Raw genomic sequence first — 72,089 nt, forward strand, 5'->3', positions numbered from 1 at the left:
CAATTAAGGTTAGAAATGCAAACTCATTGCAAACTTTCAAGTGTCTACTAAAAACTCATCTCTACAGCACGGTTTATAATTAGGTGTAGCCTGGCCCGGGGACGTGAAGTTGACCAGTAGGCTTGATACTGTCCACCCTTGCTGTCTTGCCAGGTGGGCTCTCGTCGCCACTGGGATGCCCTCCCTCCAGTGCCTTTCGGGGTAAGAGTCACTGGCTTGTTGTTGACTCTCTGTTGCGCACTTGTGCAATTGGGCTGTACGCTGCTGGCAATACTCGGCCCTCATTCAGGGGGGTTGCGGTTGGTGTGTGTCCCTTTGGTTGATGCCTGGCAATGTGGGTGGATTGATTTCCTGCCTGTTGGGCCCTATTAGGGGCCTCCCCAGGTAGGCCCACTGTGTTGCCGGACCCCCCCGTCTCAGTTTCAAGGTGTTACACTGCTCTATTATTGTGCTGAGGGATATGAGGAGTGCACTTCTAACTTTTCTCAGTTTCCTCCAGTTTTACATTTTAGGAGGAGATGAGGTCCTGGTCCACACCTGCGGATTACCTGGTTTGGGGGCCCGTTGCTGTCCCTGTCCACATAGTCATACTTCTGACCTAGTCTAAAATCAAATAGCCTCTGGATTTAGCCCAGAGTAATTTATTAATTAATATCTCACCCGGCACAGCCAGAAGAGGACTGGTCCCCCCTCTGAGCCTGGGTCCTCTCTAGATTTCTTTCAAAATGTTTGCCTTCTTAGGGAGTTTTTCCTAGCCACTGAAATTCAACACTACTGTTGTTTGCTCCTTGGGGTTTAAGGCCGGGTGTCTCTGTAAAGCACTTTTTGACAACTGCTGTTGTAAAAAGGTCTTTATAAATACATTTGATTGATTGATTGATTGAATAGCTCCTCTTAGTGCAGCTCCAGCCTCTCATCCTCTCACACCTAGAGAGGAGAGGATACCCTGCCAAGAAAGACAGGGCAGGATTTGCCCCAATGTACTCTCTCTTCATTGGGCTTTACACAGGCTGTAATGAAAGAACCATACCTCACATGTTCTTTTCAATGTAATTTGTTTAAATGAATAGCTGCACCACAGTGGTAACCTTATTTTATGATTATTTCATTAGCTCTCTAATTGAAACACTGTCCCTGCGCTCAAGGGCTGTATAACTCATTAAAAAGAGGCACTCTAACAATAAGCGCCACCACTGGATTGAGAATTTAGGAATTAATAAAATGCACATATTTGCAAACATATAGGTGAATAGACAGAGCAAATGTCATTATTACTGTTACATAACTTTAATTGAACTGTTTGCACTTTTAACTTGTTCAGAAATAAGTAGTTATTTGCCCTCAGGCTTAAACAATTTTTAATGTGCTCAAAACTACATTACTTAAATTAGTCTTGGGAAACTAGAAGCCATTTGAAGGTATGTATTTACCTTCATACCTATGCGCCCTGCGTGGAGAAAGAAATGCCTAAAATGCACTCCGTAGAATACATCGAAAAGGAACTACGCAAAATGCAGCCTTTAGAAATGAAATATAACAAACAAGCTAAGCCGGGAACCACAGCGACAGCTAACTGCTGGTCAGTAGTAAACACATAACATGAAACAACCAAACATGAAGGCAAGGGGAGCAAAGGCAACAGATACACATGATAATGGTGGGATAGGGAACAGGTCTGTGTCTTAACAAGACAACAACAGTCCGTAGTTGGCTGATGGAAAAGGTGCTGGTGGCAGCTAGTAGACTGGTGACTTTGACCGCTGGAGCTGCAACGGGCCAGAAGGGGGAGCAGGTACCGAGGGAGACATGGCACTTTTTTTACATATTAACTTTATTATTATTCAAGATATTTTGGCAATATTGTATCATTTTTATCAACTGGACAGCAGGAATGTGAGGCTAAGGGCACAGACAAAGTACATGCACTTTTTTTAGATTTGACAGATGAAAAAGCTTAAACACCTCCTAGATTGAAAGTATATTTTTTCTAAAATTATCTGTTCATCAAGTGAGAAATAGCAATGATGCTCATCCAGCCACCTCGCTCCCAGATGAGCGCAACTCCTTCTATGCACGATTTGAGGAGACCAACACAATTTTTTCAGTGATGCTTGCTGAGGACCAGGACGACTACACTCTGTCCATAACCACGGCTGATGTGAGGAGAGTTTTTAAAAAAGTGAACCCTCGGGAAATCACCAGGGCCAGATGGCATTCCAGACAGTGTCCTTGGGATGTGCTGACCAACTATTGGAGGTTTTCACCTCCATATTCAGCCTCTCACTGTCTCTGTCGGTCCCCTCCTGTAGGTCCCCTCCTGCTTCAAACAGACCACCATCGTCCCTGTACAGAAGAAACCTTAGATCATCTGCCTGAATGACTACAGTCCTGTAGCACTGAAGGAACCGAAAAATGTCAATATAATTTTACATATTCAATGATTCTTCATGATTTAGTATAGACATTTATACATATGTAGTGTATTTCTGTCCTAATAGGCAATCACTGGAATGTTAATGATTTACAGATGTTTCTGTAAGCTGTAAATGCAGGGACAAAAAGGTTTGGTTGTTATTGCCTAGCTAGTTTGCTTCTCGAGATGACACGACTCTGTCTTATGAGCTGGTCCCATATTGGTATGTGTCCCTAATTGATAGGGGTCTGTTCTGTAGGACTAGTTTGTTATCCTTTGGGCAGTAACGATACCATCGCCCTGACAACACACACCGCCCTCTCTTACCTGGAATACATGAGGATGCTGTTTGTGGTCTACAGCTCTGCATTCAACACTATTGTGCCTGCCAAGCTTGTTCCTAAGCTCAGGACGCTGGGACTTAACACCTCCCTTTGCAATTGAATCCTGGACTTCCTGACGGGCAGATGTCAGGTGGTGAGAACGGGCAACCTCACCTCTGCATTGACCCTGAGCACTGGAGCCCCCCAGGACTGCGTACTCGGTACTCAGTCCCCTCCTGTACTCCCTGTTCCCGCATAACTGCGTGGCCACACACAGTTCCAACATCATCCTCAAATATGCGGATGACACTACCATCCTGGGTCTCATCTCCAACAACAATGACAGAAGGGTTAAATAACCTGGTTACATGGTGCCAGGACAACAACCTCTCTCTCATCATCTGCAAGACTAAAAAGATGATCGTGGACTTCAGGGAGCGGCAGAGTGAAGGTCATGCCCCATACACATCGATGGGGTTGAAGTGGATAGAGTCTCCAAAAATCTGGTTTCTCTGTGTGTTCATCAAAGATGACTTCAGCAGGGAAAACTGCCCAAAACATCTATACTTACTGAGGAGGCTCAAGAAATGTGCCATGTCTGTAAAAACACTCACCAACTTCTACAGGTGCACCATTGAAAGTATCCTCTCAGGCTGCATTACTGCATGGTACGGCAGCTGCTCCACTGCTGACCGCAAGTCCCTCCAGAGGGGGGTGAAGTCTGCGGAGCGTGTCATTTGCTGTGTTTGTTTTTTTTCTTCATTCTCACAACGTAGTTGTTGTGTGCTATGCCATATTTTGCTTCTATATTCTTCTTCTTAACTCTCAATACGTAGTTGTTGGATGCCATCTCACAAAGAATTGTGCAGGATGACTGTGTTGTTCGGTGCATTTGACAAATAAACCTTGAAACCTTGAAGTGAATATGTTTATTGATACCATCACTATTCTCTGAATGTCATCTTCTGTCACCAGTAACTCAAAGTGTTTGGGATTCATGGAAAGACTTAGTGATGTTTTCCACAGCAGGAGACTTCAGATGTTGTTCTTCTGTTTGGTTCGTCCTTGTCAACAGGCCCAGCACCGAGCATCGCCCATTCTTCACCTGACCTGATTATTTTTCTGCTGCATTAGGATGGGACTGTGGATCCAACACAATTAACATGGAGTAGTGTTATACAGTTGTGAGCACAATTAACACAGCCCCACACTCAGGCACTGTTTATCAAGACTGGTGGAAATCTGTGTAATGTGGCGGTCAATGCACAACCTAGCAATGTGAACATACAGTATATCTGAAAAATAATACCTAGTTGTCCATGACCTGTTGTTAGCTAACCATCTGCGTCAACTGTACAGTAGTCAGGTAGAAAGAGTTGCATACTGGTAAACTGTTTGGTATTGATCTCAGTAGTTAGCTGAACAGTTAGCTAGTTGTTTTATTGGAACTCATATACCTACCAAGATAGCACATGTGAGTACACCCCTCACATGTTTGTAAATATTTTAAAATATCTTTTCATATGACAACACTGAAGAAATGACACTTTGCTGCAATGTAAAGTAGTGAGTGTACAGCTTGAATAACAGTGTAAATTTGCTGTCCCCTCAAAATAACACAACACACAGCCATTAGCTATTGAATATCTTGCAATCAAGTTCTTAAAAGAACTCCTGCACAAACAAGAGAGAAATAAACATCCCAATGGGTTAAAACATAAAAAAAAAAGGTCTCAATGTTATCCATAGTAACAATTTACATTCCTCAGTCCAAAGATCTGTTACTAAACATTCCTTTGTGACTAAATCAACTTAAGCTAGGCTAACTATTGTTAGCGTACGCCACAAGGTGACTGGTGCTGGTAATGTAGCTAGCTGCCTATACAAGTTTGAAAAGATCCCCATAGTATTTGCATAATTGGATTGAAAACATCTGGGACATTTTGGTGGCTTGAGTCAATGCTGTCTGATGATCTAAAGTTGCAAATGTCATCTTCTGCTAACTGTAAATATAGAAAAGGTTTCCCATTAGATAGCATTCAGATTAGCCTCTTCGGATAATGTATAATTGTCTGATGTCACTCAATTAATAACTGAACTAGGACGCTACTGACAAATCAAAGGTATGTTTTGGTGTTCCTCAAGGCTCGGTTCTGGGCCCATTATTGTTCTCATTATATATGCTGCCTCTGGGTGATGTAATCCGGAATCACAATGTCAATTTTCACTATTATGCTGATGACACACAGTTATATATTTCAATGAAGCATGGAGAAGCCCCAAAATCTGCTACTTTGGAAGCATGCGTTTCAGATAGTTGGAAGTGGACGACAGAGTACTTCTTGCTTTTAAGCACAAGAAAAACAGAAATGCTTGTTTTAGGACCCAAAAAACAGAGAACTTTGTTGGCAGATCTCAATGTGAACCTCGACAGCTGCATGGTCATCCAAAAAACTGTAAGAAACCTTGGTGTTACCCTTGACCCTGACCTCTCCTTTCATGAACATATAAAATATGTCTCGTTTTCATTTTCGAAACATTGCAAAATCTGAAACTTTCTATAAAAACTGATGCAGAAGAACTAATCCAATATAATCCAAAATTATATTGACTGGTCCACACCTGCGGATTACCTGGTTTGGGGGCCCGTTGCTGTCCCTGTCCACATAGTCATACTTCTGACCTAGTCTAAAATCAAATAGCCTCTGGATTTAGCCCAGAGTAATTTATTAATTAATATCTCACCCGGCACAGCCAGAAGAGGACTGGTCCCCCCTCTGAGCCTGGGTCCTCTCTAGATTTCTTTCAAAATGTTTGCCTTCTTAGGGAGTTTTTCCTAGCCACTGAAATTCAACACTACTGTTGTTTGCTCCTTGGGGTTTAAGGCCGGGTGTCTCTGTAAAGCACTTTTTGACAACTGCTGTTGTAAAAAGGTCTTTATAAATACATTTGATTGATTGATTGATTGAATAGCTCCTCTTAGTGCAGCTCCAGCCTCTCATCCTCTCACACCTAGAGAGGAGAGGATACCCTGCCAAGAAAGACAGGGCAGGATTTGCCCCAATGTACTCTCTCTTCATTGGGCTTTACACAGGCTGTAATGAAAGAACCATACCTCACATGTTCTTTTCAATGTAATTTGTTTAAATGAATAGCTGCACCACAGTGGTAACCTTATTTTATGATTATTTCATTAGCTCTCTAATTGAAACACTGTCCCTGCGCTCAAGGGCTGTATAACTCATTAAAAAGAGGCACTCTAACAATAAGCGCCACCACTGGATTGAGAATTTAGGAATTAATAAAATGCACATATTTGCAAACATATAGGTGAATAGACAGAGCAAATGTCATTATTACTGTTACATAACTTTAATTGAACTGTTTGCACTTTTAACTTGTTCAGAAATAAGTAGTTATTTGCCCTCAGGCTTAAACAATTTTTAATGTGCTCAAAACTACATTACTTAAATTAGTCTTGGGAAACTAGAAGCCATTTGAAGGTATGTATTTACCTTCATACCTATGCGCCCTGCGTGGAGAAAGAAATGCCTAAAATGCACTCCGTAGAATACATCGAAAAGGAACTACGCAAAATGCAGCCTTTAGAAATGAAATATAACAAACAAGCTAAGCCGGGAACCACAGCGACAGCTAACTGCTGGTCAGTAGTAAACACATAACATGAAACAACCAAACATGAAGGCAAGGGGAGCAAAGGCAACAGATACACATGATAATGGTGGGATAGGGAACAGGTCTGTGTCTTAACAAGACAACAACAGTCCGTAGTTGGCTGATGGAAAAGGTGCTGGTGGCAGCTAGTAGACTGGTGACTTTGACCGCTGGAGCTGCAACGGGCCAGAAGGGGGAGCAGGTACCGAGGGAGACATGGCACTTTTTTTACATATTAACTTTATTATTATTCAAGATATTTTGGCAATATTGTATCATTTTTATCAACTGGACAGCAGGAATGTGAGGCTAAGGGCACAGACAAAGTACATGCACTTTTTTTAGATTTGACAGATGAAAAAGCTTAAACACCTCCTAGATTGAAAGTATATTTTTTCTAAAATTATCTGTTCATCAAGTGAGAAATAGCAATGATGCTCATCCAGCCACCTCGCTCCCAGATGAGCGCAACTCCTTCTATGCACGATTTGAGGAGACCAACACAATTTTTTCAGTGATGCTTGCTGAGGACCAGGACGACTACACTCTGTCCATAACCACGGCTGATGTGAGGAGAGTTTTTAAAAAAGTGAACCCTCGGGAAATCACCAGGGCCAGATGGCATTCCAGACAGTGTCCTTGGGATGTGCTGACCAACTATTGGAGGTTTTCACCTCCATATTCAGCCTCTCACTGTCTCTGTCGGTCCCCTCCTGTAGGTCCCCTCCTGCTTCAAACAGACCACCATCGTCCCTGTACAGAAGAAACCTTAGATCATCTGCCTGAATGACTACAGTCCTGTAGCACTGAAGGAACCGAAAAATGTCAATATAATTTTACATATTCAATGATTCTTCATGATTTAGTATAGACATTTATACATATGTAGTGTATTTCTGTCCTAATAGGCAATCACTGGAATGTTAATGATTTACAGATGTTTCTGTAAGCTGTAAATGCAGGGACAAAAAGGTTTGGTTGTTATTGCCTAGCTAGTTTGCTTCTCGAGATGACACGACTCTGTCTTATGAGCTGGTCCCATATTGGTATGTGTCCCTAATTGATAGGGGTCTGTTCTGTAGGACTAGTTTGTTATCCTTTGGGCAGTAACGATACCATCGCCCTGACAACACACACCGCCCTCTCTTACCTGGAATACATGAGGATGCTGTTTGTGGTCTACAGCTCTGCATTCAACACTATTGTGCCTGCCAAGCTTGTTCCTAAGCTCAGGACGCTGGGACTTAACACCTCCCTTTGCAATTGAATCCTGGACTTCCTGACGGGCAGATGTCAGGTGGTGAGAACGGGCAACCTCACCTCTGCATTGACCCTGAGCACTGGAGCCCCCCAGGACTGCGTACTCGGTACTCAGTCCCCTCCTGTACTCCCTGTTCCCGCATAACTGCGTGGCCACACACAGTTCCAACATCATCCTCAAATATGCGGATGACACTACCATCCTGGGTCTCATCTCCAACAACAATGACAGAAGGGTTAAATAACCTGGTTACATGGTGCCAGGACAACAACCTCTCTCTCATCATCTGCAAGACTAAAAAGATGATCGTGGACTTCAGGGAGCGGCAGAGTGAAGGTCATGCCCCATACACATCGATGGGGTTGAAGTGGATAGAGTCTCCAAAAATCTGGTTTCTCTGTGTGTTCATCAAAGATGACTTCAGCAGGGAAAACTGCCCAAAACATCTATACTTACTGAGGAGGCTCAAGAAATGTGCCATGTCTGTAAAAACACTCACCAACTTCTACAGGTGCACCATTGAAAGTATCCTCTCAGGCTGCATTACTGCATGGTACGGCAGCTGCTCCACTGCTGACCGCAAGTCCCTCCAGAGGGGGGTGAAGTCTGCGGAGCGTGTCATTTGCTGTGTTTGTTTTTTTTCTTCATTCTCACAACGTAGTTGTTGTGTGCTATGCCATATTTTGCTTCTATATTCTTCTTCTTAACTCTCAATACGTAGTTGTTGGATGCCATCTCACAAAGAATTGTGCAGGATGACTGTGTTGTTCGGTGCATTTGACAAATAAACCTTGAAACCTTGAAGTGAATATGTTTATTGATACCATCACTATTCTCTGAATGTCATCTTCTGTCACCAGTAACTCAAAGTGTTTGGGATTCATGGAAAGACTTAGTGATGTTTTCCACAGCAGGAGACTTCAGATGTTGTTCTTCTGTTTGGTTCGTCCTTGTCAACAGGCCCAGCACCGAGCATCGCCCATTCTTCACCTGACCTGATTATTTTTCTGCTGCATTAGGATGGGACTGTGGATCCAACACAATTAACATGGAGTAGTGTTATACAGTTGTGAGCACAATTAACACAGCCCCACACTCAGGCACTGTTTATCAAGACTGGTGGAAATCTGTGTAATGTGGCGGTCAATGCACAACCTAGCAATGTGAACATACAGTATATCTGAAAAATAATACCTAGTTGTCCATGACCTGTTGTTAGCTAACCATCTGCGTCAACTGTACAGTAGTCAGGTAGAAAGAGTTGCATACTGGTAAACTGTTTGGTATTGATCTCAGTAGTTAGCTGAACAGTTAGCTAGTTGTTTTATTGGAACTCATATACCTACCAAGATAGCACATGTGAGTACACCCCTCACATGTTTGTAAATATTTTAAAATATCTTTTCATATGACAACACTGAAGAAATGACACTTTGCTGCAATGTAAAGTAGTGAGTGTACAGCTTGAATAACAGTGTAAATTTGCTGTCCCCTCAAAATAACACAACACACAGCCATTAGCTATTGAATATCTTGCAATCAAGTTCTTAAAAGAACTCCTGCACAAACAAGAGAGAAATAAACATCCCAATGGGTTAAAACATAAAAAAAAAAGGTCTCAATGTTATCCATAGTAACAATTTACATTCCTCAGTCCAAAGATCTGTTACTAAACATTCCTTTGTGACTAAATCAACTTAAGCTAGGCTAACTATTGTTAGCGTACGCCACAAGGTGACTGGTGCTGGTAATGTAGCTAGCTGCCTATACAAGTTTGAAAAGATCCCCATAGTATTTGCATAATTGGATTGAAAACATCTGGGACATTTTGGTGGCTTGAGTCAATGCTGTCTGATGATCTAAAGTTGCAAATGTCATCTTCTGCTAACTGTAAATATAGAAAAGGTTTCCCATTAGATAGCATTCAGATTAGCCTCTTCGGATAATGTATAATTGTCTGATGTCACTCAATTAATAACTGAACTAGGACGCTACTGACAAATCAAAGGTATGTTTTGGTGTTCCTCAAGGCTCGGTTCTGGGCCCATTATTGTTCTCATTATATATGCTGCCTCTGGGTGATGTAATCCGGAATCACAATGTCAATTTTCACTATTATGCTGATGACACACAGTTATATATTTCAATGAAGCATGGAGAAGCCCCAAAATCTGCTACTTTGGAAGCATGCGTTTCAGATAGTTGGAAGTGGACGACAGAGTACTTCTTGCTTTTAAGCACAAGAAAAACAGAAATGCTTGTTTTAGGACCCAAAAAACAGAGAACTTTGTTGGCAGATCTCAATGTGAACCTCGACAGCTGCATGGTCATCCAAAAAACTGTAAGAAACCTTGGTGTTACCCTTGACCCTGACCTCTCCTTTCATGAACATATAAAATATGTCTCGTTTTCATTTTCGAAACATTGCAAAATCTGAAACTTTCTATAAAAACTGATGCAGAAGAACTAATCCATGCTTTGATTACTTCTAGATTAGATTACTGCAATGATCTTCTTTCTGGTTACCCTGACAAATCAATAAATAAACTTCAATTAGTGCTGCACACGGCTGCTAGAATCCTAACAAGAACAATTATTTTTTTAACACATTACTCCAGTACTACCCTCTTTACACTGACTGCCAGTTAGGGTTAGGGCTGATTTTAAGGTTTTATTGTTAACCTATGAATCAATACATGGACTTACCTCGCTGAAATGATCCAGCCATACATATCTACACATAACCTTAGATCACAAGATGCAGGCCTTTTAATTGTACTTAGAATTTCTAAACAAAGAGCTGGAGGCAGGGCCTTCTCTCATAGAGCTCCACTACTGTGGAATGATTTGCCAATTAAGATTAGAAGTGCAAACTCTCAAGTGTCTACTAAAGACTCATCTCTACAGCATGATCTATGATTAAGTGTAGTCTGGCCCAGGTGCGTGAAGGTGAATAGAGGCTTGATACCATTCACCCTTGCTGTCTTGCCAGGTGGGTTCTCATCGCCACTGGGATGCCCTCCCTCCAATGCCTCTCGGGGGCGGAGACACTGGCTTGTTGTCTCTCATTGTGGCGCACTTGTGCAATTGGGCTGTACTCTGCTGGCAATACTAGGCCCTCATTCAGGGTGATGGCGGTTGGTCGGTGTCCCTTTGGTTGATGCTTGGCAATGTGGGTGGATTGATTTCCTGCCTGTTGGGCCCTGTCCGGGGCCTCCCCCAGATAGGGCCACAGTGCCACCGGTCCCCCCTGTCTCAGCCCGAAGTTCTTACGCTGCTATATTATTGTGCTGAGGTAGTAGGGTCAGTTCTCCTTCTCCACTATAAATCATTGTAGATATAAGGAATGCATTTTAAAAATGTTCCCTGTCTCCTGCCGTTTTAAACTTAAGAGGACATGTAGTCCTGGCCCACACCTGAAGAGTACCTGGCTTGAAAGACCCAATGCTGTCCCTGTCCAAAGTCCTCCTGGTTGTGTTGCAGATCAAGACGATACCTGACGATTTCAGCTGCCACCTCCTGTGCTGACACCTCCCCCGTGTTGTCCCTGTCCTTGTCCATCTGGTGATGTTTCCGACCTGGACTAAGTTTAAATAGACTCTGGACTCAGCCCACATGCATTTATTAATTATTACAATTTGTACTCATAATATGTTCACCCGGCACAGCCAGAAGATGACTGGTCTCCCCTCTGAGCCTGGGTCCTCTCTAGGTTTCTTCCTAAATTTCGGCCTTCTTAGGGAGTTTTTCCTAGCCACTGAAATTCAACACTACTGTTGTTTGCTCCTTGGGGTTTAAGGCCAGGTGTTTTGTAAAAGCACTTTGTGACAGCTGCTGATGTAAAAAGGGCTTTATAAATACATTTTATTGATTGATTGATTTGACACGTAAAAGTTTACATTCCATTTGATGTATCACATGCACAGCTGACCTCCCCCTGATGTTAAAAAAGTGAATCCGATCTCTTCATCTAAGGCCGATGTCAGCTAGATGTATGTTGATCTGGGTTGTTAGTGATCCCACTTCTGTAACAATGTTATTGTTATGTGGGAATGTTATTTAAGTCTTCTAATTTTACTAAAAGCAAACATGACGTTTCTGGTTATATTTCACGGCATGAATCAGTATCATAACTTTCTCTCACAGGCGCAGATGCCACTGCAGGAAGTGAATAAAATATTGTACAGCTTGTAGAGGACCAGCTGAAAGAGGGGAGAAGCAGTGGCACTTGAATTTAAGAGTAGAGTGTTGCATAGACATTTTCTAGATCTTCTCAAGATGAGAACCCATACAATTTGCCCTGGTGATGATTGAGCAGTGTAACAAATGGTTCCATAGTAACCAGCGTCAAACATGCAATAGTAGTTTAACTTTTGATAGAAGACCAGGGATTTACACCAGTGTGTGGCCAGGCGAACTGCCTTGCTAAAAACACCAGAGCTCGCTTAAGCAAAATTCTAACCCTTTCGGCAATGCTACGTTGTTGTAATAGTCAACTGGGACAGTTTTTATGCTACTCAGGATTTTTTAACTAGTCAGTCAAAGGTGTACCAAAAAGCAGTCTTGTGATGGACCAATAGGGCTACCAAATTTTTTTTTGTAAAATGCAGGTTTTTGCTAGGGCTAAGTGAGTGCATGTGGATTTTGAAAAGGTGCAGTTGAATGGAGAAGGCGCTGACGAATCCCCCTGATGAGTCTGTGCTCTCACTATGTTTATACTCTTGCATGACTGGTCCTCTGAGGTGAGTTTCTGCGAGTGCGACTATATTTGGGTTGTTGAAGTGGCACATACCTGCTGTGAAATTTAGGCAAGTAAAAGGGTCATTACATCTATCATGCACTTTCATTGATCCATCAATGAAGGCAGAGCCAGGTGAAAAGAAAATGAACACCATGCCTGGGCTCTAGATTACAATCATTTCACAGTCCACCCTCATACCACAATCACCTCTTTTTCCTGTGTCAAAACAACTCATTCAATCTTGTTGCTAACCTCCTGGAACAAATCAATAAGCTTCATTAAGTTTAAATCCCTCAGGATTACTTGTTGTTGCTGGGACGACAGGAAAATAAAACTACAGATGAGCTGCTGTATCGCTGGACAAAACAATGTGAGGGCACACTTAGGGAACACATTGGCCAAAGTGCAATGTTTAAGACAGTGAAAATCTCCTATTTCTTTTTATTCCAGTACTTGTCTATTGATTGTATTTCACAATCAGCCAATTCACTATCCTTAATGCTGGTTATCTGATAATGGAACAAGGCTATAAGCATATTCTTATTAACATTGTCTACTGCTATCAAAAGATATGTCTGATGTTTCATCAAACAATTGTTCTGTTCTGTATTGTCATGGAAATTAGCACAAATGATAACGACTCCAATTGAACCTTTATTATTACAGGCCTGATGAGTTTGCTTAACCTTGCACATAACTCAGCTGAAATGTCTGCTTGTTTTGCCAGCACACATTAAGGCACAAAACAAGAGCCTTTGTAAGTCTGGTGACATCCTTGCTTAACACTAGATCCGCCAAATGCCTATGCCAATTTGCGTTTGAGTTTGTAATTAAAATAAAACTGCCATTTTGAAAGCTACACATTCCTCCTTCCATGAGTTTTACTAAATAGGCGTATATTACATTGTTCCATAGTCAGATTTCTAAACTCACTAATGAAAAACTATTTATCTGTTTTACCCCGGTTTCTGACTTAATCTGCCACTTAGCGTTGGTACCCAGGCAGCCGCTAATGGTACCCAATCGCTAATCTCTCACTGAATGCATGACGTCAATTGATGAATGTTCAATACTCCCAGATGAATGATCAGAGCCATGGTTCAATTTGAATGAACTTACAAATGAAATAATAAAATTCCATGACCATTCAACAAATTAATTAGGCTATTATTGAAACATAATACAAACGATATAGACTACTGGACAATATAGAACCCCCGGAAGAGTCCTGCAAAGAAGTCCTGTCGTTGTTGCCTATTCATTTGAGAAATGGACCTTGTGTTTTTCAAAGAACTCCTCTCAGCTTTTGATAACATACTCATGTCACCTATAGATAAACCTTATATCTAGGAGACTATAGATATGCAATGGCTTTGAAATCAACTCAATAACCCCACTAGAAACCCCAGGAGAGACCTGAAAAGGCACACTGTTTGCATAGCCTATTAATTTGGGGAAATTTATTCCTCTCTGTTTTTTGATCATTTTTCATGTCACCTATAGATTGGCTGTGTACATTTAATTCTGTAGGGTCCAATAAACAAATGAAAATACTATAGCCTGTGTTATAAATAATTGTTCTTTGTATTCTTTTTGGATATTTTTTTTCATATGATAAGACCTTCATTACAAACACATTCTTGTATTCTTCAATTTCATTAACCGTTATAAACAAACACATTCTGTAATTAGTTTTTTAGACTATTCTATATAGTTTGATAATGACTCAGTCTAACTGATGCTCTGTCTGGATGGTGATGCTGTGGAGGAGAATGTGCATGCTAATAGGGATGATTTGTATACTAATGACACCAAACGGCGTTCGGCTCTGGCAGATACTGGGGGTCTGAAAGGCCTGGCGGTTCTAATGTTAACAATATCAATTTACTATTTCCACTATCTCTGCATGGCTTCATCATCTAAAAAGAAAAATATGGCTAGTCCAGGGACGCTTCTATTACAATTTGGCATGGGTAGCAGAATACAGACGCAGAGGTTTCAAAGGCAAAAGTAGTTTCATCAAGAAAGACTAACGAGCAGCACAGATATGAACACACAATGACCAACAAGAAACACTGGGGCAGGAGGAACTTAAATAGGGACACAACGAAGTGGAAAACAAGATACAGGTTTAAACCATAATACAAAAGGACAAGCCATGTTCCAATTCAAAGGACAAAAACCAAACAGAACAGGCTATGTTCAAGAACAAAAGCAAACTCTGAAATGAACAAAACAGAACCTCACAGCTATGGTACTCTGTCCAACACTAGGGCTATGAATAATATACACTCACCTAAAGGATTATTAGGAACTGTCACGCTGTTAGGTATGGAGACGGAGGCAAATGCAGAAGTCCATAGGGTTTCCCCTTTTTATTAAACAAACGAAGGAAGAACGTAACCTGAGTGCCGGGCACTACAAAAAGTCCACTGGCGCACAGGAGCACAGGAGCACAGGAGCACAGGAGCACAGGAGCACAGGAGCACAGCTACAACAGGTGTACACGACATATACACACACAGGTGAACTGAATATAACGTTGAACAGAAACAAGAACAGGAAAGACCATACAAGGACAAGACAAGGAAACACAGAAAACACGAAGCGGAATGGCCCCTTCAGGAAGGGACCATTACACATACAAGGACAAGACAAGGAAACACAGAAGACACGCAGCGGAATGGCCCCTTAAGGAAGGGACCATCACAGTACCCCCCCCCAAAGGCGCGGACTCCCGGACGCGCCCAAACGCCCAAAGGGGGGGACGGGCAGGGCACCAAGGCGGAGACACGGCCCCAGGACTGGGACCAGGGACCGGAACACAAGGAAGACCCCCAGCAGAGCCCCGATCCGGCGGCCCCAAGGACCCAGGAGACCCAGCCGGGACAGCCGGGCGGCGGGAGCAGGGAGCGCCGGGACCAGGGAGGGTCGGAGGCGGGCCGGGACCATGCGGGGCGTCGGGAGCCGGGGGGACCGGCGGGGTTCCGGGAGCCGGGGGGGCCGGCGGAGTTCCAGAAGCCGGGGAGGCCGGCGGAGGTTCAGGGGCCGGGGTGACCGGCGGAGGTTCAGGGGCCGGGGTGACCGGCGGAGGTTCAGGGGCCGGGGTGACCGGCGGAGGTTCAGGGGCCGGGGCAGGCCGCGGGACAGGAGTAGGGACCGGAGTAGGGACCGGGGCAGGCCGCGGGACCGGGGCAGGCCGCGGGACCGGAGTAGGGACCGGGGCAGGCCGTGGGACAGGAGTAGGGACCGGAGTAGGGACCGGGGCAGGCCGCAGGACCGGAGTAGGGACCGGAGTAGGGACCGGGGCAGGCCGCGGGACAGGAGTAGGGACCGGGGCAGGCCGCGGGACAGGAGTAGGGACCGGGGCAGGCCGCGGGACAGGAGTAGGGACCGGGGCTGACCGCGGGACAGGAGTAGGGACCGGGGCTGACCGCGGGACAGGAGTAGGGACCGGGGCTGACCGCGGGACACGAGTAGGGACCGGGGCAGGCCGCGGGACACGAGTAGAGGCCGGGGCAGGCCGCGGGACACGAGTAGAGGCCGGGGCAGGCCGCGGGACAGGAGTAGGGCCCTGGGCTGACCGCGGGACAGGAGTGGGTAGCGGGGTACGCCGAATGGCCAGCCTGCTACCACGCCAGGCCGCTCGGGGAACCTGGGAAATGAGACAGGGTGCCGACCGGAATGGGTCTCTGGGTCGGCTTTGCTGTGGCTGACGCGGGCTTACGCTGGGGGATGGCCACCGGGGAATCCAGCGGTCCAGGGGGTGACGGTAGGGGTCCTCCTCCTCGGAGTCGGAATCTGGCCATCCGAGGAGTTCCCCTACCGTCCACTTCTGCTGCCTCCTTTTTGGTCGGTGGGTCATTCTGTCACGCTGTTAGGTATGGAGACGGAGGCAAATGCAGAAGTCCATAGGGTTTCCCCTTTTTATTAAACAAACGAAGGAAGAACGTAACCTGAGTGCCGGGCACTACAAAAAGTCCACTGGTGCAGGAGCACAGGAGCACAGGAGCACAGGAGCACAGGAGCACAGGAGCACAGGAGCACAGGAGCACAGGAGCACAGGAGCACAGGAGCACAGGAGCACAGGAGCACAGGAGCACAGGAGCACAGGAGCACAGCTACAACAGGTGTACACGACATATACACACACAGGTGAACTGAATATAACGTTGAACAGAAACAAGAACAGGAAAGACCATACAAGGACAAGACAAGGAAACACAGAAAACACGAAGCGGAATGGCCCCTTCAGGAAGGGACCATTACACATACAAGGACAAGACAAGGAAACACAGAAGACACGCAGCGGAATGGCCCCTTAAGGAAGGGACCATCACAGGAACACCATACTAATACTGTGTTTGACCCCCTTTCGCCTTCAAAACTGCCTTAATTCTATGTGGCATTGATTCAACAAGGTGCTAAAAGCATTCTTTAGAAATGTTGGCCCATATTGATAGGATAGCATCTTGCAGTTGATGGAGATTTGTGGGAAGCACATCCAGGGCACGAAGCTCCCGTTCCACCACATCCCAAAGATGCTCTATTGGGTTGAGATCTGGTGACTGTGGGGGCCATTTCAGTACAGTGAACTCATTGTCATGTTCAAGAAACCAATTTGAAATGATTCGAGCTTTGTGACATGGTGCACTATCCTGCTGAAAGTAGCCATCAGAGGATGGGTACATGGTAATCATAAAGGGATGGACATGGTCAGAAACAATGCTCAGGTAGGCCGTGGCATTTAAACAATGCCCAATTGGCACTAAGGGGCCTAAAGTGTGCCAAAAAAACATCCCCCACACCATTACACCACCACCACCAGCCTGCAAAGTGGTAACAAGGCATGATGGATCCATGTAACTCATTCTGTTTACGCCAAATTCTGACTCTACCATCAGAATGGCTCAATACAAATTGAGACTCATCAGACCAGTGTGATGGCAATTTCTAAAATCCAAGTAATTCTATGAAAATGGTAGGTAAGACAGGAGAAATCAATTGCGCAATAAACGGTTTTAATCTTGCTTGCAAGGAGAAAGTATACAGGTTACAAAGTAACAGTGGATAGTCTCTAAATAAAAACATCATTTCGACAGTATTTATTACATAGGAAAAAGGGGTGTGGTAAGATGCTGCCATCTGTTTCATGTCAATCAAACACCTTTCCCTTTGTTCTATCACACGTCAAATGCTATCTTCCCCCACCTTATCCTTCCTGCCATAATGTTTTCTGTAGTGTTTACCCAAAGGGGCCAACTGACCTTATTGCCCCCTGTTGTATCTTCTCCTATCCTGTCCTAAAACCCATCGATCTGCATCTGGACAGACAATAGATGTCCCCTATGCAAATACCAGATCCCACACATTCCTGTACCTATCTTAACAGTGGGACTCAGTCCTTTACTCAGTTAGAATACATTGTATATAGAAATTTCCAAAACAATCCATCCTCTTGATACCATGTCAAACCTTGGTATCAAACCTTAAACAGTTCACTCATTAGGATGTAGACTGCAACAAAACAGTACTCTTTAACAACATGACCCAGTCAATATTATTATCCTTAATGATTAGAGAACTGAGCAAATCTGAAATGTCTGGATCCTCCTTTACATTCTTCTAGATCATTACCTTTCGTATAAACACCAAGATCACACATTGTCATCATACAGAATCATAACATAGTACAGCAAACCTTTTATGTCATAATCATCATAAACACCTATCACTGAATGCATCCTTCAATTTATCACTGTTACAAAGTTCTCTCATGCCAATTGCTCAATTCACTGAAAAGTCCTCTCCATGGTTCCATTTGGATGTCCTTCCATTTCTTTGGCAGGCCGATGTAACAGAACGAAAAAGTCAGATGTGTATTCCAAGGTGTTGTCCTTCACAGCTCAAATGCAGACACAGCTCTTGTTGTCTCCATTCTAGCTGCTTTATCAGCCAGGCCAGGAGAATCTGTGTGTTCTCCTTTGTGAACTCCAAAGATGACCAGTTTTAGCTAAAGGTTCTAGAGCTAAAGGCCATGTAGAAAGTGACTGGTTACGAGCACCAGAAAATTCACTTTTCCCTCAGTGACTTCAATTCACTGCGTCTAACCTTTCAACACTGAAATCCTTGTGTAGCGTGTCGTCGATCCCAGGTTCCTCTCTCAGTTACCTGGACAGCAGATGAGATGTACCTGGTATGGACCCAATCAGCGTAGCATGATGTTGTGCAGTAGATCTTTCCTATGCCTCCATCCTCTCGGTCGGAGGTTGCCTTCTCCATCACATTGCAGAACCATCAGGACTCGAATCAGTTCAGCTCACAGGAACTCAGCATCCTGTAGACGTGCGGCACCTAGACGTGCAGCGCCCCAGAGTAGACTCCTCTCTCAGCTGTAGGACAGTCTGTCTGTGTGTCTGTGAGATCCATCTCACCTCAGCCACCTCACAGTTGTCCTTTTAAGCCAAGCTCAGTCTCTCTCAGGGCTCCAACAAGTCCTCTGTTTGCCGAATCACTTTCAAGTGTTCTGTATCTGAATGTGTGAATTATCCTTGAGAAGATTAGTTCCAACTGCACAGTACATCATCACATATGTACATCACGTTAGCTTGTTGCATCTCGCTGATACATTAGAACCACACACTATCAAACACTTAAACCCTATATTTCTAATATCTCTCTACTTCTTTTCTCCAAATAGATTAGAACAGTTGAAATCAATAACAGTATCATTAAAACATTAACATCTCTGGTGCTTCTGTTCTGCTAGTGTAGCAAAATAACAATTCCACTCTTTTCTATAGTTGGTTTAACAACCAACACAAAGAACAGAAGAACACAATTTCACATTTCTCATTACTGTTCCAAAAACTCATCAGTTAATATAGTTTGCTTGCATTGAAGTACCACTCTCTAAGAGCAGTTCATGAACAATTCTCAGTTCACCTATATAATTTACATCTGATTGTGTTGTATCGGAACTACAATCAAATTCACCCATTGTTTCACATAAAGGATCAAATACCTTATTTCAAATCAAACATTTCACACCATCTTGAAGGTCAGCTAACATAACTGTTATTTAGCCTAATTTCTCTACAAGATGAAACTCAGTGTGAATTTCTCAATCTCTTCTTATTATCCTAGCACATCAAAGACACTCTGAAATCCTGTCATAAATCATGACCCCCCCTTTTTACTCCTTTACCACCACAGGGCTCTCCCTGGAGTGGGGGGTGGTCTACTGACCTAAGAACAAACCCTGGTCTTGAAGAATGGTCACCTTATCAATAAGGGACACTGTTATCTTGAGACACCCCAGGCATTGACAATAGTAAAATAACCTTCTTTTTCCTCTTCATTCACCTCAAAGAAACCTCTGTTAACCATTAACTTTCCAATGATTGCCTACTAGGACAGAACTTAAATTAGAATTAGAATACCCAATTTTGATAATGTCTGTTTCTCTTCTAAAGAGTCCAAACAAGTTAAAATCCATCTCAAACTGTTTTTTGTGTTAGTGAGTGGAGTGCTCCAGTGGGTCTGTACCTCTCTTTATGCAATTTAGACTATGTAAGACTTCCCAAATTTTTCCCAGAAATATAACTCGATGCAGAATTATTTTCTCAATATCAAATTAAAACATGGCAAAATGTAGTAAACATGTAAGAAATAACTAAATGTGCTCCCTGCACGTTTCTACCCACTTATTCCATAATGCATAAGATTACTTCTAATCAAATATTAAACTAACTGAAAAGTAACACACCCATCAAATTAGTTATTGCTTAGCTAAACCATTTCAAAATGGCAAGATGTATTCTACTCAACCATAACCATGTTAGATTTCGCATAAAACATACATTTCAAAAACCCAATTTGACAAACTAGATTATTCACGCAACTTCTTTAAGTACCTATTTAATTTGCTTTGAACTCAAAGTTCAACTCTTTTTCATTTGAACTCTAAGTTCAACTCTTTTCCACTAAGTTCAACTCTTTTCCACTATAGATAATCATTTCATACAATCCCCCCTTGCTTTCAAGACAGAAAATGACTTCAAGCTTGAAAGCAGAACCATTACAGGACCGAAATCAAAAAGAAAATCGATAGTTGGGAGGAATCTAACATACATCCAGTAAACGTTGCAAACTGAATATCCAACCAAAACAACCGAAAATAAGAAAAACATCCTTAAAGGAAATAAAAAACTGTACCACACACACGGTCGCTCGTGTGAAGGAACTTCCATGTATAAGTCATGCAAAGACATCAAATTTGTTCTCAGCAATGAACAATGTTGGATGACTCAAGGTCTCCACCCTTACAACAATTTGATTCGAAATCATAAATGTAAACATTAAATCAACCAAAAGGAAAACTTATGCAGCTTTCACTTAATGTTTTATCATCCCAAAACTGAACATGCTTGTGTTGGTAAAATTACCACGGGTGAGAACAGGCTGAACACTCGAATTTAACCCTTAGTAATATGCTACCTTGATATAATGTTAAGGGTGGCGGAAGCCATCCCAGTGGACCTGCCCACCCTTCCTGAAGCTCTGAGCTCCACACATATATGGTAAGCCATTAGCAAGGCCAAATGTTCGTTTATGGTCCCCAGACCATCCTCTCAATTTAGCCTACATCGTTCGTTAACTGAAGATTTTAGATTTAGTGTCCAACCTATCTAATAGTTTCGCAGTTTGTAAAAATGTGCTTATCAGTATCTATACAAAAACTCAACATTATGGTGGAAATTAAGAAACTCTTAAGAATGGCACTCCAGGCAGAAAACAGATTTATGATGTCACTATAATCAAGGTACAATGAGTAATCCAAAGGAAAACTCAATGTAGGCCTTAAACACCTTTACATCAATACCCTATTTGTTCACAAACGTACCATTCCAGAATTTAAATTCCATGAATGAGTATCATACGTTGGTTGTAAAAAACACAAGTATTATCCCAGTTATCGTTAGAAAACACTTATAAGAGAACTCCTTTATTTAACCAAACTCAATTTAGCATTTAAAATAGGACCTCTAATTTTACAGGTTTATTTAAACGGGGAATAAACTGGCTTTGGCTATTTGGGGAATAAACGGGCCGTAGTCATTTCACCCTCTTTTGCAGGCTATGACTATATTTGCTGAATCCAGTCTTCAATGGAAACAGCATGTTATCTTAATACTAAAACTTTCGCTATCGTCTGCTTCCCACTCCATACAAGGAGAGAGAAAACACTATTTTAACCCCTCATTACGAAACCACATTTTACCAAATCACAGAATCATCATTATACCAATTTCTAAGCTATCCCTCTAATTATATTTATGCCATTATTTTACTAAGTTAGCAGGCTAACACTCCCACGTGTGCCAGCCATCAGGCAAATTCAATTTCAACACAAAGGCAAAAGCCAAAAGAGTAGGCCTCGCATAATAACCATGTTAACAACGCAATGTAAGCGTTCGCCCAAACGCACTCCAAACAAGACGAAACATTGCGATTACAAAACTTCCAAGTTAACACCAACCTCGGTAAACGAGATCCAATATTCTATCAAGGAATATACAATGCAGCCAATCGGATCCCTCGTGCACAGGGAATACCAAAATGGACAAATGCATTTACTAGACCGACCACAACCAGACAATGACAAATGCCCGTGACTCGGGCCATAGTAAACATATAGAACAAACACAAGTGGCGCGTGCATATACAACTTCTGTAGCATACTGAACCAAACCATAAGCTGACCAACAATTGCGGCAATTTACAGGAGCCTTCTACAGGCACTGAAAGTATGAGATCCAATCTCAATTGCATATTTAACCCTTGGTAGCCTATGGGGCTTTCGGCCGGATTTCACTAGTGGGACATTTTGGGTCCTAGATTCATTTCTGTAACAGATACAACCTATTATGATGTATCCTTTTAATAGCAACCCCTCTGGCTACAATAAAAACACATAAAAACAGACTTCTGGGTCAATATTTATAAAACTCATCTGTTTGACAGGCAAAAAAAATGTTTTCGGAAAACATTTCTGCCATTCAGCATCAAGATTTTTTTTTTAAAGCATTATTAGATTTTGTGTCAATGGTATTTCCTCATACTTTCATGCCTTTACTATCAAATTACACTGTAATTGGGTTGAAAATAATGAAAAATAATATAATAGAAGGTAAAAAATATAGGCACCCCCAAAAAATGTGGTTCTTCTACCTAGAAATAAAACATTATGAAATAAATAAGATTGAATGTAAAATCCCATGTAATAGGTGTAATGACTCAAAACGGCCAGCAGATGGCAGCACTAGATCGCTAGTTACGTTTGGACTTATATATTTTATAAACTCAGAAAAATTACCAACTTCTTCCCAAAAACTCAAGAACATCCCCATACTATTTTGACTAAATATTAATTTTTATATCTTATATATAATACAAACGATGTATTATGGTTAAAAACATCATATATAGTGATGTACACGCTTGTAATATTTATACTGATGTACAAATGAGCCTTTCTAAGATGAATAGGCAATGTCGTTGCCTGGTGAAAAGTTCTCATAGCAACCCAAACTATACAACTATACAACCCATATTATACACGGAAAACCCCAATTATACACGGAACGCTTCAGGAAAGTGGCTACAAATAATATACCATTGGAATCGGACGATTATGGAGAATCTATTTTTCGAAATATGTATGCAAATTAGCACTGTCCGCGGGATCGCGGACGTCGACCATGAATGGTTAAGTCCAACCTAAATTGCAGATGTTCAAGCAGTCCAACCGCTTATAATCCAGCACTACTCGCAACGCAATAGGTTAGCAGCATAGGAATGGTTGTCAGGCCTAACTACAGTCGCTATTAACCAAAACACCACACTTCAACATCCAAACATACAGGAGCACGCTATACTCCATCACGCAGTCCAACTGCTGCACGGGAATTGGTGTCAGGACATGGAACAAAAATGTTTCTAACTACAGCCGCCCTGACTGCAATACTCAAAAAAACTTCTAGTCACCATACTTACTCAAATCCATCTATCAATTTCCACAAAACCATCAAATCTGACTCACAAAAACAACCACATTGTTTACTAAAGCATATGAAAACTGTATTAAGGAACAATCTCACCGGTTGATGCTCCCTCTGGTCCCCTGTCTGACCGTCCGCACCCCTCCCTCAGGCGGTTCAGCGTTCCTGCGTGTTCCCGTTGAATCACTCGCGGCAAGGCCAAAGAGATTACGGGTGTGTACACCTGGTGTGTACAACTCCCCACTTTTGGAACTTTTTTTGAAACTCGTAGACATGCTCAACACTTCCAAAGCGGAGCAGAAAACGGCCTTCAGCGGCCCACCGCATTTCCACGCTCACAACGAAAAGGTCCACAGAGCTTATGACTCCAAGGAGACCCACCTATCGGTCCAGCTGAACTCCGCGGGGTGGGGTGACGGGCGATCAGAGGAGAACGAGCCATCTAACCTGAGCAAAAAAAAACTACAACACAGATCAATATACTCCACACTGTCTACACACCGTAGCCTACGCTTTCCAAACAACTTTTCATACGTTACCACGTCCATCTACCTCCAATCAGCCCGACAGGCCGCGCATCCATCACCGAATGAAAACGCCAGTCGCCGGAAAACCTAATAACACTCAAAGAAACATTGTTCACATGTCCAAACACCATAAACGTCAGTGATAATCCTTGCCGGTCCAGCGTAAACACGAGAGACCGCCAAATATTTACTGTCGCACTTCCCCATGTTCCAGATTTACCTAGTAAATCTAGTTTATCTCAACCAACCAGAAAGCGAAGTCAAGCTCGCCAGCCCACAAATGAGATTTTAAAAGGTCCAACCTTTTACTGCAGATTTTAAAGTCCAACTTTAAGTTTTTTTTAAACCGAATTGCGTTCTTACCTCCAAATTCAATTTCTGCAGGAAACCTGTACTGATCAAGCACGAGTCACAGCTCCCGTCAGGCACTCTTTCTCAGCCCGTCAAAGGATAAGCCTTTTCTGGACGATACTAGAATTCCAGAGCTTTCTCTGGCCGTGCACGGTTAACCTGTTAGGAAAGGGACTCGAACCGATCAGGATTAGGATCCCGGACGAGCCCCCAAAATGTGATGGCAATTTCTAAAATCCAAGTAATTCTATGAAAATGGTAGGTAAGACAGGAGAAATCAATTGTGCAATAAACGGTTTTAATCTTGCTTGCAAGGAGAAAGTATACAGGTTACAAAGTAACAGTGGATAGTCTCTCAATAAAAACATCATTTCGACAGTATTTATTACATAGGAAAAAGGGGTGTGGTAAGATACTGCCATCTTCCCCCACCTTATCCTTCCTGCCATAATGTTTTCTGTAGTGTTTACCCAAAGGGGCCAACTGACCTTACTGCCCCCTGTTGTATCTTCTCCTATCCTGTCCTAAAACCCATCGATCTGCATCTGGACAGACAATAGATGTCCCCTATGCAAATACCAGATCCCACACATTCCTGTACCTATCTTAACAATGGGACTCAGTCCTTTACTCAGTTAGAATACATTATATATAGAAATTTCCACAACACCAGGCAACATTCTTCCATTCTTCAACTGTCCAATTTTGGTGAGCTCGTGCAAATTGTAGCTTCTTTTTCCAATTTATAGTGGAGATGAGTTGTACCCGGTGGGGTCTTCTGCTGTTGTGGCCCATCCGCCTCAAGGTTGTGCGTGTTGTGGCTTCACAAATGCTTTGCTGCATTCCTCGGTTGTAATGAGTGGTTATTTCAGTCAAAGTTGCTCTTCTATTAGCTTGAATCAGTTGGCCCATTCTCCTCTGACCTCTAGCATCAACAAGGCATTTTCACCCACAGGACTGCCGCATACTGGATGTTTTTCCCTTTTCACACCATTCTTTGTAAACCCTAGAAATGGTGGTGCGTGAAAATCCCAGTAACTGAGCAGATTGTGAAATACTCAGACTGGCCCGTCTGGCACCAACAACCATGCTGCGCTCAAAATTGCTTAAATCACCTTTCTTTCCCATTCTGACATTCAGTTTGGAGTTCAGGAGATTGTCTTGACCAGGACCACACCCCTAAATGCATTGAAGCAACTGCCATGTGATTGGTTGATTAGATAATTGCATTAATGAGAAATTGAACAGGTGTTCCTAATAATCCTTTAGGTGAGTGTATGTAAAATTTAAGTACTATTTGAAACGTAAAAAGTCAATCAAAATTCAAATAAAAACAATATTCAAATGTTAGTGTTTGCTGAATTTAGCATGTTCTCTCCTAGAATCCCCAGGATTCTAGGACTGAATGTTTTTTAGGCACTCACTCAAAGTAAGGCTTTAGATGTTGGTTGGGCTAACATTCGTTCATTCTACTGCTGCTTGTATTAACTAATCAATTCATATTTTTTCTCAGTGTTTGGAATGGTGATGATGAAACAAGAGATGACGGATGTTACGTTTCAACAGCACAAGCCGCATTTAAGTAAGCTGCAGCAGTTTGTAGGCTATGTACTGTAATGCTGAACTACTGGTCATTTAAAAAGAGCCTACAGATGTGGATGAGCAAATTAATACCAATAGGGACATTTCCAATCCTGGGTCTGTGTTCACAAAACTTTTTTGGAGTAACTCTTAAAAAAATGGGCGTCAGTCCTAACTTTAGGACTCCTAAGAGTATTTCACAAAGCGTTTTAGCGTTAAAACCAGCTCCTAAACCTGTGAAAAATAAGCAGCGCAGATGAAGTACGTATATCTCAGTGCATCTCATATGTAAGTAGATTATTACATCAAACAATGTGCGGCGTGCGCCAAATCATTCACCAACTACAAACAAAAGAAGCAGACTTTGCTGGACCACCTGGTGTAGTTGGTGTAAATGGAAAACATAATTCCATGAATTATTGCAGCATCAAAAGATGAAAGTGCATTTCTTTACAAGCTGTCAGATATGTAAGAGGCTGACAATTAGCTGAACATATCTTGACTAGTCAGTATATTATTCTGGGTTTCATGTTTAAATCAGTGACACATTTTTATTTGAATATCTTTATTTCAATATGGCAAAATAAAATCCTTCTACAGTATTGCTATGATGAGTTCACTGACGGACCCCTCCCCTATCAGCAAATCACTGTGGGCAAGCTTGTTCGTGGAACATGACATCATCCATAGCTATGGGCTCAACCCCGCCCTCTCTTTTAGCTTAAGATTTCTCCCCCTTCCTTAGTAAAAGTTGGTCTTTGAAGCTTTGTGAATAAGTTTTAAGAGGAAACTCTTAGCTAGGAAATTTTAGTGCTGCTTAGGAGTCCTCCTAGTGGTAAGATTAAATGTTTTGTGAATACAGCCCCTGACATTTATTTTTTAAGAATCGACAGTCCCATAAAAATATTGCTTTCTTTAACCATTGATTTTAATATTTATTTTTCACGTGTATCAGTTGGTGAAAAAAAAATAAATAAATATGCAGCGAATAGTTGTTTACTGTAGGATACAAACTGAACAAATACCCCCTTATTATTTACACAAGAAGACTTAAACTTGGAGTATCTACAGATTTTCAACTTGCCACCTAGGAGAGTAGATCATGTCCTAGCCACTAAGCTACATGACACCCACATCAGAATTTAGAAAACAAATATATATTTTATGTTAGTCATCTGCTTGAAACATATACAGAGTGACTTGCTGGTAAGTGTATTTATCCTAAGATAACAAGGTGGTACAGCAAAGAGGGGCTGTGGAGTTATTTTAGATACTCTTTACTGGCCACGTCGGAATACTCTGGCAGGCAGTCATGAATTGTTCAGTCTGGCTGTTGGCATGGGTGGCCTGTTGTACGTGTCATATTATTAAAACGTCTGGATTTTTTTAATAACAGTTTATTGTCAAAACCGCTCATCAATCTGGACAGGCCAAGCTCTCAAGTGGTTCTGGCCCAGGCCACCAAGGCCTACCCAGGGCCTACATACCTGGCTCTGATTCACCAGGTGTGAAGACAGACAAACCAGCAAAGTATTGAGTATTTCTAGGATTTTGGATGATTGATAAAATTATTTATATGTAACTATGTGATACATTGTGTATTACTTTTAAATATAGATTACTCTTTCATCTTCAATTACCCCAGTGGAGTTATTGAGAACCAATGCCAATACGCTTGTTCTTAGATATGCGGATAATTACAAACGTATGTATAGCGACACGACCAGACTTAACATCCCTGCATCTGGATTTCTACACAATCAATTGACCTAAATTGCAATTCAATTATGACAGAATCGGCCTTCTGAGGTTTTAGCCAGAATTGCTCTGGCCCGGATTACATATTCATTATAATATTCGGGTTGTTGTGGTTTGTTGTGATAATGTGTATTCACGCACTTGTATGTCGAAGCAACCAGACTTGACATCCCTGCGTCTCTCAATTGACTTCTGTTCATAAATAATGCCAGAATCAGCCTTCAGACACTGGTCAGAATTGCTTGTAGGATCAGATTACACGTCATTATAATATATGGGTTTGATATAAAAAGTAGCTCTTAGATGTGTTCATACTGTTCCGTAGCCCAGGGCAAGGAATGTTCCCACTTTTCAGGGCTAGCCCCAGAAACATGGTGACAAAATTACCAGTATGAAACAGGGTGATTGTTTTCCAATCACAAAAGCTGCACTTTAACTTAATATAGCTACACTGTAACTATGTTTAAATGCTTTCACTCAGCAAGGACCAAAACACTAACCACTTTTGTCGTTTTGGTATACTGGCTTTATCAGAGCAAGGTTCTACCAAGCATATCTACACTATGTCCAAAGACAAAAGGTCAGACTAGTAACATTCTCCGCCTCATGTTTACATTTTCATGTCAAAGTTTGTTTCATTCTTTATGTAGTTTTAACTAATTTGTCAAAGCAATGCTAACATGTTGTACATCTTGTTGTGTAAGAGCTCAAGCTCAGAGATCCTGAGTTATTTATAGAGTTAAGAAGATATTTGGATGTTGTTGTTGACAAATGTATTGGCTTTTGATCTGTACCTATTCCTTTTAGGAATTCCTAAAAGGAATAGGTACAGATCAAAATAGGTATTCCTATTTACTGTAACATAGGGCTTGGCTGTAGACAACATATTTTTGTTCTCTAACTTTTAAGTCCATGGCCTTTTTCTCAGTATTAGTTAAATTAACATAAATCTCCCAGATTATATACAGTGTCTCTGAATGTAACTGCTTATCTCAGCTTTTAACTGATGTGTACATTGAAGTGAAATGTTGACATTAGAGTGCAACTCTAAAAGTCTACCGCAATGTAATGATTTGATAACATTTGATAACGTTCTACTAAAGTTGGGACTTTCAGGTTGCCTATGGCACTTGAAATCCTCAGGCTTCCCTTCGTCAGCAGAAGCACGTTCTCATCTTTGCAGCAATTGATCCTATTTCCCTGCAGTCTGTATTGTAGGCACATCCAGGGAGCCTCAATTGCACCACTGTCTTCTTCGATGTGCCACAGCTTAGAGTCAAAACTGCCAAGCGCTCAGCTATGAATATTACATCTTGCAACTGTCAAAGGCCTGTTGAGTGTCAGAGTTTGTTAATAAAACCAACACATAGGGGATTTGCTGGAGTTTATTTCATGCAGAATCGAGTGAATGAGTGAGAAAGCAAGAGTGACAACATTGTGATATCCACTACTTGCATGAAAGCCATACGAAATGCTCCTCGTGGTGTTTCATCACCTTTTAACTGTGTGAGAACAGGGAGATAGATGGAGGTGGGAATCAATGTGAATGGTAGGTATGTGATTGTGCACTTATTCTGTTTCTTCTCACTATCCTCAAGAATTGACCGGCAAATTTTAGACAAATCTACTTAAGTCTCCTTGCTCTGTTCTCACCTCAGTTAAGTAATTTTCAAATGATGTGCTAGTTAAGTATGACCTTAATTGTTTTACCCTGGGTTTGAACTGTTTATAATAAATTATATATTTTGAATGTGAACCCTACTCTCCTCTCTTTCTACCTCTTTCAACTACCTCTGTCCCTTGTCCGCTCGGCCAGCGCATCTTTCCCATCCTGCCGCATGGCTGACTGACTCACTGAGAGCTAACAGAACAGCTGCTGAGCAAAAGTTGCAGAAAACAAAACTTGCAAAGAACCTGTCATCCTTTCATTCACTTCTGTCTACCTTCTCTTCCTCTGTTTCTGCTGTCAATTTCTTTAACACTATATTTCAAGCACCTCCTCTCACCCCAGGAAACTCTTTGCCACCTTTTCCTCTCTCCAAAATCCTCCCCCTCCTCCTTCGTGCCTCTCTGTAGAAGACTTAGTCAACCATTTCGAATTGATGGTTGACAAAAAAACGCTCCTCTTTCACTCAACCTGTTCAGGCTTCTGGTCCCACTGTCAGTGAACTACTTTATTTCCTGACCTCTTTCTCTCCCTCTTCAGACAAAGTCCTGCGTCTAGTGATCTGAAAACCAGTCTTCTTGACCTTATCCCTTCCTCCTTTCTCCAGACCATCTCTGTAGACCTCCTCCTCAAGAAACCAACACTTAATCCCTCTAATGTCCAAAACGACCCATCGGAATACCTTCTTCCTTTTCTTTCTAAAACACTTGAGTGTGCTGTTTCTAACCAACTCTCTTCTTATCTGTCCCAGAACAATCTTCTGGACCCTTGCCAATGACACTCAACTATTCTTCTCATTTCCCACTTCTGATTCCCAGGTTGCAACACGCATACAGTATCTGCATGCCTGGGAGACATCAACTTGGATGTCACCCCAACACCTCAAGCTTAACCTTGATCAGACAGAGCTGCTCTTCCTCACAGGGAAGCTTGGCCACTCCAAGATCTGTCCATTATGGTTGACAACTCCACAGTGATCCCCACACAGAGTGTAAAGAACATTGGCGTGACACTTGACAAGAACCAGTTATTTTCAGCAAACATCGAAGCAGTGACTTGGTCTTGTAGATTTGGGCTGTACAACATCTGCAAAATACGACCCTACCTTACACAGGAAGCTGCTCAGGTTCTGATCCAGTCAACTGTCATCTCCTGTCTGGGCTATTGCAATGCACTATTGGCTGAGCTCCCTGCATGTGCCATCAAGCCCCTGCAACTTATCGAGAACACTGCAGCCCATCTTGGGTTCAAGCTTCCCAAATTCACCCCTCTCCTCTGCAAGCTCCATTGGCTTCAAGTAGAAGCTTGCATCCGCTACAAGGCCATGCTGCATGCATATGGTGCAGCAAAGGAAAATGCACTTCCCTACCTGCAGGCTATGCTTAAACCCTACCACCCTTCCTGTGCACTCCGATCTGCCATGTCTTTTGTAATGTTAACCAGAGAACTTTCAGTATAGTGATTGTTAGGGAGTGGCGTAGGGTGCATTGATGACAAAACAGACAGTGTTGTGATAAAATATATATATATTTTTTTTAGGTAAGCAACCCTGTAAGTTACATTGTTGCAAAACAGGAAACCAATGTTTTATTTGATTTCAGACTTGAGGTGGCTTATCTCTGTGTGAACTGAGAGTGAGCATTATAACAAATTTCCAAGGCAGAGTGACTTTGGAAAGTATTTAGACCACAAAACTGTTTACATACTTTTCTGTGTAAAGTAATAGCCTTCCTTTATAATTGATTGCATTTGTTTGTGTACCATCAATCTACTCACTGTACCCCATAATGACGAAACAAAAACACAATTAGAAATGGGTATTAATTGTATAACATTTTAAAATTGAAATACTGTATATCTTGAATACAGTTGTGCTTATAAGTTTGCATACCCTGGCAGAAATTGTGACATTTTGGCATTGATTTTGAAAATATGACTGATCATGCAAAAAACTGTCTTTTACTTAAGGATAGTGAACACATGAAGCCATTTATTATCCCATAGTTGTTTGGCTCCTTTTCAAATCATAATGATAACAGAAATCACCCAAATGGCCCATGTTGATCAAAAGTTGATATACCCTTGAATGTTTGGCCTTGTTACAAACACACAAGGTGACACACACAGGTGAAAATGGTAATTAAAAGTGAATTTCGCACAACTGTGGCTTTTTAAATTGCAATTAGTGTCTGTGTATCAGTGAGTTTGTTAGCTCTCACGTGGATGCACTAAGAAAGCTAGATACTGAGCCATGGGGAACAGAAAAGAACAGTCAAAAGACCTGCGTAACAAGGTAATGGAATTTTATAAAGATGGAAAAGGATATAAAAAGATATGCAAAGCCTTGCAAATGCCAGTCAGTACTGATCAATCACTTAATAAGAAGTGGAAAATTCTGGGATCTCTTGATATAAAGCCAAGGTCAGGTAGACCAAGCAAGATTTAAGGCAAAACTGCCATCCGGAGTGGCCATCACAGTCTCCTGACCTTAAAATCATCGAGCCACTGTGGGGAAATCTCAAACGTGCGGTTCAGGCAAGAAGATCAAAGACTATGCATGACCTGCAAGCATTTTGCCAAGACCAATGGGCAGCTATACCACCCGCAAGAGTTTGGGCCTCATAGACCACAATTACAAAAGAGTGCACACTGTCATTGATACTAAAGGGGGCAATATGCAGGATTAATAACTAAGGGTATGCAGACTTTTGAAAAAATAAAACAGTTCAGTGTGATTCCCAGAAGAAAAAAAAAAAGGATTTTGCCTGCTCACTCATGTCTTCTTTACAAATGGAACATATATTACCAATTCTCCAAGGGTATGCAAACTTTTGAGCACAATTGTATGTACGTACCCAGGACATTTGCCATAAACCTCTAAATTTAGCTCAGATGCATCATGTGTCCTTTGATCAACTTTAAGATCTCTCAACAACTTAACTGGAATCCATTTGCAACAAATTCTGTTTACTGGGAATGATTTAGAAAGGCCCCAACCTGTCTATTAAGGTCCCACAACTCATTGAGCATGTCAGCAAAACCCAGGCCATGATGATAAAATGGCCAAGGCATAGATCTGGGGAAGATTATACAAAAATGGCTAAATCTTTGAATTTCAGATATTTGTTATATCGCCTAAAAGTGAACATTTAATTATTGGTCTTGGAGGCAAAATAGGGTTATATTTGTTATTCCAGCAGTGACTGAACCATATGACAATGGGAGAGTGCGAGATGGTTAGTACATCTTTCGTGGTACTGCTCAGTGTGGTGTTTCCCGGCTAGTTTCGCCACATAATTACCTGTGAGTGCCTGGCGGGTGAAATAAACATGTTGGTTTAAGAGACAGCCGTCAGTAACAGCCTGTCAGGGCTCAACAGCACATTACCGGCAAACTGGTCAAACTGACTGACAATCCACAAGCACGATGGACCTGACAAATGGGACGCCTGCTGAGGTTGTTTAAAGTGAGTTATACAGAGGTGGCATTTCTGGCTATTGTCACCCTTAGCGTTAACTAGCTAGCCGATTAATGTAAACATTTAGCAAAATAGTGTCTCACCTAGCTAGCATTCATCTTTCGGTCTGGATAGATGACAAACAATACCAGCTAGTTAGTCTTATTGGTGAACTAGTGTATTTGCTTATGTCTAGCCATCCTTTCATCGTCATTGCAGTATTTATTATAGCAACATTGACTAATACATTCGATCTTAGTGTACAGCTGATTTTATTTGGTACTGTTTTGTTAAACAAGTCGGCCTAAAAATCAAGGATGAACACACTTATGTACCATTAGATGTCTACAGATACTGTTGGATGAGCACAGGCCACAATCAGCTAGTAACCAGCAAACTATCTCGATAAAGTATGTATCTGGGCTAACTCTTCACATTAAGTTTATGCCTTTTGTTTTAAACTTTGAAATAATGATGCCAGGTGAAACTCAAATTCCTCTTACATGTGCATGGTAAGATATAAGTAGAAAGAGCATTATCTTGATTCTTAACATTTCTTACATTTGCATTCTATTTATGGGGTACAGTTATTGTAAAAAATAACTTGTTGTTAATAACGTGCTTGATTAAATAAAGGTAAATAAAAATGTAGACGCATGTAAAAATACCTTTGTTCATGTGTATCAAAGGGTTGTTTTGCTCGCTTTTTGCATAGTCATATTTTCTGATTGACAAACTTTAAGGTCATTCAAATATTGGATGAGTTGATTTTATCTTTAGTATCCCAACACCTTTTCTTGTAGATGAGTGCCCTCAACAACAGGGAGGTTATTCATTCTTTCCTTTCGTTTGTGTAGTTTTGTCTGCGGCCCCAGACCGCTACATGGGAAATAAATGTGTGATGTTTCACACTGAGTAAACCCTAATCTAAAATATATGAAGGAAATCAATTTTATTGTCCAGTTTTAAATGTCACTCTTGAGTGACAGTTATGGTTGAGCAGGTTTCTATACCATCCACCCAAAACACACATGAAGAAATGAAATTGTGTAGCATGGAAACACACCTACTCAAACTTTCCTGACACACATATACATCTTCTTGCTTCAATCACTGTATTAGTCGTAAAAATCTATATCTCAGCATCTACTTGTGTCAGTGTGACTGGGACATCAGATGAGCTGTTATATTCTCCCTGTCTGCTCCATCTGTCTTGAAGTTGTCTCTCACTGCCTGGCACATGTGCTTCCTGAATTCACATTCTTCAACTCTATCTCTTTATTTCCTTCTCCCTCTGAATTTCACAGTTCCTTCAGAACCCATTTAGATTCAGTAGACAATTCGCCCTGAAGTTTGAAAAAACTGTAAATGAAAGCAGCATTGATCGTTTCTGATCTTGTAGCGCTTTTGTGTGGCACGATAATAGCCAGCTGAATTATTTCTACAGATTCTATATGACCCACACCCCCTACTTATTAATGAATTATATTAATTTTGAGAAGACTGTGTGCAACAAGTGAATGGGTGAGTGAAGGTGGTAACAACCCTATTAAAAGTCCTGTAACCAAAGGGGCATCATGTTGAATTTCTGCATTGTAATACATGAAAAAGTTGTTGATTAATAGTACATAATTTCTATTGGTCTAAAGAAGTACCTGCTTCAGTTGTCAAATTGTAGAGCAACACTCTCATCCATTGACATCACTAAGACAGGTTACTATCTCTGTTCAAAAAAGCAATTCTAGATGCCAGCAAAAAGAAATCCCTCTTTCATATCCTAGTTGCTCAAGTTCTACACAGTTCACTCAATTTCAGTTCAAGTGTTAAAACAAGCACTGCATAGTATGGAATCATTTTGCCTTCAAAACATGTAAATATCCCCAAATTTGTTACAGTTTTTGTAAGGTGGTTGATACACCCTGAGAGCCTGGGGCCTCTTCCTCTCTTCACTGAATTCATTATTGTTGCCTTTGTGTTTTGCTGATGGCTTGCTCACACTAGTGGCAGGTAGATATGGTTGTCATTGTAGAATCGAGTCATGAGACTTGTCTCAGCTATGTTACAATCGGCCATGACATTGCAAAATACCCAGATTGACTTACTTTTTCTGGCTTTGTAAATATTACAGCCTAAGAACCATGAAGTGCATTTCACTGTTTCTATCGTTTCTATAAAAGGCAGAAACATTCATATACACAATTAGCACGTTCAATTGCACATGTCATATGTTAATACCATATTAATGGATGCAAGTAAATAGGGCAGCAGTGACATGGTATTGGCATACCATCGGGATATGCCAATAAATGAATAAAAGAAAAACAATCTGGACAATGTGCCTTTCGGCAATTTGCTTTGTCCATATCTGTCATAAAACATTTATAACATATTGACCACAGAGAAGTCTGGGCATCCCTGCATAGACTGCTGCCCCCGCGACCCGGCCCCGGATAAGCGGAAGAAGATGGTATGGTATGGTATGACCACAGAGACTCTCCAAAAGCTCTTGAAATGGAGTTGACTCCAAGTTTAAGGCAGGATTACATTCTTTTTGTTGTTTCTCTGAGAGTTATTGCTTAAAGAGCAGTGTTTAGGTGAATTGTTTACACTGCACAGCCAAATAACAAGTCCTTCACTCCTATTTCATCATTTGTACAGTAACATCAGTGGCATCACATCAGAGGAGACTTGAGGTTTCACCCATTGCCATATCTGTAAGGTCTGTTTACAGTTCCATCCCTCAACCACATCACCAGAACAACATATAGCTTCCAGATCCCAAGATCCTCCAGATCCCACTAACAACGAATGTAGCACTCCTCCCAGCTCCCAATCACCCAAAATACTAAGCCCGTTCAAGAGTTTGTGATAGCTTTCTAACGTTCTTTGATCCTAGTGTTAGAAATCGGATGTTTCGTATAGTGGTTGAAATAATCTTTGCATACCCGGTCATGAAGGGAGAGGGTAATTCAATTATTTATTGTAGCATTTGATAGTCTATTAGCTCAATATGTTACAGGCTCAAGCTCATCTCACTCAATCTCATCTCTTCTCTTCTCACTGTAATGCTGGTTACAAGCTGATATATACATTGAAGGGCGTGTTTACCTAGCCAAGATCAGGTTTCCAAGACAATAACCCCCATGCCAAATGTTCAATGTAAACATTCCTGTGGAGTGCAACCTACAGAGAGATAATCTAAACAGAGATGTTTCTGTTGTTCTCATTATTCATATTGTAATTATTAATGCTCAGATTCCACACTCCCCCATTGTCAATATAGAAAAACAACATATTGATTACAGAAAACAAGAATAAATAACATTTGATAAAACATGAAAGTACAATTCAATTCCTAATGAAAAGAAAATGCCCATACACTTATTTTACATATGACTAAGACAAAACAACAAAAGGAGTATCTGACCAATGAGGTCTTATTGTTCCTCAAATGAACATGGATGTAGACAAGACAATTGATACACCACACTCTGACACATAACTCAATGTATGACATTCATCAATCCCTCCCACGCCTCAGACTATAAGGGTTGAGAAACATATTGACATCAACAGGCTACTATCAGTGTTCACGGTGTTCAGCAGAAAATCAGATGACAACATGACATCATGATTAAACAATCCCCCAAAGTCCATTGAACAATAGAAATAACCCTTGTCCGTATCATGATCCATGCAGCACTATCATACAAAAGACTCATGCATATCCTGTTGTACCTGTGAAAGATTCTACCTTTAAAATAGGGAAAACATCTACCTTTGACAGGGACCACCTATAATAGGGAACAATTCACTATACAAACATACAATGATAGCCGTCCCAATGTACAAATACGCCAAAGTCCAATATTGGGATTGTCATCGTACAGAGTTTCCCACCTGTCTTTCGAGAAACAAACCTTCATACCTATGAAATCACCACATCAGTTAATTTGGGAAAATCTTAGATTGTAAGGAATTAAGTTATTTTCCAATCAAGCATCCTTTAGTTCCTGTCTTCAGTTTTTCTTAAACTTGTATCATTGATGTAAAAGTTCCAGTATCAGTTATTGCAGTCAGTATGATGTGGACCCAGCAAATTGCCTGGTTTTCCTAACAGGTCAGCGTGGGTGTTGTGGAATAGTGAGTTTCCAACACTTTACTAAATCAAGAATAACACACAGTGTTGAGACCATGTGACCTTTCCAGTCAACTGGCCCGTGGTACTCTGACCTGTAGCAGGACTCAGATGGATTCTCATCTCATTGTCGATGATTCATCTGGAAATGGAGTGAGAAGCCAAGTGATCTGACCCTGGCATCGTTCTGCCAATGTGAGTGGTCAGGATTTGAAACAGATTCAACCAGTGTTGTTGTAGAAATCCTTCTTGAACATATTGCTGGTACTCAAACACTCTGTATCCAGTCAGTGACGTGATGTTACATCAAAAAAGGGGTTATGATGTCTCGATCTGTTGAAAGTATAACTGCAAAACAACGATTAGTTTTAGACTTTCATCCACTGGGTATTGTTCTGTCAACTCCCAATGAAGTCAATAGATCAGTCCTGAAAACTTGTGGAACTCAGATGTTCCATCATGAGAGTAAAGTGTACACCCTATTCAGACACGTTTCCATATAAGTCTGGGGCAAAGTTCCTTTTCCATCCAGAATTGGCTTGGTTGATGTTTGTTTCCTTTTGCTATATTAATGACCGATTGCTACTAGCAGTGGAATACTTTAGACTTTGCTTAGCCAAATCAGAAAAGGTTAGATCTATTCTATTCAACCATTAAAATGTCAAACAAAACAATTTCCAAATAAACCACTTAAAAACAAATCCTGTGAATGCAAAATGTAAAACATAACAGATGCCAATGCTCTGTTATAACTATGTGAACAGGAATATCTCAGTTTTTCATGTAACCAATTTAAGTACCAATTCGATTTGCATTGAGCCCTGAGCTCAACACTGCCCAATCCTAATATATTATCATATCAATGGAAAGTGACACCATGAGTGAATTCAGAACAATGACAAATACGTCCACAGGAGGCACCATCCCGTACCCGTACTGGCCATCATCTCAGGACGGACATGAAAAATAGAGAGTCGGTAATAGGGATGGATCTAGAATCCATTCGAAAAGGAGTGGCATACAGTATATTCATCAAAACAAAGTGAAAATGTTAAAAACAAAAACATTCACTAACACAATCAAAGACATCATGTGCAACACGGTCGCTTGTGCGAAGAAATTATAAACCATTTAACCTATTAACAAATTTGTCTGACATAGCTAAACAGCTCTCAAATTTGACTTTACCTCAGTACCATCACACAGGTCTGTGTGAAATTGTCTATAATTCATCCATTAAAATCCTGTAGTTTCTTGGTACATTACTAACTAAACAAGAAACCATGCAAGCCAAGTTCAGCCGGCCTGCAATAGAAAGTATTACCCTCTTGAGAGAGACACCCGGGTCGCCCACGTGAAAGTCTGTGTCACTAACCACTACACCACAAAGCTCTAAGTTAGAGGGGTGTCAGTATAGCCTCTTGTGTCTATCCTGAACAAATCCTCTTTTGCCACTGGCCGTTTTAATAGCTAATTAGCCATTTGTGAATGATATTGATACAGTTAAACTGACTAACATTTCTTACTAAGTTTACCTCCACCACAAATAGCATGTATGAACTGTTAGCTTTTGCCACTGACCGTTTGAACAGCTTATTAGCCAGTGATAGGCTTACTAGTATCTACTAACTTCTTAGGAATAATCATAAAAACTGTGCAATTGCTAGCGAGACTGAAGATGAACGTTTCCATGCCAGAAACAGTCGCAATATAACCGTTTACAGGCTTATAGGCTCACTATAAAGTAATTACTGTATGTTGTAGCCTGCAAATGTGTTTGTCTATCCTCACCCAAAAAGCATGCACGGATGCATACTTCGAAAATCCCCCAGAAACAGTAGCAAAATAACCGTAAACTGCCTTATTTCAGTCTTGCTATAATGTAGTCACTGGAGGTTTTATCCAGCAAAGTTTCATCTACACGGGATAATTCATAATGCGTACTTCGCTTCGCCTGCATGGAGATACGAACTTGGGACCTAAAGTTCGCATGTCTGCTTCTCTAACCAATATGCTATTTAACAAGCTCAGACTCAGTCAGTAACTCAGTCAGTCTTGATACAGTTAAACTTTATACAGTTAAACTGACTAACGTTTCTGACTTAGTTTACCTCCATCACAAATAGTGTCTATGAACTGTATGGCTTTTGCCATGTCTGTGGTTCTATTGATTGTTCTATCAGCAAAATGAGGTCTCTACCCTCACTCCTCTTTTGCCATTGGCCGTTTTAAAAGCTAATAAGCCATTTGTGAATTATATTGATACAGTTAAACTGAGTAACGTTTCTGACTTAGTTTACCTCCACCACAAATAGTGTCTATGAACTGTATGGCTTTTGCCACTGGCCGTTTGAAGAACTCACTTCAGTTGGTTGTTTCAAAATCATAAATTTCAACGTTTAAGCTATTAAGAGGAAAATATATTTAGCTTTCACTTTACGTTTGTCGGGGAAATTACCACAGATGAGACCAGTCTGAACACTCAAATGTAACCCTTAGTAATAGGCTACTCTGATGTAATGAGGTTGCCGTCCAGTTGTACAAATGCAACAGGAAAGGAGGACTGCAGCCTCTGGCATAACTTGTTCAAATTTAAATATCATGGCGCGAATAGGACACCATCAATAACGAAAAGGATCATTAACAACAATGCCTGGAGTCGAAATGGACAGAAAGAAAAATAATGTTTTCCAGCTCAACAAGGTGGATTCAGAGGAAGTTGTATATGGACAGATGGAGAGTGTGGTACAGACGAAGAGAGAAGACAAAGGAAAGTTAAGATGGCTGAGAAAGGACAACAGAGGTAAGGCGGGAAAGGTGACAAAGGAGACAATCAAAATGGACTGAGATTAATTTCGTTTGACAACCTGGCTGACCGACAGTAGTCACAAGGGTCCTGTCATCGACATATGATTTTTGTAAAAACTATCCCTTTAAATTCACAGGTGTGTGCCATTCTAAATCACGTCTAATCAAATTGAATATGTCACAGGTGGCTCCATACAAGTTCAGGAGACATCAAGGATGTTTAAAGGACACTGGATGCAGCTCAGCTACATTTGGAGTGTCAAGGCAAAGGGTCTGAATATTTATCTATATACACGAGTTGTCATACTTTCCTATACTTTTCGCATAGGACATTTCCTGCTGCACTGCAAGATGCAAAACCTCTGATCAGTGTTAATTGTCTATTCTAATTCTGGACAACATGTTTACAGCAGTTGGAAAAGGTGTGTTGTGCACATGATGGAAGTAAGATGTAATGTTCCACGGAGACGGAGGTAAATGCAGGGTTAAATGAGCTTTTTGATGAGAACCAAAAGAAAAACAAAACCCAGTGTCATGCACTACAGATACAAAATAGACTGTACACTGAAACACAGAACGCCACAATACAACAATGACCAACAAGGATGGGGAGAAAATGCCTGAACTCAATACACAGACTATCAAGGTGAACAGAAACAGGTGGGTGAAAGGAATATACTGATTAACTGAAATGAGAACAGGAAAGATCAAACAAGGACATGACAAACCAAGAACACACAAAACACGGACCGGAAAATCCTGTCACATAAGAGATGCGCTAAATATGCATTATTTCACATGAAAAAAATCAAATGGCTAAAATTATGTCATAATTACCAGCCTTCGATGTTGGCAATTAGAAACCACCACAGAAGGAAAACAAGACACACGAGAAATGGACATTAGACTGCTGTCCTTTGGTATGATGAGTCAAAATTTGAGGTTGCAACCACCGCGTCTTTGAGAAATGCAGAGTGGGTGATTGGAAGATCTCTGCTTGTGTGGTTTTCACCATGAAGTAGGAGGAGGTGTGATGTAGCGGGGGTACTTTACATGTTACACTTTCGGTGACTAAATTAAAATTCAAGACACATTCAACTGCAATGGCTCGCACTGCCTTGTGCAGTGATACGCCATCCCATCTGGTTTGTGCTTCATGGGACTATCCTTTGTTTTTCAACAGGACAATGACCCAAAACACACCTCCAGGCTGTGTACAGACTATTTTACAAAGAAGCAGATGGATGGACTGTTGCATCAGATGACGTGGCCTCCACAATCACCTGACCTCAACACAGTTGAGATGGTTTGAGCTCAGTAAAGCTGGTGGAATATCAAATCACTAATTTACTTAACTGGCAACAGGTTAGTAACATGATTGGTTATTAAAAGATCATTCCAGAGAGGATGGGCCTGTCAGAAGTGAGGATGGGGAGGGTTCACCACTCAGAGAAAGTGCCACAATTTAAGAATAATGTATCATAATGTAAAATTGCAGTTTTGGGGGTCTCATCATCTACAGTATATAATATAATTAAAAGATTCAGAGAATCTGGATTAATCTTGGTGCATGGGACAAGGGCAAAAAACATTATTGGATGGCCATGATCTTGGGGCCCTCAGACGGCACTGCATTGAAAACAGACATGATTCTATAGTAGAATGCAGTCCTGGGGACTGGGGGACTGCATGTCCCCAGGAACACTTCCGAAAACCATGGTCTGTGAACACAGTATGTTGCTGCATTCACAAATGCAAGTTAAAACTATTCCATGCAAAGAAGAAAACATACACAAATAACATCCAGAAACGCCAGCGCCTTCTCTTGGCCTGAGCTCATTTTAGATGGACTGAGGGACAGAGGAAAACTGTCCTATGGTCTGACAAATCAAATCAAAATGTGATATTGTTTTTTTGGAATCATGAATGCCACATCCTTTGGGCTAAAGAAGAGAGGCACCATCTGGCTTGTTATCAGCACACAGTGCAAACGCCAGCATCTGTGATGTATGGGAGTGTATTAGTGCACATGACATGGGTGACTTGCACATCTGTGAAGGGACCATAAATGCTGAACAATATACTGTATACAGGTTTACATATGCTGCCATCCAAAAGACATATTTTTCAGGGAAGGCCACGCTTATTTCAGCAAGTCAATGCCAAACCACATTCTCTACGTATCAAAACAGCATTGCTCTGTAGTAACTGAGTCTGTGTGTTAAACTGGCCTGCCTGCAGTCCAGACCAGTCCGCTATTGAAAACATTTAGCGCATTATGAAATGATATACAGCAAAGGAGACTCCGAACTGTTGAGGAGATTAAATCCTATATCAAGCAAAAACGGGACAACATTCCACTTTCGAACTACAGCAATTGATCTCCTCAGTTCCCAAACACTTACAGTGTTAAAAGAGGAGGTGATGCAACACAGTGGTAAAGATGGCCCTGTCCCAACTTGGTTGAAACATGTGGCTGGCATCAAATTCAAAATGAGCTTGAATTTTTCCAAGAACAATAACATTTCTCAGTTTCAACCTTTGATATGTCATCTCTGTACTATTTTCAATTAAATATAGAGATACATTATTTACATCATTGGATTCTGTTTCTTTGCAATTTACAATAAAAAAAAATGGAAACGGGGTTGTATATCTTACTGTACATTTTTGTATACCCACACTGTATACAAACACCCACACAAACTGTTGATTACTGTAAATAAATGCATACAATTCACACACTGCTAATATTCCTCTAGCCCATATGAACAAAGCTGAGCGTATAACATATTCCCATAAATGTTGTTGAAAGTCGATTTTTTGTAGTAGGTTCCTATTCTGTTTACTGTCCCTTAATATTGTCCCATACAAGCAGCACCTTCGCACTAAGTAAAACAAACAATCCCCCATTCCAGTTTCTACTCAGTTTCTACTAAAATATATTGTGCAATAATTTCAAAAGTACTTGGTCCTAACTTTCTCAATCAAGCTTTGCACATAGTGGTTGTTATCATTTGATTAAGTCTATTCACATTGGGAGTAGGCATGGTTATTTGACAAGACATTAAAGAGCAACAATTGCCAATTCCAAATATGTACATAAAGTAATGCTTCCTTATAACTACTTTAACTTAATTTCAACAAAAAAAATCCTTGTCTTTTATGCATCTATTGGGATTACAAGCATGAAGAAAATAATGCACAATCAAAATAAAAAGTCTGTCAAGAATATTTTATTGTTGGTTTGGTATTTTATATTGGGGCCATTTTGATTAAAATGTCATTGCCTTCATTCATTTTCAGTGATGTTACTGTTGAACTTTTCACACTAGAATGTTTCTGCCCATAAAATGTGAGTTATCGTCACTGTCTTTGCAGGTATTATTTTTGTGCATTCACATACAGTACACACATAAACGCACACAATGGACTCTGACAGTGAAGCCATCCAGACTTTCTTCTAAGCTTATCAGTTAACTGTGGCTTGCCATTGCTGTGTGACACAAATGTCTCTGTTTGGATGATTTCTTTACATACATCAATTTAGGAAGTGACCTTGTCAGTGTATTGTGTATGTTTGCAAGGAATGCTCCTTTCATTGGGCTGTAAACGTTGTCCAGGTTTTATCATGTTTTTGACAAGTTGGTAGGATCTGGAAATATCTTGTTTACGGTATGTGTAGTTAAAATCCACCATGATTGACATTGTTGAAATTGGGTGTTTGATTTCTACATCAGTAATCTGGTCAAAGAGTAGATGTGAAGTGGCACAGGCATTTTTATACAATATTCTATTCACTCAGTATAGCTATTAAAATAATGTGACTATTTGCAACAGCCTGTTTTCTGCATTGTGTTCTTATTGAGAAATTAACCAATATTTGAGAAATTAACCAATATTGAGAAATTAACCAATATTCAAAAGCTCATAAATAATTATTATATTCTTTAAAAGTACTTAATAACCTGAGTGAAAACTAAAATAACTAATTATATAACTAATAAAAAAGAATAATCAAAATAAACAATTTTAAAAGATTTCTGTAGTTATTTAGTGCTACCAGAGTTTTTCTAATGGGGGTACTATACCATGATTGAGGTATAATAGCTGATATGTAATTGTCAGCACTGATTGTGACACACAGGCAGAGAGATCATTCATTGTGCCTTTGAACCGTCTACCAAATTCAGACAGAAAACACCACGTATGAGTTTAACTATTTATTAAAGAACTTAAGTACAGCCCTGTACATGCAAGTCGTGGCATTAGAGATGCTCATTGCCATCACGTGATCGTGTATACGATACCACCACAAAAACATACCTTGATATTATTTATACAATTCCCATGGCAATGAGCAAGGTACACAGTAACGATCCCCCCCACAAGGAACACAGAGACGAACAGGTAAGGCCGGGGTGGTGGGTGGGCGCACACCCGCATGCTGTACGAGCTCAACACCGACTGAGTGAGTAACCTGATGTTTATATCAGGTTACAATCAGGTTTACAATCTGACGTGATGAGGGCGATCATGCATCAGCTGATGCATGCTCCCAATTATCACTCGGGTTTCCTGGCTGAACTGGCTACGCTAATTCTCCGTTAGTCTGTCTTTTTCAGCCTACCGCTGATTGTAACATCTAGCTAAAATATATATTTCATCCATTAACTGGTGTCAGTGACAATCAAATGTTTTTACGTCCAGTGTATTTTTCCTCTCAATAGCAGCATGTTTTAAGTTTCGTAAAGGACAACATTTAAAGGGGTTGCGAAAGACCAACCAACAAACTTTATGCTAATAATACTGGGTAGTAAGTATGTTACTTTTACACACATACTGCACAATATGTATTTGAATACAGAGTGAACTCCAAAAGTATTTGGCCAGTGTCATTTGAATTTTCTTATTGGGTTAAAGTGTAAACTGTCTGCTTTCCTTCATATCAGATGAACAATTCATGTATGGGCATGTATCATATGGCAGCCACTGGAACCGGCTCACTTGTTTTCATTGAAGATGTAGCTGCTGACAGCAGCAGTAGGATGGATTCTGAAGTGTGCAGAAAAATCTGTCTACTCAAACTATTGCCTTAAAACTCATTGGATGGCACTTCACAATTCTTGAGGAGAACCTGCAGCCCACTGCCAGTAAGTTGAAAATGGGGAGATGATTCACGTTTCAACATGGCAATGACACAAAGCACATGGCCAAAGTAACTGTACAGTGGCTAAAGGACAAAAACGTGAGTGTCCTTGACGGGCCTAGTCAGAGCACTGACCTAAATCGAGAATCTGTCTTTGAACAATTCTCCAAGGTAGAATGGGCAATAATGGCACAGTCTAGCTGTGCAAAGTTAATATAGGGGTATTCAAAATGTTTCGTGGCTTTAGTTCAAGCGAAAGTTGGTTCCACCAAATATTAACTCAGGTGTGTGTTAAGTTATCCAAATAGAGTATTTTACTGTTTTAATTTTAATTCATTTTCTAATTACATTATTGCCGGACCGTGTAATTGGTGCCAGCCAAGAAGAGCGAATGTCTCTAATTGAGTGGGTGACTGACTAATTGGATACTTATTAAATAGCGTAGTGGTTAGAGACGTTTACTGCCATGTAGCTGACCGGTGTTTGATCCTTATCTCGGACAGTATAAAGTTTGCATTAGGATATGTACAATATAGACAAAAACTTTGTTGACTACAAGCTTCAGTAGCTACATTATAGTAAGCCTAAAATAAAACTGTTTACGGTTATATTGTGACTATTTCTGGTGGATTTTGGAAGTTTGCATTGGTGCATGCTTTTTGGCAACACCTTGCGCAGTAGAAAAGGAGGGGTTTCCACAAATCTCTCATCTTTTCACTTGACGAAAGTCAGTTATCATAATTGATATTAATAGTTATTGTATTGATGTCATTCACGAATGAAAGAACAACGTACATTGTTGTGCCATGAAATGAATTAGCTTTGGTATTGAAAAGTTAATCTTCAGTCTCGCTAGCAATTGCTCAATTCTTATGACTATTCCAAGCAGTAAGTCAGTAGATACTAGTAAGCCTATTACTGGTTAATAAGCTGTTAAAACGGCCAGTGGAGAAAGCCATTCAGTTCATAGATGCTATTTGTGGTGGAGGTAAACTTAATAAGAAACGGAAGTCAATTTAACACAATGCTTAATGGTATCTAGCCATTCAAACTTGATGTTAATGTGTGAAAATTATCTAATGTTTTGCTGGCCTTATTCACAAACTATGTTTTCTTTTACATCACGTGGACGGCCGTGTGTGAGTGCATCGCTTACCTGGAGAACACGTCACCAGGATGCACTATGGAAAGGAGGAAAGCCAGCAGAGGCAGTGTGATGCTTTGGGCAATGTTCTGCTGGGAAACCTTGGGTCCTAGCATTCATGTGGATGGTACTAGATACATGGCACACATGTACCACCTACCTAAGTATTGTTGCAGATCATGTGCACCCTTTCATGGCAACGGTATTCCCTGATGGCATTGGCCTCATTCAACACAAAGCAAAAAGGGTTTAGGAATGGTTTGAGTAACACAACAACGAGTTAAAGGTGTTATCTTGGCCTACAAATTCCCCAGATTCTCAATCCAATCAAGCATCTGTGGGATGTGCTGGACAAACAAGTCCGATCCAAGGAGGCCCACCTTGCAACTTACAGGACTTATAGGATCTGCTGCTAACATCTTGGTGCCAGATACTAAGATGTTAGCACTAAGATGGGGTCTAGTGGAATCCATGCCTCGACAGGTCATGGCTGTTTTTTAGCGGCAAAATGGGGACCTACACAATATTAGGCAGGTGGTCATAATGTTATGGCTAATTGGTATATTCTCTAATGAAAGCTGATATTATGTCCTTTAACCTCTTCATCAACGTTTCACTTCATATCATATATGTTGGAGTACAGAGCTAAATTAATCAACCTTACAAATACCTACAGTATGGAATGCATCTCCAGTGACATTTTCAGTTTCTGTTCAGTACTGGCTACAGTTTAGCAACAACTTTCATAATACTAAATCATAACGCTTTCACAAATACACTAGCCAATGAACATCAGCTGGTATTTTTTGCTGTTACTTGATGCCAACCTAGAACTTAACTTTAACTAACATAGAAAACATAATATATCCGTCTTCCATGTATGTTTTGAAAATGGAGTACAATAGTGATTTGTCATGTATATTTCATTTTTTCTCTTCAAAATGTCACTAAAGTTTAGCATTAAGTAAAATTTACTGCAACCACCCATGCATGAATATCTTGTTTTAATGATTAATTTACCAATGATATGATAACATGGCTTTTTTTACAACATGGCTTTTACGAATATTTTAGCATTATCATTTTATATTTTGTTTATTCTTTTTATTTCCTTTACTTTTTAAAAATAACCTATATGTTTTATATATTTTTTATCATTATTTTAATGTGTTTCTATTTTTATTGTGTGTAAAGCAGTTTGTGTAATTGTACTAGAAAAGTGTTATACAAATAAAGTTATTATTATTATTTACTGAAAGATTGATTGAAGAAGACACATGAGAAAGCAGGCATAGTCTGTGAAAGAGATGGTCTGTTGAACTTGGACCTCCAAGAAGTCCCAACAACAAATAAAATATATTTTTTCATAAACATTAATAAGTTGTCAGTATTGAAATTAAGTAGTAAAATGCTCTCTCATCACAGCCCCTAAACTGGCCTTATTCACAAACTACCAGCAAGGGATGTGAGATGGAAGAATCTATTAGCACACACATTTAAATGGCTCTTTACCAACAGGGAGTTTGTAAATATAGAACAGGTAGCAGGTGCTCATTCAAATGAAAATTGCAATTGTGTTTAAACAAAAACAGTTTTATCAGTGAATGCACATTGTTCCATGGGGCTCAGAGTTTAATAAGTCTGTCATTTTCTCTGGCGTCTAAAAACCCACAGAAGAATCATGCTGTTGAAAAGGATTTCAAATAGACTGTGTTTTTAGTCTGTATACTGTGGAGGTAGTGGGTGCACTGACGGTGAAAAACAATACTTACCTAAAATATAATGCAAGACAATTATTAGATGGAGCTTAGGGTGACAAGTTTAAGAAATCAATTTATCTTTCTATTAAAAAAAAAGTTTTTTGTCTACTTCCATTGTTATTTGTCTATTTTAGGTATTCAATTATCAGACCTATTTCATTCCCTTTTAATAAAGAATGTGAACTTGCAATTTAATCTCTTAACTGACTAACAACTAAACTTAACACAATCTTAGAGCAGATTATAGCACTGTTTGCGGATGTGTGCAGTTTCACTGTATTGGGAGGGTCCGGGGGGGGGGTCCGAAAACCAGTCAGTATCTGGTGTGACCACCATTTGCCTCACGCAGTGCAACACATCTTCTGTGTTCATTGTCCATAACGCACGCCTTCCCATACCATAACCCCACCGCCACCATGGGCCACTCGATCCACAACGTTGACATCGGCAAACCGCTCACCCACACAACGCCATCTGCGTATATGTCTGCCATCTGCCCTGTACAGTGAAGACCGGGATTCATCCATGAAGAGAACACCTCTCCAAAGTGCCAGACGCCATCAAATGTGAGCATTTGCCCACTCAAGACGAACTGCAGTCAGGTTGAGACCCCGATGAGGACGACGAGCATGCAGATGAGCTTCCCTGAGACGGTTTCTGACAGTTTGTGCAGAAATTCTTTGGTTATGCAAACCGATTGTTGCAGCAGCTGTCCGGGTGGCTGGTCTCAGACGATCTTTGAGGTGAAGATGCTGGATGTGGAGGTCCTTGGCTGGTGTGGTTACACGTGGTCTGCGGTTGTGAGGCCGGTTGGATGTACTGCCAAATTCTCTGAAACGCCTTTGGAGATGGCTTATGGTAGAGAAATGAACATTCAATTCACGGGCAACAGCTCTGGTGGACATTCCTGCAGTCAGCATGCCAATTGCATGCTCTCTCAAAACCTGCAACATATGTGGCATTGTGCTGTTTGATGAAACTGCACATTTTTGTGGCCAGCCAAAGGCACACCTGTGCAATAATCAATCTGTCTGATCTGATCTGATATGTCACACCTGTGAGGTGGATGGATTATCTCAGCAAAGGAGAAATGCTCACTAACACAGATTTAGACAGATTTGTGAACAATATTTGAGAGAAATAGGCTTTTGTGTACATAGAAAAAGTCTTAGATCTTTGAGTTCAGCTCATGATAAATGGGGGCAAAAACTAAAGTGTTGTGTTTATAATTTTGTTCAGTGTAGGTCTATACTAAATAGTGAAGAATCACTGAATATGTAAATAAACAGATTTGAAATTTTTCGGGTTCAGTTAATAATAGTGGGCTAAGTGTCACATCCTGACATTTCAGGCCTGCCGTGCCACTGGAGTCCAATGCCTTCTCTTGCTCATTTGGACCACGGATACCTGTTTGTTATTATTACCCTCACCTGTGTTCCTTATCACTGTTCTTATTTAACTTCCTTCTTCCTTCCTTGTTTCTTGTTGGTCATTATTTTTAGTTTCATGTTTTTTTTCTTTATCCAAATCCTTTTATCCCTGCACCAGTTTCCTGCCTTAGCTTTCACCATTTCAGCAGAATGGTGTGAACAGGCTGGGTTTTGATAAAGTAATATGCTCTTTAATTTTGAGTCTGGAACCCTCACTGGCATGAGCAACATACTCAGTGGTTTAATGTGTATTTATTCCAATTATATGACAACAAACATGAACAAACATTCTAACAGAATTGTATTTATTTATTGACTTGTTTATCAGTGAGCATGCTTTTCATGTTTCATTGGCTGCTACAGATACAACCCAGGTGTTTATTTGATTAGTTCTATATTTATATAGAACATTAGAATTATTTGAACAAACAATACTCTTGTTGTTTCTTTAGAACACTTTTTACAAAGGCTTGACCCAAAAAAGTTCTTCATGGAAGCAAAAAGATTATACCTGGAAAATAAAAAGGTTTTTCAAAGGGTTCTCCCACTAGTTAGGCCGAATAGCCAATCTATGTTCTAGATTCCAACTTTTTTCTTTTTTGAGAGTCAACGGGTGTTAGATATTTCACATCAGTATCCTCCAATAACAGGGCAGAGACAGCTGGGACCATGGTGTCAAAGAAGATGTAAAGAGCTGCTCATGACCCTCAGGCTCCAACCAATCAATAAGAAAGAATGAGCAAAAGATTTCATCAAAGTGTTCTCCCACAGAGACCGCAGAAGAACTGTTTTGGAACCCTTGTTTCAGAGAGTGTAGCCTTGAGATGCAGCAAAAAGAAGACTCCCATATCTCTGGCCTCAGCATGGTCTCTCAAGATCTTAAAGACAAAAAGCGCCTTCCGGGAGACATGGATGAGCTACAAATTATCTGTGAGTTACCTGTCTGCCGCCTTTCCTCCTGCTATTCTAAGGGGGGAACTCAAGAACATGCTTTGTGTTTCTGTTAAGGTGGTAAGTTATCAATCTGAGAAAATAAATTATAATTTCTTATATGTGAAGGAAGATGAGAAACAGATGCACTATCAGTAACAGATGATACTATGTATTTTTTGTTATTCTTATGGTCTCTACACTGACGATTTATATATTTTATGTAGAGTACATTTACATATGTCTTTGTCAAAACTGTTTACCCTTTAAGCAGGAATTATTTAGTTGACCTTTCTATGTTAGAGGAGTATATATATATATATATATATATATAATCTGCTAAATAATCTGCTAAATATCAACAACACTGCTCTCCTTCACTCCATTCTGTTTCCATTCATCTCCCCCTCTCTCTCATTGCTTGTCTCTTGCATTCCACCCTCTCTCTTTATCTCTCAATGAATTTCGCATTTTTTCTGGAAGTCTTTATTTACCTTGAACTAAATATCCTCCACCCGCCTCTTTGGAAAGTATCTACGACCTTAATGTCTGATCCTGCTTTCTGCTTTAATTAGAGGAAACATGAGGGCCTAAAACAAAGGATGATGTAGCCAACACACTGAATTCAGCCTCTTGTTAGGCCCCCTTACAAAAGGCAGAGCTTCTCTTACATTAAAAGCATAAAGTGTGCTGGCGTGGAACAAATGGTGCTAATAGGTTGGAGTTGCATAATGAGTTCCATACATAATCTTAAGGTCAATCCATCTCTCTAACTGCATTCAGGTTAAACCAGGATTTCTTTTTCAAACCTACTGAGGGATGGATTGAATCGGCTATTTTTCCACCCCTAGTCTTGAGATGCAACCCCCTAGAGCAAGGCATGGCAGTGCTCTTGTTTAATTGGACTGGATTATAAATTCTATCAGCTTATAAATGCTATTATACCTTACTAAGTAGATTATATTGTGATTTTCAGTGATGTGGTGGAGCGGTCCTGCAATACAATCTTCAATGGAATATAGAGTCAGTTATACACACAGATGTTCCATCACATTTGAAGATTATACATTATGTTCTCTATTAAAATACTCTAATACTGCAATTAAATAATATTATTTTATAATAAATATGTTTTTTATGAGCCTCGTATTACTCATATTTTCTATGGGTTTTCCATGAATACTCTCCTTTCCAATATAATTGAACATGTTCTCTCCTTTGTTCCCATTCTGTAGCATAACAAGAAAAAAAAGGTTGATTCACTGCAATGCAAGAAAAGGTTAGACTTCAGGATTGTTGAGGAAAATGTAGGTTTCAATCATTTAGAAGGTGTGACCTTTGACGAAAGGGCCTAATCAGTCGGGACTCTTTCTGTATGTGGAGCTTCGTTTTCTGAGAAGTCTGTCTGGCACAGGCTGGGGATTTACTGTAACTTCTGTCACAAGACTGATGTTAGAACCTTTCCCTTTCTCATGTCAGTGTCACGTTGTAGGAGGGGTGCACTTTCAGTTGACAATTAGTATAGAGTATAATCTTCAAAAGATTATATTTAAACATATAATATGAATGAATTTGGGTCATAAACAATAACAAAACCTTGTTAGAAAACAATCATTGTAGCCATATAGTAAATAATTGTTTGAAAAAACTAATTTATGAAAGTCATGTATACTGTTAGTGGAACAATTGAAATGAGTGCTATTTATATAAAAAGAAAAGAAAACACATTTGAGAATTAAATCAAGACTCCCAGTTTCTGATCTGCCACTTTGCTATGGGGGGTGGAGTCTACAATATAAAAATGCATTTATTATGTTTTCTTTTTTTTTTTTTTACCTAGATTCAGTCTTTATGGGAGATCAGAACAATGGAAATGCATGTTGAGAGGGCCATTCAAACTTTAGCTACCAGCTTTCAAAACTGAAGCTGGTTATACTGTTTCTTTTCCAGTTTCCTGTTATTGTTTAGTTTGGTTTTACTCTTAAATCATTTAGGGGAATAAAAGGCAACATTGTCCATTGTCATTGGACTAGTGAAGGGAAATCAAGGCTTCCAGAAGCATAATTGGTTTTCATCAAACTGCTCCAAAAACGGTATTCTCTCAAAAACATATTCGCTATGCATTTCAACACACTACAGAGTGGTGACCCCTATGGAAGCGTATTGTTAACTTAATTCAAATGTTAATGCAATCCATTTTAATTTTCCACTTTTGCTTGCATTATTTCAGTCAATTATGAAAATGAAAATGCAATCATGTGATTAGCATTTTAATTTTCATGCACGAGTATGCACATTTCGCTGTCAATATGAAAATGTTAATGAAAAGCCATTTGGCATTTCATTTTCAAAGTCATGCCTCCGCTTTGTGGTTAACAAAATTGAAATTTGAATTCACATTTGAAAAGTAAGAAACAGCCCCACCCTTTGCAATTTAATTTCAATTAATGAAAGTGGCATTGCGATGTGATCACATTTTCATGTTATATGGCCCTGTCAGGCTACAATCATAGATGTATGGGCACAATGGCAACTGCAGGGTGCAAGTAATGTTGGATTTCAAAGATCATATTGAAAGCATTTTGATTTCCTGGTGAGATGCTCATGACAGTATAGAAATGACAGTTGAAAATGTTTTACAAATAATATGTCACAATCACTAATAATGACCAATTAGTGTTGGCAAATTTAACAGGAGCTCTGGATCATTTTAATTAACATTTGACTTTTGTTAACCACAAAGCGGGTTTTCAGTAACCTTTTAATATTGACAGGGAATGTTCATACCAGTACATGAAAATCACATTGATTGCATTTTAATTTTCATATTGACTGAAATAATGCAGGCAAAAGGGGAAAATTAAAATGCAATGTGGGACCGCATTAACATTAGAATTTAGTTAACAATACACTTCCATAGACACCTGCTGGTCAAAAATAAGTAGGTCTATTGTAAATGTTATTGTTTTGCCTCAGTCTTGGTGACTGAGTGGATTCGACCAAGCGAATAGTACAATGATAGACAAGATCAAATCCTATGTCCAGCTGAATTTTTATCAATCTCCAGATAAACAATCATTTAAAAAACTTTTGCATCATTGGTACAATTAAGGCTGCCGAAGACAAAATTATCTCATAACCTACACCGAAACCTAAATATCCTAAATAGTTACTTCAACAAGTCTGCTTGTACATGAAACAAAGTAAGACTGAATTCAACACTGTTAACCATGCCTATTTTGCTATCATTTAGGTGCAAAATACGGGGGAGCACACTGGAAAATAACTTGGTATGGATGTGCCCATGTGCTAGTCATTAGAGTTTCACATCTTATGTTGGCTTTGAAAAAGGCATGTGATGCACGGACGGCCTTTATCACATGGTGATCGTACATCTGAAAAATAAATCTCTTAGAGAAACTGATGCTTGAATTAAACATTCATAACAGATGGTGCCTCAGATGCTTGATTTAAGACGTTATATTAAACAGACGAAAATTTATTTCTTAATAATACATAAAAAATGTAGTGTTGCCGGTGTTACAACAAAATTATATATATATAAAAATTATTATATGGACTCAATCCGGCCGTTCCAAAGCAATTATATATATTATATATATATATATATATATATATATATATATATATATATATATATATATGTCCACAGCTCTTCACGTTGAGCTATTGATCAGCTGATGTGCTTGCAAAATTTCTAAGACAACTGTAACAGTTTAAAAGTCTAAAGTACATTTGAAAACCATTTATTATTGATAAGGGATCATGTGCTGGCCAAAATAATTTCAGTTACAGCTAAATTTGTGAATTTCAATTTCATAAGGTCAAGAATTGATAAGGCTTTAGATTAATATATATTTTTACTGTTATTAGGATGTTAGAGCCAAAAGAGATGGGTAATTTAAAATTCTCTGACATCATATCCCTAGTTGGAAAGGTTCAATGGAAAGCGCAAAAGCTTTCAAATCAGCAGTTCCGAAATCCTATCAGATGGTTGCGTGACGTCCGAAAATCACAGTAATGTTGCTTGGATTCAAGCCTTGGCACTTTTGCATCAACCACACTGGGTTGAAATTTCGTAGCAAGCCTCGAAGCTTTGGCTTTGTGCGGCCCATCACTACCCAAGACTCTCAGTAGCTACTCAACCAATCAACAACAAATGACAGATTGCAGTCAAAATAAAGTGTAATCATTACTTGAATAGAAAATGTCTCAAATTAAGGGATATCATTTTGCTCACCCAAGGAAAGTATTTTTTTTTAGGAAATACACTGCTAAAAAAAAATAAAGTGAACATGCAATCATCACAGTTTAACACCAAGTCAATTCGTTCAGGGATATAAATCTGTCCAGGACACCATCCACCGTCTCATCTGGAGCATGCCCAGATGTTGTCGAGAGTGCATAGAGGCACATGGGGGCCATACACATTACTGAGTCACATTATGAGTTGCCATGATGAAATTCACGCAAGTTGGAACAGCCAATGATTTCAATTGTTTACTTAGATTTTCAGATTATGTTTGAATCCAGCACTCAATCTGTGATTTTGGTTTCCATTGACCGTTGTAACTTTGTTCTCAACAAATTACTCAAGATTTTGATCTTTAATCTATTTCCTTCATTGACCCAATGTGTGATTTAAGTAATCTCTTTTTTTTTTGGAGCAGTGTATTTACATGCTAAATTCCAACCACATTCATTGATAGAAGGTAAACCCAATTTAACCACCCCCAAAAAAGGATTTAACAATAATTTTCTTTAAACCATTTATACAATTTCATTCAAATGAAATGCAAATGAATAGTGCTGAGAAAGTAAGTACACCCCTACCTTCATCGGTGGTATTAACATACCTTAGACAGAAGGTAGTTGTGTTCACCATCCTGTTGTCAACCCATGATTAATGTTCAAGAATCAATTTAGCAAGAACATGTGTTCATGACCCTAAAATAATCAATATTCTCCTACCTAGACCGACAATGTAATAGACTAAACTCTTATTTGTTATCTTTTTTTCAATGCCCGTAATGTCTGACTTAAAAGATCAACGTATTGATCAAATAAAGAAAGGGCTTGGGAGGCACAATAATTCTGTTTTCCCCACCTGAGGGATCTGCAATTTTCCCCTAAATGGGAAAGGTCTAGGGGATAAAGGCAAATTGGAGAGAAAAACTATGCCATCAGCAGGGCCGAAGGGAAAACTGCACAGCTTATCAGTTAGAAAAGCACAGGCTGCTCTGTAGCAAGCTATCACAAGTGCAAATGAACTATTGTTTTTTATGAGAACTGTCTTTTGTAAAAAGGGACCTGCTGATGCATGATGCGGTGCAACAGAGAGAGCAGATAGAAGTTATTCCATCTATACTCTGTGGTATCCAATGTGTTAGAATCGATAGTGCTTGATTAATTTGTCCTTTTCTTATTGTTTTATACTCGCTCTTGAAGCCCTCACCACTCTTTTTCTGTATCGCCTTCTTCTTGTGGTTGCATTTATCCATAGGCAAAGTGGCAGTGGTGGAAAAATTGTCCTGCAGTTAATGTTTGTTTGTGGGGGATATGTGTGCTCCATTCCAACTTTTGGACCACCATGCAAACATAAAATCAAACAGGCCACCACAGAGAGATCAGGAGAATTTGAGTATGGAAGAGAAAGTTGAGAGAGTAGAAGAGGGGTACAAGCGGTTAACAAAAGAGCCAATTTCTGCAGTCTCACTCCACTACTTTTGTTCATTTGACTCTGATTAGCTTTTATAATGTATACTGCGATTATGTGGCTAATAAAATGAGACGGGTGTTAGAAAGGGCGCATGGTTAATGGTGCCCTTCTCTGTCTAAATAAATTCAGTGGTGACAAGTTCTGATGGGGACATGAAGAGTAAAGTGCCCTGTGCAGGGCCGGCCCTAGCATTTAGGTGGCCTCTAAAAAAATATTTGATTCCCTATTGGTCCGGGACTCACTAGCGGACTTGGACCCCTAGAGGTCAGGGGCCCTAAGGGACCACCTATGTCGCATATGCGTAGACAGTGCATGAGTGTCTGAGAGAATGAGAGTGTCATGTAGATAAAATGCATGCACTGATGACCGATGGGCAAAAGGGGCACTTGTTGAGTCTGAGGGGAAAAGGGCAGGGGCTCAAGTCCCCCCTCCGGGGTCTATCTGTGCACATGCCTGCCTAACTAGTTAACGTTAGGTAGCTAACAGTTGAACTATTCTAGTACAAAGGTAATGAACTGACGTTTTTGTATATAACCATGGTTACATATTAATATTGGGTGTTCTCACTGCTCACTGTTCACAACCTAAAGAAATATTTAATCACACCTTTCAAAGCCAATGAAGGCCTACCCAAAGGAAGCGCTTGGACACACGAGCAGTTCCTTAGGGTAATTTGAAATATGCATGCTACTACATCAAACACTCCTGTAACAGCAAAAAACACTGGTAGCCATGACATCAAGGCAACAGTACTTCACTCCCTAGTGGAGTTGGCTGGCAACATGTTATGCAATCCTTTGCTGTAACATGTGAATGAGATCCAATGGGATACCCATTGGTTGAACAGCACACTACCCAGAGCTGGCATGGCATGCAGATGAAAGGCTGGTTGTATACCTGGAACCCATTGGTCCAGTCCAAATTACGATTGATGGTTAGAGTCCTGCAGGACAAATAAATTACTTCAGGCACAAGAACATTGTTGCACTTTAAAAGCATACAATACATACAGGATGTGTGCATGGATAACACACAAATTTGCCAGAGAATGCAATGTAGTGTTAGCTTTACTTACATTTTTAGGCAATGGGCTGTAAAGGTATTATTCTTTGTGCCATTCAATGCATATTTTGTTTTGTAATTAATCCACATTTTATCCTAAATATCTAGTGACTTCTGTGTATTACCAATACAAATGAAATTTGCTATACTTCACAAGTAAAAAATAGCCATGCACAAAATGTATGTGATATGTAAAACATGGGGTTGAGAATGCTTAGGGCAACAACAGCATGTGCATAGTCAAAAGAAAATGCCATGTTTGTTGACTTGGTAAATGGCTAAAGGCAAAAGTAACTAGCATCAGTACACAAGTAGCAAAAGTGCTTTCTACATAGCAAACATATACAGAGTTATAACATATTTAGACCCATTTGTTGTTTGTTTTAAATAGCAACAGCTGTAGTCTACATTTATCAATGACCACACATTCCTCTTTTGCTACAATGAAAGGACTAAATTCACTATTTGTGGCTTTGGCACTTTCACAGTAAATCTGTGACCCTTTTATATATGTATACACATATATGTTGGCCATAATAAATACCACACGTCAGTGGTCATAATGTTATGGCTGATCTGTTTATGTCATATAATTATATATACTGAATGGACAAAAGAATGTGGACGTTTTCTTTTACATCATGTGGATGGCCGGGTGTGTGTGCATTGCTTACAAGGAGAACACATAGCATCAGGATGCACTAAGGGAAGAAGGCAAGCCGGGGGAGGCAGTGTGATGCTTTGGGCAATGTTCTGCTGGGAAACCTTGGGTCTTGCCATTCATGTGGATGTTACTTTGACACGTACCACCTACCTGAGCATTGTTGCAGACAACGTGCACCCTTTTATGGCAACGGTATTCTCTGATGGCATTGGCCTCTTTCAGCAGGATAATGTGCCCTGCCACAAAGCAAGAATGGTTTAGGAATGGTTTGAGGAACACAACAACGAGTTCAAGGTGTTGATTTGGCCTCCAAATTCCCTAGATCTCATTCCAATCAAGCATCTGTGGGATGTGCTGGACAAACAAGTCCGATCCATGGAGGCCCCATCTCGCAACTTACTGGACTTAAAGGATCTGCTGCTAACGTCTTGGTGCCAGATACCACAGCACACCTTCAGAGGTCTAGTGGAGTCCATGCCTTGACGGGTCAGGGCTTTTTTGGCGGCAAAAGGGGGACCTACACAATATTAGACAGGTGGTCATAATGTTATGGCTGATCGATGTATCATTTTCCAGACCTGGATTTGTGCTATTTTGATATAGTTAATTATCTTGGAAGAATCTTAAAAAAAAACAAGAAGATTAAAAATATGTGTTCAATAGAATTCAAAAGGGCTCCCTTTAAAAAATATATACAGGTGATGGTCATAAAATTAGAATATCATCAAAAAGTTGATTTATTTCAGTAATTCCATTCAAAAAGTGAAACTTGTATATTATATTCATTAATTACACACAGACTGATATATTCCAAATGTTTATTTATTTTAATTGTGATGATTATAACTGACAACTAATGAAAATCTCAAATTCAGTATTTCCAAAAATGTGAATATTACTTAAGACCAATACAAAAAAAATATATTTAGAAATGTTGTCCAACTGAAAAGTATGAACATGAACAGTATGAGCATGTACAGCACTCAATACTTAGTTGGGGCTCCTTTTGGCTGAATTACTGCAGCAATGCGGTGTGGCATGGAGTCGATCAGTCTGTGGCACTGCTCAGGTGTTATGAGAGCCCAGGTTGCTCTGATAGTGGCCTTCAGCTCTTCTGCATTGTTGGGTCTGGCATATCGCATCTTCCTCTTCACAATACCCCATAGATTTTCTGTAGGGTTAAGGTCAGGCGAGTTTGCTGGCCAATTAAGAACAGGGATACCATGGTCCTTAAACCAGGTATTGGTAGCTTTGGCACTGAGTGCAGGTGCCAAGTCCTGTTGGAAAATTGAATCTGCATCTCCATAAAGTGGGTCAGCAGCAGGAAGCATGAAGTGCTCAAAAATGTCCTGGTAGACGGCTGCGTTGACCTTGGTCCTCAGAAAACACAGTGGACCAACACCAGCAGATGACATGGCACACCAAACCATCACTGACTGTGGAAACTTTACACTGGACTTCAAGCAACGTGGATTCTGTGCCTCTCCTCTCTTCCTCCAGACTCTGTACTTTCATCGGAGAACATAACTCAGCAGCAGTCCAGTACTTTTTGTCTTTAGCCCAGGCAAGATGCTTCTGACGCTGTGTTTTGTTCAAGAGTGGCTTGACACAAGGAATGCGACAGCTGAAACCCATGTCTTGCATATGTCTGTGCGTGGTGGTTCTTGAAGCACTGACTCTAGCTGCAGTCCACTCTTTGTGAATCTCCCCCACATTTTTGAATGGGGTTTGTTACACAATCCTCTCCAGTGCGTGGTTACCCCTATTGCTTGTACACTTTTTTCTACCACATCTTTTCCTTCCCTTCGCCTCTCTATTAATGTGCTTGGACACAGAGCTCTGTGAATAGCCAGCCTCTTTAGCTATGACCTTTTGTGTCTTGCCCTCCTTGTGCAAGGTGTCAATGGTCGTCTTTTGGACAGCTGTCTCAGCAGTCTTCCCCATGATTGTGTAGCCTACAGAACTAGACTGAGAGACCATTTAAAGGCCTTTGCAGGTGTCTTCAATATTGAACCTTTTCACAAAATTCAAATTTTCTGTGTTACTGAATTTGGGGTTTTCATTCGTTGTCAGTTATAATCATCAAAATTAAAATAAATAAACACTTGAAATATATCAGTCTGTGTGGAATGAATGTATACATTATACAAGTTTCACTTTTTGAATGGAATTACTGAAATAAATCAACTTTTTGATGATATTCAAATTTTATAACCAGCACCTGTATATACCTAGGTATACAGACAGAAAACATAGTGCAGTAATTCATCTTATACGAAATATGTTGTAGACCCATGCTTTACAAATTTATGTACAGTTTTCAGCTGCCTGTATAATTGTCATAATTGTTGTGGTAAATTGTCACCACTGTAGACTAAACACTATCCCCAAAAATGAAATGTGCTTCTTAGTGTGTTTCTATGCACTCAGATTTTTCAGCTTAGTAGTGAATGTGCTCCATGTATAATGGATATAAAAAGTCTACACACCTATGTTAAAATGGTAGGGTCTTGTGATGTAAAAGTGAATAAGACAAAGATAAATCATGTCAGAACTTTTTCTACCTTTAATGTGACCTATAACGTGAACAATTCAATTGAAAAACAAACTGAAATCTTTGAAGGGGAAACTCACAATAACCTGGTTGTGTAAGTGTGCACACCCTTGAACTAATACTTTGTTGAAGCACCTTTTGATTTTATTACAGCACTCAGTCTTTTGGGGCAGGAGTCTATTAGCATGGCACATCTTGATGTGGCAATATTTGCCCACTCTTCTTTGCAAAAGCACTCCAAATCTGTCAGATTTGCGAGGACATCTCCTGTGCACAGCCCTCTTCAGATCACCCTACAGATGTTCAATTGGATTCAGGTCTGGGCTCTGGCTGGGCCATTCCAAAACATTAATCTTGTTCTGGTGAAGCCATGCTTTTGTGGATTTGGATGTGTGCTGAAAGGTGAACTTCCTCTTCATTTTCAGCTTTCTAACGGACGCCTGAAGGTTTTGTGCCAAAATTGCCTGGTATTTGGAACTGTTCATTATTCCCTCCCACCTTGACTAAGGCCCTGGTTCCAGCTGAAGAAAAACAGCCCCAAAGGATGATGCTGCCACCACCATGCTTCACTGTGGGTAAGGTGTTCTTTGGGTAATGTGCTGTGTTGTTTTTGCACCAAACATACTTTTTGGAATTTTGGCTAAAAAGTTCAACCTTTATCCCATGTGCTTTGGGAGACTTTATGTTTGTTTTTGCAAACTTCAGCTGGGCTTGGATGTTTTTCTTTGTAAGAAAAGGCTTCCATCTTGTCACCCTACCCCATAGCCCATTCATATGAAGAATACGGGAGATTGTTGTCACATGTAGTACACAGCCAGTACCTGACAAACATTCCTGTAGTTCCTTTAATGATGCTGTAGGCCTCTTGGGAGCCTCCCTGACCAGTTTTCTTCTCGTCTTTTCATCAATTTTGGAGGGACGTCTAGTTCTTGGTGATGTCTCTGTGGTGCCATATTTTCTCCACTTGGTGATGACTGTCTTCACTGTGTTCAATGGTATATCTAATGCTTTGGAAATTATTTTGTACCCTTCTCCTGACTGATGTCTTTCAACAATGATATCCCTCTGATGCTTTCCCTCTCTGTGGACCATGGCTTTTGCTCTGAGATGCAACTAGGAACATTTCAGGAAAAACAGCTGAACTTTATTTGTGATTAATCAGAGTCACTTTAAATGATGGCAGGTGTGTATTTACTTCTATTTAACAAGAGTTTGAATTAACCCTTAATGCACAGTTGAGGTATAGGCTTTACTTGCATTTAAAATTGACTTCGAGATTTTCTGATCACAAGTATATACATAATTATGAGTATTACCTGTGGATACATGGGGGTTATGCTGTTGTAAATAGACCAAAAGCTTTAACCTCTAAAAAAAGAAATATATAAAATGGTTCCAGACATCTTGGCAGATCAGATATTCTGGATTAAATATTTGCATAAATTATTTTGTAATTATCCATATGTAATTGCTTTCTGACACCTAGGATTACGCTAGCTACAGCATATTCACTTTCACAATTATGGAGGGCTGTAGTTGTGTTACAAGTGTTATCTTTCTATTTTCGCCCTCCCCATCCTTCATCATTTGCCATCTTGTTCTTTCCCCTTATTCTCCTTTGATTTCTCACAAGAGGTGGCCTAAGCTACTGCAGTAAGTGGGCATGTGAGATTAAGAAAAATGAGAGCAGGTCTGCTATCTTGTATTAGGTCCAAAGCCACTCATTAGCTTCACAGTAAACAACTAAAGCATCACTTGTGTTTCCTAAGACAACATATTGTATCTTACTCCTCAATATTTGCAAAGTGAGTACACCCCTCACATTGCAAATATTTGATTATTTATTTTCATGTGACAACACTGAAGAAATGACAATTTGCTACAATGTAAAGTAGTGAGTGTACAGCTTGTATAACAGTGTCAATTTGCTATCCCCTCAAAATAACTCAACACACAGCCATTACTGTCTAAACCGCTGGCAACAAAAGTGAGTACACCCCTAAGTGAAAATGTCCAAATTGGGCCCAATTAGCCATTTTCCCTCCCGGTGTCATGTGACCCGTAAGTGTTACGAAGTCTCAAGTGTGAATGGGGAGCAGGTGTGTTAAATTTGGTGTTATCGCTCTCACATTCCCTCATACTGATCACTGGAAGTTCAACATGGCACCTCATGGCAAAGAACTCTCTGAGGATCTGAAAAAAAAGAATTGTTGCTCTACATAAAGATGGCCTAGGCTAAGAAGATTGCCAAGACCCTGAAACTGAGCAACAGCACGGTGGCCAAGACCATACAGCGGCATGAATGCCAACATTTACTGTGACATACTGAAGCAAAGCATGATCCCCTCCCTTCGGAGACTGGGCCGCAGGGCAGTATTCCAACATGATAACGACACCAAACACACCTCCATGACGACCACTGCCTTGCTAAAGATGCTGAGGGTATACGTGATGGACTGGCCCAGCATGTCTCCAGACCTAAAACCTATTGAGCATCTGTGAGGCAACCTCAAAAGGAAGGTAGAGGAGTGCAAGGTCTCTAACATCCACTAGCTCTGTGATATCGTCATGGAGGAGTGGAAGAGGACTCCAGGTGGCAACCTGTGAAGCTCTGGTGAATTCCATGCCCATTGAATTTCATATCTCTCCAACCAAATGATATCTAGCCCTTAGTTCAAAACGAGACACAGGCATTTACGTATGGACATGTGGTTTGCTTGATAGCATGTGTGAAAGTATTAATAGTTTAAAAAATGATTTTGTAGTCTTAGTGCAGTAGTAACGACAGTGACAGGTTATAGTTTGAAAAAGAAGACTGATTGGTCAACATCACTGCCAGCCAAAAAGTGGAATACAGGGTGCTGAACTGCATTATGAAAATGTATGCAAATGTACATACACTGCTAAAATAATTAAGGGAACACCTAAATCACACATCTGGTCTTGAACAAAATATATTAAAGATAAAATGACGTATCAGTGACCAATCTATTGAGGGGTGGATTCAAACTTGCACTGAAAATCAAAGTAAACAATTAAAGTCATAGGCTGTTCCAACAGGCTGTGCGTGAATTTCATCACGGCAACACATAATGTGACTCGGTAGTGTATATGGCCCTCATGTGCCTGTTTGCCCTCCCAACAATGTCTGGGCATGCTCCTGATGAGACAGCAGATGGTGTCCTGAGGGATCTCCTCCCAGACCTGGATGAGGGCATCAGTGAGATCATGGACAGTCTCTGGCTCTACTTGGCGGACCCGGATGCACAATACATTCAGTTTAAACTTGCTCTCATCTATGAAGAGAACAGGACGCCAATGGCGGACCTACCAATTCTGGAGTTCTCTGGCGAATGCCAATCGAGATGCATGGTTATGAGCTGTGAGCACAGGTCCCACTAGAGGATGTCAGGGACCCACCCTCATGTCACCCTCATGGAGTCATTAACCTGCTGGAGTACACAAAACAATAATGGCAATTCCAGGTTTTCTAATCGGCAGTAAATCAGAAAAGTATCACGTCACAAACGGATACAATGATGCATAGGACAAGATTGGCACATCCTTCTCCGCTAAGTTAACTCTAACATGAACCTCAATAAACTAAATTTTATGCCTAAATTTAGGTCATAACCTAAGATCCCTTATTTTCTACTATACTTGTGGGGACCCTAAACTTTATATCCATTCAAAATCCTTTTTTCTTTAACCCTTAACTGTTACTGGACCGAAGTTTTAAAAAGCCAATTTGGGGTTAAGTAAGACAGAAATAATAGAGAATAAAAGTGATGGGAGAGAGGTGGCATCTGCAGTCTTTCCACCTCTCTGTGCAAATGCACTTCTGTTGCTCTGCCAATCTTCCATTGGACTTTGCTTTGGGCTGGTGATGCAGCCTACACTAACTTGTGTCTCACTACTTTGCTTTTAAGCAAGCCTAAGAGACCAGATATGAGGGGAGCAAGACCCTCCAATGAGGAGATGTTCTAAAATATTTTCATAAGTAACTTTGATCAGAGAAATACATTTTTGACTATTGAGGAAAACAATTATGTAAAACTTACAATACCAACAATATAATTTCCCACTCCCATTGTAAATCTTTTCTACAAGCTGAAAAAACATCAGAAGCTCAAAGACCAGTCACACGTACAGTACAACCCTTTCAGGTGAAATTGCTGTTTCACAGTAAGAAAAGTACTGCCAATTAAGACAGTTGGGTTTAATCAATGTTATCTTCTTACACCATGAACTTATAAAAAAGACAATGTGAGGGCATATTAACATTGATACCACAACACATTCCTTTATTTTTTAACAGTTTCTATCATCTAGCAGCTAAGGGTTTTTGATGTAGTCTTTTTAAATAAATCAAATGCATCACTACATAATTCTTTTTCATCCGTTTTTCAGATTGTTCTTTACACAACATGCCATACATTATTCCTGCAATAAACCAAGGTCTGGGGTACATTTTTACACTGTAGATCAGTGAAACTCGAGAATAAACTTTGTGCTTTTGCTGATACATTAATCGCTAATCATGGACCACAGATTATATGACTTGGCCATTAATCCTGTCAAAGACAATGGCACTCCTGACAGATTGAGAGAGTTCAAATTCTTCCATTACCTATGCCAATATTACCACGTAATAATAATAACATTATGTTAATGTTTCACTTTTTTTTTACCTTTAATTGAAATTTGTATCAAAAAATAATTAAATGAAAAACAAATTGATAACACATTCGAGAGTCCCCAAATTTTATTTTTAGATGCTCTACTGAGTATTAGTAATATTTGAACTATATACAGTACTAACCCTTACCTCAGCCTTTATCTTACTGTAACCCCAACCTCAACCTTTATCCTAAAACTTATTCTAAAGGAAATTCTTATCAATGTATTGTTTGTATTACATTTGTTGTAAATGGGTACTCTCAAAGAAATGTAGAAAAAAAAATCAGCTGTGCCTGTCACAGCCCACCTGGACGCCCTGGTCTTTGTTCACCTGGTTGCCTATCTTATCTGGATTCTGCCTGATGACTCCAGCTGTCACAGCCCACATGGATGCCCCGCTCCTTGTTCACCTTGTTGCCTATCTGATCTGGATTCTGCCTGACGACTCCAGCTGGCACAGCCCACATGAATGCCCCGCTCCTTGTTCACCTTGTTGCCTATCTGATCTGGATTCTGCCTGACGACTCCAGCTGGCACAGCCCACTTGGACACCCCGGTTTTGTTCACCTGGGTGCCTGTCTGATCTGGATTCTGCCCAACGATTCCAGCTGGCACAGCCCACTTGGACACCCCGGTTTTGTTCACCTGGGTGCCTGAAGCACCCCAGTAGTCAACTGAATGTGGAAAAATATTTCTGTGTCCTTAAAGCACATGTACACTTATAATCATCACATTGCACAGCCAAAAGGGGTCCGAAGCTATGAAGAGGTTTCGTCATAGCTTCGGACCCCTTTTCCTAGCCTCTATTACACCTGCAGCAATAAAACATATAGAAAATTCATTCATTCATCTTCTTCCGCTTATCCGGAGTCGGGTTGCGGGGGCAGCAGTCTAAGCAGAGATGCCCAGACTTCCCTCTCCCTAGACACTTCCTCTAGCTCTTCCGAGGGGACACCGAGGCGTTCCCAGGCCAGCCGGGAGACATAGTCCCTCCAGCGTGTCCTAGGTCTTCCCCGGGGTCTCCTCCCGGTGGGACGGGCCCGGAACACCTTCCCGGGAAGGCGTCCAGGAGGCATCCGGAACAGATGCCCAAGCCACCTCAGCTGACCCCTCTCGATGTGGAGGAGCAGCGGCTCTACTCTGAGCTCCTCCCAGGTGACCGAGCTTCTCACCCACCCTGCGGAGAAAGCTCATTTCAGCCGCCTGTATCCGGGATCTTGTCCTTTCGGTCATGACCCAAAGCTCATGACCATAGGTGGGAGTAGGAACGTAGATTGACCGGTAAATCGAGAGTCTCGCCTTGCGGCTCAGCTCTTTCTTCACCACGACAGACCGATACATTTACCGCATTACTGCAGAAGCTGCACCGATCCGTCTGTCAACCTCCCGTTCCATCCTTCCCTCACTCATGAACAGGACCCCTACATACTTAAACTCCTCCACTTGAGGCAAGAACTCTCCACCAACCTGAAGTGGGCAAGCCACCCTTTTCCGACTGAGGACCATGGCCTCGGATTTGGAGGTACTGATTCTCATCCCCACCGCTTCAAACTCATCTGCAAACCGTCCCAGTGCATGCTGAAGGTCCTGGTTAGAAGGGGCCAACACGACAACATAATCCGCAAGAGCAGAGACAAAATCGTGTGGTCCCCAAACCTGACACCCTCCGGCCCCTGGCTGCGCCTAGAAATTCTGTCCATAAAAATTAAGAACAGAACCGGCAACAAAGGGCAGCCCTGCCGGAGTCCAACATGCACTGGGAACATGTCTGACTTACTGCCGGCTATGCGAACCAAGCTCCTGCTTCAGTCGTACAGGGACCTGACAGCCCTTAGCAAAAGACCCAGGACCCCATACTCCGAAGCACCCTCCACAGGATGCCGCGAGGGACACAGTCGAATGCCTTCTCCAAATCCACAAAACACATGTGGATTGGTTAGGCAAACTCCCATGAACCCTCCATCACCCTGTAGAGGGTATGTAGCTGGTCCAGTGTTCCACGGCACGGATGAAAACCACACTGTTCCTCCTGAATCCGAGTTTCTACTATCGGCCGTATTCTCCTCTCCAGAACCCTGGCATAGACTTTCCCGGGAAGGCTGAAAAGTGTGATCCCCGTGTAGTTGGAACACACCCTCCGGTCCCCCTTCTAAAAAATAGGGACCACCACCCCGGTCTGCCATCCCAGAGAGTCACTGTCCCCGACCGCCACGCGATGCTGCAGAGGCGTGTCAACCAAGACAGCCCCACAACATCCAGAGACTTGAGGTACTCAGGGTGGATCTCATCCACCCCCGGTGCCTTGCCACCAAGGAGTTTCTTGACTACCTCAGTGACTACCTCAGCCAACCAGGCCTGATAGGACTCCTTCTTCAGCTTGACTGCATCCCTTACTTCCGGTGTCCACCCCCGGGTTCGGGGATTGCCGTCTCGACAGGCACCAGAGACCTTACAGCCACAGCTCTGAGCGGCCGCTTCGACAATGGAGGTGGGAGTGGGAGTTAAAGATCTCTCTAACAGGAGACTCTGCCAGACGTTCCCAGCAGATCCTTACAGTACGCTTGGGTCTGCCGAGTCTGTCCAGCTTCCTCCCCCGCCATCGGATCCAACTCACCACCAGGTAGTGATCAGTTGACAGCTCCACCCCTCTCTTTACCCGAATGTCCAAGAGATACGGCCGCAGGTCAGATGAAACAACAACAAAGTCGATCATCGACCTACAGCTTAGGGTGTCCTGGTGCCACGTGCACTGATGGACACCCTTATGCTTGAACATGGTGTTCGTTAAGGACAAACTGTGACTAGCACAGAAGTCCAATAACTGAACACCACTCGGGCCGTTTCTTTTCCGTGTCCAGGGATCGGGTTGTCGAGGCCCCGCCTTCGACTGCCGCCCAATCCTCTACGCACCGACCCCTTATGGTCCCTCCTGCAGGTGGTGAGCCCACGGGAAGGCGGCCCCACGTCGCTCCTTCGGGCTGAGCCCAGCCGGACCCCATACTGGGCGACGTCACGGTTACAAAGATAATTTATATATAATTATAGTAAACAATAAAGGACCCAAAATTGTAACTCCATTATATAGACTGGAATTAGTCCAGATTCACACTTGTGACAACACCTTGAGTTGCCTTGGACAGATCAATAAATACAACACAACTTTGTCTAACAAAACTTTCATCCAAGGCCCTAGCAATGTCATCCACTACAAATGTGGTCGCTGTTATTTCTGCATTGTGGCTAAGATGGGGATTCTTTTGTACAGGTCTTGAAGGTCAAAGATGTAAGTATTCATTTAATTAAAAAAACATTTTGTTAAAGAAAAGTTTGTAATTTTACTAGAACAGTTAATTGAAAAGACATCATCGTTTAGAGCAACATGCTGGGGATTCATGAAATAACTACTAATTCATTAGTGTGCAAGGCAAAAAACATAGTGATTCAGAAACAAAAATATATAATGAATAACAAAAACACACTGACAGGATAATGAACTGATTAAGAGCCACCAACTCTTTCAACGTAGTTGGATCCTGGAGATGATTCCATAAGTGAGGTGAAATGTGTATGAATGCAGATTTCTCTGATTCTGTCAAGATTTAACCATCCCTGAGACGGAGTCTCTATGTAGGTCAAATGAGCACTCAGACATGGTGATACATGTAGGAGGTGTGCATAATTTTCACATTGTGTTTCACATTTTTTATGGTTGTTTGTACATTGACATAGATGAAGCAAAAAACACAATGCAATTACAGCATTACTTGCAAGTTCCGGCTTCATAATGCTGAAGAAAAGAACAGCACAATCCATAGTGTTAACAAGAAACAGAACAATTGTCAACCTTCCAGGACGTGGCCTAAGAAGACACTCTCTTTCAGATGTTGACAGGAGTTGGTTTGAGTTGACAAAACACCTCACACAACTGCTAAAGATCTACTAGCTGACCTGAAGAACAGTTTCAGCCCACACCATCCGCTCCACACTTAACAACCATATTAAGCATTCAAAGAAAATACACCCTAGCTACAGTATGTGCAAGATGATAATGCCGGGGAAGGCTTTGCTGCATCTGATACTGGGGATGTTGAACATGTGCATGGCTTATGAAATCAGTTGATTATTAATGCTCAACCTATTGTCTAGGAACACACATCATTGCCAACATAGAAGGACATTCCATAGAGCAAGTCAAAAACATATAAAAACCTTTGGGCGAGTTTGGGACGACAAGCTGACCTTTTCCAGTCATATTGAGAACCTGTTAAAGAAGCTAAAGCCATGAATAGGGTTTTATTATGGAGACAAGGCTTGTTTTAATCTGGTGGCCAGAAAAGAGCTGGTGCGGTTTACATTCAAGTTCGTCTTGGACTAGTGACACAATTCATATGCAGGCCTCAAACACAAACCTAAAGGCACGTGAATGTGTGAGCTCTACAATGCTGTTGGCTGGTCATCACTGACTTTGGAGCAGCTAAAACACTGGTATATTATCATCTTCAAGGCCATTTTGGGAAAGCTGCCACTTTATCTCTGTTCTTTTCTTATAAAGGCCGAAATGAATAACCAGCTAAGATTACAATCCAAGTTACTTATAGGAGTTCCAAAAATGAGAACAGAAAATTCCAACAAGTTTGTTTTAGTTACTTAACACTGTGGTCAAAACAGTTTGCCTCAAAACCGCTTGAACGATTTTATTTCATTGGATGAGCGTGAAAGATTGGTTGAGTCACAGGTTAATGAGAAATACTGTCATTGAGGACATGTGTATTTCACTGATGTATTACAAAAATGCAGGTTAATTTAATCCCAAATCAACTACTGAATAATAGGGACAGCTCTTTTCACTCCTGCATTTATATCTTCACCAGATTGTATCCAGCAAAAGACTCCGTCAACTACTAATCCAAAAGTCATGGAAAATTTGACTATTTTTACTGATTAAGTCCTTTATAAGTCATTCAGTTAAAAGAATGAACCGTTCAAATCATGTTGTTTTTTGTGTCAATAATTTACAAAGCATGCTAGGCCAACTACTGGTGAATGATGAACGGACATTATTTAATGTTAAAACAAACTGTTAAATAGGAGGAATCACTCAGTTGTTTTTAAGTATTTTTAACTAGGCTCTGTATTAACGATCTATGAAGTTGTGTCATATCTTTCAATAATCAATACATAGGATTTATTACTGCATCCTGCTTTCAATTATCAGTCCTAAACTTGTCTTTTTCTTAAATGCAGCCTGCAGCTTGATAATCTTTTACTAAATTATCTTAACACGAGCAAAATCTCTGTGTAAGTTTTCACTCTATAAAACTGTCTGTTATTACATGAATAATCAACAAACTGTATTCATTATTGCAATCGGCATGTATTTATTAGTCGTGTTTAATGCCTCTGTGGTTTGATCTATTTTTCTCTGCAAAGGTTAAACTAAGAAACGTTAGTTTGGGCACTGAGCTGGAGGACCGCAGATGATTTGAGCAAGTTGTGTGTTCTGCATAATTGCAATTAGTTAGACACTGACAAAACCGAAGTTGTAATTATTGGCCCCCCCATCTGTTTCAGATTTTGTTTCAGTTGACTCTAGGATTGCTAGCAAAACATATTGTGCCTGTGGCCAGAAATCTGGGAGTTTTCTTTGATCCAGACAATTTGAATATAACAAAAAAAAACTGGTACAGTCATGCTACCACCAACTTAGAAACATTGCCAAAATAAGATTGGTTTTATCTTTTGAGGACACGGAGAAAATTATACATGCTTTCATTTCATCGCGCCTGGACTACTGTAATGCTTTGTTTACATGCCTCAACAATATGTCCCTTGGTAAACTCCAAGTTGTACAGAATTCAGCTGCCAGACATTTAACAAGGACTAAATAAAGGTCTCATATACCCCCAGTGTTGGCAGCTCTACATTGGTTACAGGTGAATTTCAGAGTAGATTTTAAAATTCTGCTTATCACTTTTAAGGCACTACACGGTCTGGGACGTGATTACATTTGTGACATATTCAACATATCCTGCACTGTTAGGCCTCTCAGATCAGCTGAAAAAGGAATTCTGGCTGTCCCGGAGTCTAGACTTAAATCTAAAGGGAACCAGGCCTTTGCTGTACGAGCCCCTAGGCTCTGGAACAGCCTACCACAGATTGTCAGAGATGCTATGTCATTCTTTAAAAATGTACCTAAAATAATTTTTTTATAACATGGCTTTTATGAATAATTTATCATTGTGATTTTATATTTTGTTTATTCTTTTTACTTCCTTTACTTTTTAAAAATAATATATGTTTTTATATATTATTTATATATGTTTATATATAAATATATTTATTATTATTTTAATGTATTTCTATTTTTATTGTGTGTGAAGCACCTTGTGTAATTGTACTAGAAAAGTGCTATACAAATAAAGATATTATTATTATACAAATCCTGCCAATGGTCATGTTGTAGAAATTTGCTGCCATTCAAATGGACTATGACATATAACAAGTCACAAAAAAAGAATTGTGACTCGAGTCAGTACATGCAGTCTCTGACATGTTTAGGAACTTATTCAGTTATGGAGTTGTTTGAATTCATCTCACACAACAATAAATCTAGCATAATTTGCAAAGTGGGCAACTCAACTGCTGTTGGATTAATTACCTGACTCAATTCTGGTTTGTTCAACATTGTTCTCAAGACCCCAGTCTAATGGGCGACAAATGGGTTTTATTTGAAATTCTTAGCAGTTTCCTTGCCCCCTCTTAGATTCAACTTTATTGTCAAGGAACAAGTACAAGAACAGTACAATGAAATGCAGTTAACATCCAACCAGAAGTGCAAGCAGAAGAGGGCAGGAGATTTACAAGTATTACGTATAATGGATTTTGCAGGTGGAATGTATGGATGTGCAATGCAGTACAAATGGCAATACTAAATGTGCAATTAAGGCACATTGAGGAGGGCAGAAAAATGTACAAGTATTAAGTATAGTGTTTGTTACAAGTGGGATAAATTGTTACAAGCGGGATAAGTTGTGTGGGTACAAATGCCAATTCTAAATGGCATTCTAAATCTGCAGTGGAGTAAGGACTAAGGTAGCAACCGGGATGCAGAGATAGCAGCAATGAGTTCCCCAAGGTAGACATGTATATGTAACAACTGAAAAACGCAAGTACAATGGCAATTCTAAATGGCAACTATGTTATTGTTTCCTCCA

General features: G+C 40.5%; 1 pseudogene; it reads left to right on the plus strand.

Annotated features, from left to right (window-relative positions):
• Positions 1-6,535: 6,535 nt before the first annotated feature.
• LOC117593343 lies at positions 6,536-30,818 on the plus strand (annotated as a pseudogene).
• Positions 30,819-72,089: the final 41,271 nt, after the last annotated feature.

The sequence above is a fragment of the Esox lucius genome, chromosome 19 (assembly GCF_011004845.1).
Source record: "Esox lucius isolate fEsoLuc1 chromosome 19, fEsoLuc1.pri, whole genome shotgun sequence".
Lineage (NCBI taxonomy): Eukaryota > Metazoa > Chordata > Actinopteri > Esociformes > Esocidae > Esox > Esox lucius.